Source organism: Podarcis tiliguerta, assembly GCF_965153285.1.
Source record: "Podarcis tiliguerta genome assembly, chromosome: 12".
In the NCBI taxonomy this organism is placed as follows: domain Eukaryota; kingdom Metazoa; phylum Chordata; class Lepidosauria; order Squamata; family Lacertidae; genus Podarcis; species Podarcis tiliguerta.
The window spans coordinates 95,662-167,127 of NC_139545.1; the positions used below are offsets into that span (position 1 = coordinate 95,662).

The 71,466-nt window shown below is 48.0% G+C and overlaps 1 protein-coding gene and 1 long non-coding RNA gene across 9 annotated transcripts; both read right to left on the reverse strand.

Moving 5' to 3' along the window:
* Positions 1-31,960: 31,960 nt before the first annotated feature.
* On the reverse strand, positions 31,961-35,056 carry LOC310660697. The gene is made up of 3 exons (XR_014503610.1): positions 34,971-35,056; positions 34,784-34,879; positions 31,961-32,127 (listed from the first exon to the last, which is right to left on the reverse strand). It is a non-coding gene; the product is annotated as an uncharacterized lncRNA (long non-coding RNA).
* Positions 35,057-39,268: 4,212 nt separating this feature from the next.
* On the reverse strand, positions 39,269-52,043 carry LOC310661294 (zinc finger protein 165-like). 8 transcript variants are annotated; one of them, XM_083407156.1, is made up of 4 exons: positions 51,321-52,043; positions 48,107-48,186; positions 40,574-41,080; positions 39,269-40,411 (listed from the first exon to the last, which is right to left on the reverse strand). In XM_083407156.1, exons 3-4 carry the CDS (start codon positions 40,979-40,981, stop codon positions 40,208-40,210), a joined length of 612 nt encoding a protein of 203 aa, XP_083263282.1. In that variant the 5' UTR covers positions 40,982-41,080; positions 48,107-48,186; positions 51,321-52,043; the 3' UTR covers positions 39,269-40,207. The 8 variants fall into 8 exon arrangements, 7 of the variants coding, with proteins under 7 accessions (XP_083263282.1, XP_083263280.1, XP_083263279.1 ...); XM_083407154.1 differs by having other exon boundaries at positions 40,574-41,213; XM_083407153.1 differs by having other exon boundaries at positions 40,574-41,756; positions 48,039-48,186.
* Positions 52,044-71,466: the final 19,423 nt, after the last annotated feature.

Consider the following 71,466-nt stretch of genomic DNA (forward strand, 5'->3'; position numbering starts at 1 on the left):
GAATCTTGGATGTCACGTATTTCATGTCGTGTTCTTTGGTGTAAATGCACATTGATCCAGAAATCGCACAGTGTATGTAATGAGACCAATATAACACAACACTGTCTTTTCGCTTCCATGTGCGTAGAAAGAAGAGGAATAAGCTTTGATTGTGCTTATTTCAATTTGCATGGTGTTTTTTGGATGTGCACCAGAATCAGCCCCAACCAAACAAAAAAGGTGTTTTGGACTCTATCTACATAAAAAGAAGATGATAACGCTCTGATTGGGCTGATTTCAAATTGGTCTTTTGGGGGTTAGAATGCACATTGACCCAGAAATCGCAAAGTGTGTGTAATGAGACCAAATAAAGCATAGGTGTTTTGGTTCCATCGCAAGAGAAAGCTTCGATAGTTCTTTCGGTGTTCATTCACTCACAAAGCGTGTTCTCCTTGCACGAGGCTAGGGCTTCCTCTTTTTGCCCATGCATCGGATTGATCACAGCGAAGGGAGATGGTTGTATTTTTCTACTAATTACCCATTATCCTTGTGTCTTTGGCCTGCTTTAATTGCGTTAGCTCTATTTAATTCTTAATTTTGTCCTTTGATTAAGTTTCCTCTGTGTAATAATTATTAATTTTATTTTAATTTTCCCTCTCTCCTTCTAAAATTTTTACCCTTCATTCTCACCCCCCTTAGTCCTTTAATTTTCTCCTATCCCCCCTCCACCCCCCACTGTAGCTTACCTTAACGTTCGGAGGCACTAGGCCTCTGCGAAGTGCGCCCAGCCGCAGGGGCGCAGCTGCCTAGGCCTGGCTCCTGGTTGGACGAAGGGCCTTTTTTCGGCAGCGCCTGGTGCCGCGCCGCAGCGGGGGGTGCCTCCAGCCCTGCTGGGCCTTCTTAGGCTTTCCCGAGCCCCCCCCCCCGCCGATTTCTGAGGCCGGATTCGGTCTTCTTTTGTCCTTGGCGGCCCTCCTTGCGAAGCGGGGAGGCCTGGTGTCTTGCGGGGCTGCAGGGAGGCAGGCGCGGCCTAACTTGGGCCTGGGTGCAGGCCCATTGTGTTCAGCTGCCTTTCCCTGCTGCGTTTTGGCGGGAACGCCATTTTCCAGGCTTAAATTGCTCACGCAGGCCATCTAGTGGCCGTTCTGAGCATTGCAGCCTCCCTGATTTAATTATAAAGAAATACTTTAGACTGTTAACTGCTGCCACTTTGTGGACATTCTGTGCATTGCAGCCTGTTGTTTTATTTTAGTACAGGGAAGCTAATTTGCTGCCAGCTAGTGGCCAAGAAAGGAAAAGGCACTTTCTGCTTAATTGTATGCTCCTTAATTGAGTAGCTTACTCTTTTATTTGGGTTCATTTTGTGATCGCCAGGTATCTGGGGTGCATTAACTTCTTTTCTCATGTTGATATTTCTCTTTTTTGGTAGCCATCATGTCTCCGAAGAGAGTCCCAGCGCAGTCTGCCTTGACCGTTCCGCCTAAAAGAAAGAAGACGAATAAGCTTTAATTGTGCTTATTTCAATTCGCATGGTGTTTTTGGGTGTGCATCAGAATCACCCCCAACCAAACAAAAAAGGTGTTTTGGATTCTATCTACATAAAAAGAAGATGATAACGCTCTGATTGGGCTGATTTCAAATTGATGTTTTTGGGGTTAGAATGCACATTCACCCAAAAATCGCAGTGACATGTTTGTTATCAGCATAGGTGTTATCAGCATAGGTGTTTTGGTTCCATCGCAAAAGAAAGCTTGGATTATTCTTTCGGTGTTCATTCACTCACAAATAGCAGAGCGATGCGTAATAAGCTTAAACAAAGCCAAACAGGTTGTTTTGGGTTCCAGCTACATAGAAAGAAGCATCTTGGATTTCGCCTATTTCATGTCGTGTTCTTTGGTGTTAATGCACATTGACCCAGAAATCGCAAAGTGTATGTAATGAGACCAACATAAGAAAACACCGTCTTTTCGCTTCCATATGCATAGAAAGAAGACGAATAAGCTTTCACAGGGCTTAATCAATTCTCATGGTGTTTTTTGGGTGTGCACCAGAATCGCCCCCAACCCAAGCAAAAAGGTGTATTGGGTTCCATCTACATAAAAGGAAGACGAATAGGCTTTGATTGAGCTTATTTCAAATTGGTGTTTTCGGGGTTACAATGCACATTTACCCAAAAATCGCAGAGTGAAATGTTTGTCATGAGCCCAAATTAAACATAGGTGTCTGGGTTCCATCTCAATAAAAAGAGGACGAATAAGCTTTGATTGTTCTTTCGTTGTTCATTCACCCACAAATAGCAAAGCGAAGTTTAATCAGCCAAAACAAAGCAAAACAGGTTCTTTTGCGGTCCATCTACATCGAAAGAAGAATCATGGCTTTCGCTTATTTCAAGTCGTGTTCTTTGGTGAAAATGCACATTGACTCAGAAATCGCACAGTGTATGTACTGAAACCAACATAACAAAACACCGTCTTTTCGCTTCCCTATGAGTAGAAAGAAGACGAGTAAGCTTTAATTGGGCTTATTTGAATTCGCATGGTGTTTTTTGGGTGTGCACCAGAATCACCCCCAACCAAAGCAAAAAGGTGTTTTGGGTTCCATCTTCATAAAAAGAAGATGATAACGCTCTGATTGGGCTTATTTCAAATTGGTGTTTTTGGGGTTAGAATGCACATTCACCCAAAAATTGCAGTGACATGTTTGTTATCAGCCCAAATCAAGCATAGGTGTTTTGGGTCAATCTCAATAGAAAGAGGACAAATAAGCTTTGATTTTTCTTTCGGTGTTCATTCAGCCACAAATAGCATAACGAAGTTTAATATGTCTAAACTAGGCAAAAGAGTTTCTTTTGGGTTCCAACTACATAGAAAGAAGAATCTTGCATTTCGCTCATTTCAATTTGGGTTCTTTGGTTGTTAATGCACATTCACCCAGAAAACGCAAAGTTTATGTAATGAGACCAAAATAACAAAACAGCGTCTTTTTGCTTCCCTATGCATAGAAAGAATACGAATAAGCTTTGATTGGGCTTATTTCAATTCACATGTTGTTTTTTGGGTGTTCACCAGAATCAACCAAAGCAAAAAGGCCTTGTGGGTTCCATCTGCACTAAAAAAAGATGATAAAGCTCTGATTGGGCTTATTTCAAATTGGTGTTTTCATGTCGTGTTCTTTGTTGTTAATGCATATTGACCCAGAAATCGCAAAGTGTGTGTATTGAAACCAAAATATCAAAACACCGTCTTTTCACATGCATATGAGTAGAAAGAAGACGAATAAGCTTTAATTGTGCTTATTTCAATTCGCATGGTGTTTTTTTGGGTGTGCATCAGAATCACCCCCAACCAAACAAAAAAGGTGTTTTGGATTCTGTCTACATAAAAAGAAGATGATAACGCTCTGATTGGGCTGATTTCAAATTGATGTTTTTGGGGTTAGAATGCACATTCACCCAAAAATCGCAGTGACATGTTTGTTATCAGCATAGGTGTTATCAGCATAGGTGTTTTGGTTCCATCGCAAAAGAAAGCTTGGATTATTCTTTCGGTGTTCATTCACTCACAAATAGCAGAGCGATGCGTAATAAGCTTAAACAAAGCCAAACAGGTTGTTTTGGGTTCCAGCTACATAGAAAGAAGCATCTTGGATTTCGCCTATTTCATGTCGTGTTCTTTGGTGTTAATGCCCATTGACCCAGAAATCGCAAAGTGTATGTAATGAGACCAACATTAGAAAACACCGTCTTTTCGCTTCCATATTGTCAGGGGTTCAGGAGCAGAGTCACAGGAGAGGGAAGAAACGGAGAGCGAGGGGGAGGAGTCGGAAGGAAATGTCAGCGGCGACAGTAGTCCGAGGTCTCTGAGTCTCTCCAGTGACTCGGAGGATTCACAGAAAGGGGCCCCCATGGTCAGGGCAAGGGGGACACCTCGGGAGGAAGGGGCCAGAGGGGACTCAGAGAGTAACAGCTGGAAATCCGGACCAGCTTCCCCCCCAGAGTGCAGTAAGGGGGAGGAGTCCAAGGCATCGGGATCAGGGAGCGCGCAGGCAGAGGGAGAGCGTGAAGCAGGAGTGGCCACACCCTCGTCAGGGAGCGAGGAAACGGTCATCAGGAAAGTTAAACGCGCGCGCGCGCCAAGTTCAAATGTACAGGAGGGCGGCAAGGTGGGCAGCCCGGGTAGGGAGCCAGGTCCTAAAGCACGCCGAAGAGAGGGGGAGGAGTCAGAGGGGTCCAGCTCTGCGTCAGAAGAGTCCAGGAGGGAAGAGACCCCGGGGGGTAGTAAGACCCAGAGGAAGAGAGAGAGAAGGAGGAGGTGGAGTAAGATTAGAGTTTTAAGCTGGTGCACAGGGGGCGGAGATCCAGATAGAGCTTCGCCGGTCTAAAGCTCAGACGTAGAGCTGGGACGCTGAGATTTGTAAATGGAGACTATTCTTCAATAAAGACTTTGATACTGTACTACCGGCTAGCGTTGGTCCTTGGTGAGCTGGGACCCGGAGCCAGCTCTGACAGTAAGCTCTATCTGCATTCTTAAAGTTTTGGCACCAAGAACCTCGCCACGTGAGTTGACGCAGCGAGGGCAGAGGAGGGGTGCTTCAAGAGCTCACAGAACTCAGGCAAGATGACGACGGAAGAGCAGATATCCGCCCTGCAAGAAGCTGTGACACGACTCAGCACGGAGGTAATTGCATCCAGAAAAAGAGAGGAGGAAATGAGTAGCGCCTACCGGGATCTCCAAGTAAGATTGGACGTGATTTCCAAACAGGGGCCACCTGGATCCAAAGCAGAGGGCATTGGATTGGGAAAGAGGGGAGGCAGCCTTGTATCCCATTTTGACGGGAGTTTACAGCAGTACCCCAACTTTAGAGCAGACCTGTTGTTTGCGCTGGATCTGCTTGACAAAGACTTTAGAGATGAAAGAGAGAAAGTGGGGTTTATCCTATCCCATTTGCATGGTGAAGCCAAAACGTGGCTGAGAAATTTATGGAGGGACAATGATCCGGCGCTCCAAGACGCGAAGGCTTTCATTAAAGCTATGGACTCGTGTTTTTTATCAAAGATAGACGTTGATATTGCCAGGAGAGACATACATGGACTTAAGCAAGGCAAAGCCAGCGTGCGTCAGTACCATACGCGTTTCTTCGGACTGGTTCATGCACTGGGATGGGACAAAGCGTCTGCGCCAGTGAGAGATCTCTTTTGGGAGGGCTTGAATACAGAAGTAAAAGCCGAGATTGGAAGGGGGGAGAGGCCAAGGAGCACCCAGGAAGTGGTCCAGAGGGCTCTGGAGATCGGGGTGCATCTGGAGGAACGTCCTTGCAACAGAGAAGAAGGACGTTGGGGAAGGGCACCAGCCAGAGCACCTCCCTTCTATCCCAAAGAAGCAGCGCGTGCGCAGTCCACGCCCTCGCAGGGAGGGGGAGAGGAACCGATGGAGCTCGGAGGTGCCAGGGCTCAGTCAGCTACCAGAGCCCTGACGCCGGGAGCAGTCAAGACGAAGCCTCCTAGAGGGAACAGGAAGTGCTACATCTGCGACAGTGCTCAACACATGGCGAAAGAGTGTCCCCAGAGGCTCCACAAGCACACTGCAGCATCGGCAACAGTGACAGAAGCAACGCAGCAGGGAAACGACAGAGTCTGGCTGGAGGAAGAGGTACTGGGGTCCAGCCAGACAAATCAATGAAACAATCCCCAGAGATTTTGCAGCCCACAGACCCCCTCCCACCCAAACCAGTGGTGCAGCTTACAGCGTCTCTCCAACTGCCCAACGGAAGCACTCTGGAAGTGCCGATCACCATTGACTCCGGCAGCAACGCCGACTTTATAGGACTGGATTTTATTCAGCAGCACAATATACCACTGCTGCCAGCCACACTGCCCCTGAAGGTTGTCACAGTGGATGGCAGGGACTTGCTAGGGGGGCAGGTGGTGCACCAAACGCAACCAATGGTGATGCGGATTGGAAATCACCAAGAGGTCATCAGCTTCAACGTCACCCAACTGTCAGGCACGCCGGTAGTCTTGGGCATGAGTTGGCTGCACAGGCACAGTCCAGCATTGGCGTGGTACCAACGCCAATTGACCTTCGGTTCCTCCTATTGCGCGGAACATTGCATTCTTCGTAGCCAAGAAGAAGGAGGGGAAGACACGCAGCTACAATTGAGCACGCTGCAAGCAGTGCCACGCAAGTACGCAGCGTTTTTGGAGGTTTTCTGCCAGAAGGAAGCGGACAAGCTGCCTCCCCACAGGCCCTATGACTGCCAGATTGACCTCCTGCCAGGGGCGACGCTGCCAGCCGGGAAACTGTATTCCATGTCTGAAGACGAGCTGCAGGAGCTCAAGGAGTTCATAGACCTCAACTTAAAGCGCGGTTTCATACGGGAGTCGAAAGCAGCGGGGGGCAGTCCTGTATTCTTTGTGAAGAAAAAGGACACGCCCCAAAAAAGACTTGTAGTGGATTTCAGGCTCTTAAATTCAAAGACCAAGCCCACAGCCTTTCCAATGCCCAAAATAGATGACCTGCTGGCAACGGTGAGGAAAGGACGCGTTTTTACAAAGTTGGATCTGAGAGGGGCGTACAACCTGATCCGCATACGGGAGGGGGACGAGTGGAAGACTGCCATGTTCACGCCCCTGGGCACATATGAATATAGAGTTATGCCCTTCGGTTTACAAAATGGCGCCCACTGTTTTCAAGCGTTCATGCATCATGTCCTGGCGGGTCTTCTCTACAAGAAATGCGTCTGCTTCTTGGACGACATCCTCATATTCTCAGAATCTGAGGAGACCCACGAGGGGGACGTCAAGGAGGTTCTGCAGCGACTGCAGGAGCATCGGCTATACGCAAAGCTGGAGAAGTGCCAGTTCGACAGGAAGGAGGTGGATTTCCTGGGCTACAAGCTGTCGGACAAGGGGCTCGCCATGGACAGCGCCAAGGTTCGCGCGGTGTTGGATTGGAAGAGCCCGCGCAATCGGAAGGAGGTCCAGAGGTTTGTGGGGTTTGCCAACTTTTACCGCAAGTTCATCAAGGGGTTCGCGATGCAGACAGCGGCCATTACCGACACGCTCAGCTCCAAGAAGAAGAAGTTCATCTGGACGGAGCAAGCGGAGCAGTCCTTCCAGAACCTCAAGCGTCTCTTCTCGTCCGAAGGGCAGCTACTGCATGTGAATCCCAGCAAACCGCTGAGGGTTGAGACGGACGCCTCAGACAGAGCCGTGGGCGCCGTACTGTTGCAGGAGGACCCGCATGGGTACTGGAAACCGTGTGCCTTCTACTCTAGGAAGCTCAGCAAGTCAGAGCAGAACTACACCATCTGGGACAGGGAGTTACTGGCCATTCATGCAGCATTCAAGGCGTGGCGGCACTTCCTCATCGGGGCCAAACACACAGTGCAGGTTCGCACGGATCATAAGAACTTGGAGTACTGGCGCACGGCAAGGTTCCTGAACCAGCGGCACATCAGATGGGCGGAGTTCTTTGCGGATTTCGACTTCAGGATAGAATACATCCCAGGCGACAACAACATCATGGCAGATGCACTGTCCAGAAAGCCGCAATACCTCGAAGAAGCGGCGCCAGCAGCGGCCAAGCACATTTTCGCCCAAAAAGCGTGGGCGTGCGCTTCCGCAACCGTGGACCTGGAGGCGGTCCGTCGAGCACTGCAGGAGGACTCCTTCGCTCTAGCCAAGATGGAGGAGGTGCGCAAGGGCACGGTGAAAAACGACGAGTTCCAAATACGGGACGGATTGCTCGTCCGCAGAGGAGCACTCTATGTACCGGGGGATGAGCTCCGTGCGAAAGTACTGCAGCAGTTGCACGACGCGCCAACCGCCGGGCACTTCGGCAAGGAGAAGACGGCGGAACTCGTTGCCAGAGATTTCTGGTGGCCCAAGATGAGGGGGGAAGTCGCGGAGTACGTCTCGAGGTGTGACACCTGCCAAAGGGCCAAGTCAGTGCACAAACCTCCGGCAGGACTGCTCGAACCGCTGCAGACCCCGAGCGAACCGTGGGAGAGGGTGGCACTGGACTTTGTCACGGATTTACCCAGCTCGAGGGGTAAAACGGCAGTGCTAGTGGTGGTGGACATGTTCACTAAAATGGCCCACTTCATTCCGTGCGCGAAGGTGGCCACAGCAGAACAGACCGCCAAACTGTTCATAGACCACGTCTTCAGGGTGCACGGACTGCCACGGTCTATCTTGTCCGACAGGGGGCGCCAGTTCATTTCGAGCTTCTGGCAGAAGCTGATGGGTTTCCTGAACGTCAAGATCAACCTAGCGTCGGCGAGACACCCGCAGACCAACGGACAAGCGGAGCGCGTCAACGCCATCATGCAGCAGTACCTGAGATGCTATGCAAATCAACAGCCGACGACATGGGTGGACTACCTGCCACTCGCTGAGTTCGCTTACAACAACACGAAGCACGTGTCCACAGGGGTGACGCCGTTCTTCGCCAACAACGGGAGGCATCCCAGAACCTTCCCGGGATTAGAGAAACTAGGGGAGGGGGAGCCACAGGCAGCGGAAGTCTTGGCGGCGGAATTGCAGGAAGTCCACGATCAGCTTAGGAGGCAGTTAGAGCTTGCAAAGCACGCATACAAACTGCAGGCTGACAAGCACAGGAGGGTTGGTGAAGACATACAGGTGGGAGACTGGGTGTGGTTAGCGGCCCACGCAGTGCCGACCAGATCCTTAGCTAAGAAGAAACTCGGACATAAGCAACTAGGACCTTACCGAGTTGAAGCACAGATCAATCCGGTGGCCTTCCGGTTGACACTTCCGGAAGGATCCAGAATGCACCCAGTATTCCATAGGTCGGTGCTCACGCCCTACAAAGCACCTCACCGATTTCAGGCGCAGGGCACGGCACCAGACCCGTATAGGGAGGCCCCCCCAAGGAGGGAGTCGCCAAGAAGAGAACCCATCAACCAGGTCACAGAGATTTTGGACTCGAGATGGGGGGAGGAGGGAGTAGAATATTTTCTCGCAAGGGAAGGTACCCCGGCCAGCGCCAACAGTTGGGTGCCGGACTATGCCCTGGACGAGCCTCTCCTCAAAGAGGAGTTTCATGCCTTGTTCCCACACAGGCCCATGCCAGCCGAGTATTTCGACGACTGGCTTTTCACACCCACGCTTTCTACCAGCACGTTCCAGGGATTCACATCGGACGAAGAACCAGCATTAGAAACACGTTCACCGGAGGGCTCGCCCTCGGGGTTTGCCTCAGACCGCTCGTTTTGGTGGGACAATCGAGGAGAGGAGAGGTGGCTGAGGGGCCCTTGGCAGGGAACGGACCCAGAGGGGAACGAGGGTGAGAGGGACATGGACGTGATGGGGGAGGACGTTGGGTTCGAGCATGGCGGCACGGAGATGGAAGCAGAGGAGAACGAGGTCGGCGAAGACATGGAGGACGAGCCGGATTTCTCTAACTGGATGCACGCCACGGGGGACGAACTGTATCCACCATTCACCCCCACAACGACGGAGCACCCAGCACCCCCGCCGGAGGAAGGGGAGGGGGGAAGGGGGGGCTTCGAGGGGGGGATGGATGTCAGGGGTTCAGGAGCAGAGTCACAGGAGAGGGAAGAAACGGAGAGCGAGGGGGAGGAGTCGGAAGGAAATGTCAGCGGCGACAGTAGTCCGAGGTCTCTGAGTCTCTCCAGTGACTCGGAGGATTCACAGAAAGGGGCCCCCATGGTCAGGGCAAGGGGGACACCTCGGGAGGAAGGGGCCAGAGGGGACTCAGAGAGTAACAGCTGGAAATCCGGACCAGCTTCCCCCCCAGAGTGCAGTAAGGGGGAGGAGTCCAAGGCATCGGGATCAGGGAGCGCGCAGGCAGAGGGAGAGCGTGAAGCAGGAGTGGCCACACCCTCGTCAGGGAGCGAGGAAACGGTCATCAGGAAAGTTAAACGCGCGCGCGCGCCAAGTTCAAATGTACAGGAGGGCGGCAAGGTGGGCAGCCCGGGTAGGGAGCCAGGTCCTAAAGCACGCCGAAGAGAGGGGGAGGAGTCAGAGGGGTCCAGCTCTGCGTCAGAAGAGTCCAGGAGGGAAGAGACCCCGGGGGGTAGTAAGACCCAGAGGAAGAGAGAGAGAAGGAGGAGGTGGAGTAAGATTAGAGTTTTAAGCTGGTGCACAGGGGGCGGAGATCCAGATAGAGCTTCGCCGGTCTAAAGCTCAGACGTAGAGCTGGGACGCTGAGATTTGTAAATGGAGACTATTCTTCAATAAAGACTTTGATACTGTACTACCGGCTAGCGTTGGTCCTTGGTGAGCTGGGACCCGGAGCCAGCTCTGACACATATGTATGGAAAGAAGACGAATAAGCTTTCACAGGACTTATTTCAATTCTCATGGTGTTTTTTCGGTGTGCACCAGAATTGCCCCCAAAAAGGTGTTTTGGGTTCCATCTACATAAAAGGAAGACGAATAGGCTTTGATTGAGCTTATTTCAAATTGGTGTTTTCGGGGTTACAATGCACATTCACCCAAAAATCGCAGAGTGAAATGTTTGTCATGATAAAGCTCTGATTGGGCTTATTTCCAATTGTTGGTTTTGGGGTTAGAATGCACATTCACCCCGAAATCGCAGATGCTAAATGTTTGTTATCAGTCCAAATCAAGAATAGGTGTTTTGGTTCCATCTCAATAGAAAGAAGACGAATAAGCTTTAATTGTTCTTTTGGTGTTCATTCACCCACAAACAGCAAAGCGAGGTGTAGTAAGCCAAAACAAAGCAAAACAGGTTGTTTTGGCTTCCATCTACATAGAAAGAAGAATCTTGGATGTCACGTATTTCATGTCGTGTTCTTTGGTGTAAATGCACATTGATCCAGAAATCGCACAGTGTATGTAATGAGACCAATATAACACAACACTGTCTTTTCGCTTCCATGTGCGTAGAAAGAAGAGGAATAAGCTTTGATTGTGCTTATTTCAATTTGCATGGTGTTTTTTGGATGTGCACCAGAATCAGCCCCAACCAAACAAAAAAGGTGTTTTGGACTCTATCTACATAAAAAGAAGATGATAACGCTCTGATTGGGCTGATTTCAAATTGGTCTTTTGGGGGTTAGAATGCACATTGACCCAGAAATCGCAAAGTGTGTGTAATGAGACCAAATAAAGCATAGGTGTTTTGGTTCCATCGCAAGAGAAAGCTTCGATAGTTCTTTCGGTGTTCATTCACTCACAAAGCGTGTTCTCCTTGCACGAGGCTAGGGCTTCCTCTTTTTGCCCATGCATCGGATTGATCACAGCGAAGGGAGATGGTTGTATTTTTCTACTAATTACCCATTATCCTTGTGTCTTTGGCCTGCTTTAATTGCGTTAGCTCTATTTAATTCTTAATTTTGTCCTTTGATTAAGTTTCCTCTGTGTAATAATTATTAATTTTATTTTAATTTTCCCTCTCTCCTTCTAAAATTTTTACCCTTCATTCTCACCCCCCTTAGTCCTTTAATTTTCCCCTATCCCCCTCCACCCCCCACTGTAGCTTACCTTAACGTTCGGAGGCACTAGGCCTCTGCGAAGTGCGCCCAGCCGCAGGGGCGCAGCTGCCTAGGCCTGGCTCCTGGTTGGACGAAGGGCCTTTTTTCGGCAGCGCCTGGTGCCGCGCCGCAGCGGGGGGTGCCTCCAGCCCTGCTGGGCCTTCTTAGGCTTTCCCGAGCCCCCCCCCCCGCCGATTTCTGAGGCCGGATTCGGTCTTCTTTTGTCCTTGGCGGCCCTCCTTGCGAAGCGGGGAGGCCTGGTGTCTTGCGGGGCTGCAGGGAGGCAGACGCGGCCTAACTTGGGCCTGGGTGCAGGCCCATTGTGTTCAGCTGCCTTTCCCTGCTGCGTTTTGGCGGGAACGCCATTTTCCAGGCTTAAATTGCTCACGCAGGCCATCTAGTGGCCGTTCTGAGCATTGCAGCCTCCCTGATTTAATTATAAAGAAATACTTTAGACTGTTAACTGCTGCCACTTTGTGGACATTCTGTGCATTGCAGCCTGTTGTTTTATTTTAGTACAGGGAAGCTAATTTGCTGCCAGCTAGTGGCCAATAAAGGAAAAGGCACTTTCTGCTTAATTGTATGCTCCTTAATTGAGTAGCTTACTCTTTTATTTGGGTTCATTTTGTGATCGCCAGGTATCTGGGGTGCATTAACTTCTTTTCTCATGTTGATATTTCTCTTTTTTGGTAGCCATCATGTCTCCGAAGAGAGTCCCAGCGCAGTCTGCCTTGACCGTTCCGCCTAAAAGAAAGAAGACGAATAAGCTTTAATTGTGCTTATTTCAATTCGCATGGTGTTTTTGGGTGTGCATCAGAATCACCCCCAACCAAACAAAAAAGGTGTTTTGGATTCTATCTACATAAAAAGAAGATGATAACGCTCTGATTGGGCTGATTTCAAATTGATGTTTTTGGGGTTAGAATGCGCATTCACCCAAAAATCGCAGTGACATGTTTGTTATCAGCATAGGTGTTATCAGCATAGGTGTTTTGGTTCCATCGCAAAAGAAAGCTTGGATTATTCTTTCGGTGTTCATTCACTCACAAATAGCAGAGCGATGCGTAATAAGCTTAAACAAAGCCAAACAGGTTGTTTTGGGTTCCAGCTACATAGAAAGAAGCATCTTGGATTTCGCCTATTTCATGTCGTGTTCTTTGGTGTTAATGCACATTGACCCAGAAATCGCAAAGTGTATGTAATGAGACCAACATAAGAAAACACCGTCTTTTCGCTTCCATATGCATAGAAAGAAGACGAATAAGCTTTCACAGGGCTTAATCAATTCTCATGGTGTTTTTTGGGTGTGCACCAGAATCGCCCCCAGCCCAAGCAAAAAGGTGTATTGGGTTCCATCTACATAAAAGGAAGACGAATAGGCTTTGATTGAGCTTATTTCAAATTGGTGTTTTCGGGGTTACAATGCACATTTACCCAAAAATCGCAGAGTGAAATGTTTGTCATGAGCCCAAATTAAACATAGGTGTCTGGGTTCCATCTCAATAAAAAGAGGACGAATAAGCTTTGATTGTTCTTTCGTTGTTCATTCACCCACAAATAGCAAAGCGAAGTTTAATCAGCCAAAACAAAGCAAAACAGGTTCTTTTGCGGTCCATCTACATCGAAAGAAGAATCATGGCTTTCGCTTATTTCAAGTCGTGTTCTTTGGTGAAAATGCACATTGACTCAGAAATCGCACAGTGTATGTACTGAAACCAACATAACAAAACACCGTCTTTTCGCTTCCCTATGAGTAGAAAGAAGACGAGTAAGCTTTAATTGGGCTTATTTGAATTCGCATGGTGTTTTTTGGGTGTGCACCAGAATCACCCCCAACCAAAGCAAAAAGGTGTTTTGGGTTCCATCTTCATAAAAAGAAGATGATAACGCTCTGATTGGGCTTATTTCAAATTGGTGTTTTTGGGGTTAGAATGCACATTCACCCAAAAATTGCAGTGACATGTTTGTTATCAGCCCAAATCAAGCATAGGTGTTTTGGGTCAATCTCAATAGAAAGAGGACAAATAAGCTTTGATTTTTCTTTCGGTGTTCATTCAGCCACAAATAGCATAACAAAGTTTAATATGTCTAAACTAGGCAAAAGAGTTTCTTTTGGGTTCCAACTACATAGAAAGAAGAATCTTGCATTTCGCTCATTTCAATTTGGGTTCTTTGGTGTTAATGCACATTCACCCAGAAAACGCAAAGTTTATGTAATGAGACCAAAATAACAAAACAGCGTCTTTTTGCTTCCCTATGCATAGAAAGAATACGAATAAGCTTTGATTGGGCTTATTTCAATTCACATGTTGTTTTTTGGGTGTTCACCAGAATCAACCAAAGCAAAAAGGCCTTGTGGGTTCCATCTGCACTAAAAAAAGATGATAAAGCTCTGATTGGGCTTATTTCAAATTGGTGTTTTCATGTCGTGTTCTTTGTTGTTAATGCATATTGACCCAGAAATCGCAAAGTGTGTGTATTGAAACCAAAATATCAAAACACCGTCTTTTCACATGCATATGAGTAGAAAGAAGACGAATAAGCTTTAATTGTGCTTATTTCAATTCGCATGGTGTTTTTTTGGGTGTGCATCAGAATCACCCCCAACCAAACAAAAAAGGTGTTTTGGATTCTGTCTACATAAAAAGAAGATGATAACGCTCTGATTGGGCTGATTTCAAATTGATGTTTTTGGGGTTAGAATGCACATTCACCCAAAAATCGCAGTGACATGTTTGTTATCAGCATAGGTGTTATCAGCATAGGTGTTTTGGTTCCATCGCAAAAGAAAGCTTGGATTATTCTTTCGGTGTTCATTCACTCACAAATAGCAGAGCGATGCGTAATAAGCTTAAACAAAGCCAAACAGGTTGTTTTGGGTTCCAGCTACATAGAAAGAAGCATCTTGGATTTCGCCTATTTCATGTCGTGTTCGGATGATTCACAGAAAGGGGCCCCCATGGTCAGGGCAAGGGGGGTGACTAGGGGGACACCCCAGGAAGAAGGGGCCAGAGGGGACTCAGAGAGCAGCAGTTGGAAATCCGGACCAGCGTCCACACCAGAGTGCAGTAGGGGGGAGGAGTCCCAGGCATCGGGATCAGGCGGCGCGCTGCCAGCGGGAGAACATGAGGGAGGATTGACCACGCCTCCGTCGGGGAGCGAGGAAACGGTCAAAAGGAAGGTTGAAGGCTGCGTGCGCGCGCCAAGTTCAAATGTACAGGAGGGCGGCACTGTGGGCAGCCCGGATAGGGAGCCAGGTCCTAAAGCCCGCCGAAGAGAGAGGGAGGAGTCAGGGGGGTCAACGTCTGCGTCGGAAGAGTCCAGGAAGGAAGGAACCCCGGGGGGTAGCAGGACCCAGAGGAGAAAGGAGAGACGGAAGAGGTGGAGTAAGGCTAGAGTCTTAAACTGGTGTACAGGGGGCGGAGATTCAGATGGAGCTTCGCCGGTCTAAACCCTAGACGTAGAGCTGGGGCGCTGCGGCTTGAAAATGGAAACTGTACTTCAATAAAGACTTTTGTACATTACTACCGGCTAGCGTTGGTCCTCTGTGAGCTGGGACCAGGAGCCAGCTCTGACAGTAAGCTCCATCTCCAAAAAAGTTTGCACCAAGAACCTCGCAACGTGAGTCGACGCAGCGAGGGCAGAGGAGTGGTGCTTCGCGAGCTCACACAAATCAGACAAGATGACTACAGAACAGCAACTAACAGAACTGCGAAATGCAGTGAGTCAACTCAACGCGGAGGTACTGGCCTCCAAGAAAAGGGAAGAAGAAATGGATACCGCCTGCAGAGATCTCCGAGCCAGGTTGGAAGTGCTTTCTACACGGGGGCAAACGGGACCCAAATCAGAGGGCATTGGACTGGGGAGAAGGGGAGGCAGCCTGGTATCGCATTTCAACGGGAGTTTACAGCAGTACCCTAACTTCCGAGCAGACCTGCTGTTTGCGCTGGATCTGCTGGAAAAAGACTTTAGAGATGAGCGAGAGAAAGTGGGGTTTATCTTGTCCCATTTGCATGGGGAGGCCAAAACGTGGCTGAGGAATTTATGGAGAGATAATGATCCGGCGCTCCAAAATGCGAATGCTTTCATTAAAACGATGGATTTGTGTTTTTTATCAAAGATAGACATCGATATCGCCAGAAGAGACATACATGGGCTTAAACAAGGCAGAGCCAGTGTGAGGCAGTACCATGCCCGCTTTTTTGGATTAGTCCATGCACTGGGATGGGAGAAAGATTCTGCTCCAGTGAGAGACCTTTTTTGGGAAGGCTTGAATGGAAATGTGAAAGATGAGATTGCAAGGGGAGAGAGACCACAGAGCACTCAGCAAGTGGTCCAGAGGGCGCTGGAGATTGGAGTGCGTCTGGAAGAACGTCCTTGGAACAGAGAAGAAGGACGTTGGGGACGGGCGCCAGCCAGAGCACCTCCCCTCTTTCCCAAAGATGCAGCGCGTGCGCAATCCACACCCTCGCAGGGAGGGGGAGAAGAACCGGTGGAGATTGGAGGTGCCAGGGCTCAGTCAGCTACCAGAGCCCTAACACCGGGAGCAGTCAAAGCGAAGCCTCCTAGAGGGAACAGGAAGTGCTACGTCTGCGACAGTGCTCAGCACATGGCGAAAGAGTGTCCCCAGAGGCTCCATAAGCACACTGCAGCCTCTGCAACAGTCACAGACGCAACTCAGCAGGGAAACGACAGAGTCTGGCTGGAGGAAGAGGCACTGGGGTCCAGCCAGACAAGTCAATGAAGCAATCCCCAGCAATTTTGCAGCCCACAGACCCCCTCCCACCCAAACCAGTGGTGCAGCTTACAGCGTCGCTCCAACTGCCCAATGGACTCACTATGGAAGTCCCAATTACCATTGACTCTGGTAGTAACGCAGACTTTATAGGACTGGATTTCATTCAACAGCACAACTGTCAGAGCTGGCTCCGGGTCCAGCTCACCAAGGACCAACGCTAGCCGATACTATATTATCAAAGTCTTTATTGAAGAATAGTTTCCATTTCAAAGCCTCAGCGTCCCAGCTCTACGTCTGAACTTTAGACCGGCGAAGCTCCATCTGAGTCTTCCCCCCCTGCGCACCAGTTTAAGACTCTAATCTTACTCCACCTCTTCCTTCTCTCTCTCTTCCTCTGGGTCCTACTACCCCCCGGGGTCTCCTCCCTCCTGGACTCTTCTGAGGCAGACGTTGACCCCTCTGACTCCTCCCCCTCTCTTCGGCGGGCTTTAGGACCTGGCTCCCTACCCGGGCTGCCCACCTTGCCGCCTTCCTGTACATTTGAACTTGGCGCGCGCGCGCGTTTAACTTTCCTGATGACCGTTTCCTCGCTCCCTGCCGAGGGTGTGGTCGCTCCTGCCTCACGTTCTCCCGCTGCCCGCGCGCCACCTGATCCCGATGCTTGGGACTCCTCCCCCCTACTGCCCTCTGGGGGGGACGCTGGTCCGGATTTCCAGCTGCTACTCTCTGAGTCCCCTCTGGCCCCTTCTTCCTGAGGTGCCCCCCTGGGCACTCCCCTTGCCCTGACCATGGGGGCCCCTTTCTGTGAATCTTCCGAGTCACTGGAGAGACTCAGAGACCTTGGACTGCTGTCTTCGCTGACATTTCCTTCAGACTCCTCCCCCTCGCTCTCCATTTCCTCCCTCTCCTGTGACTCTGCTCCTGAACCCCTGACAACAACGTAGCACTACTGCCAGCCACGCTGCCTCTGCAGGTTGTCACAGTGGATGGCAGGGAATTGCTGGGGGGGCAAGTGGTGCACCAAACGCCTCCCATGGTGATGCAAATTGGGAATCACCGAGAAGTCATCAGCTTCAATGTCACCCACCTGTCGGACACGCCTGTAGTATTGGGCATGAGTTGGCTGCACAGGCACAGCCCAGCCTTGGCGTGGTACCAGCGTCAACTGACCTTCGGCTCCTCCTACTGTGCGGAACATTGTATTCTGCCTAACCCGGAAGGGGAAGAGGATGACCCGCAGCTACAATTAGGCACGCTGCAAGCAGTGCCTCGCAAGTATGCAGCGTTTTTGGAGGTTTTCTGCGAGAAAGAAGCGGACAAGCTGCCTCCCCACAGGCCCTATGACTGCAAGATTGACCTCCTGCCAGGGGCGACGCTGCCAACCGGGAAACTCTATTCCATGTCTGAAGACGAGCTGCAGGAACTCAGGGAGTTCATAGACCTCAACTTGAAACGCGGTTTCATCCGGGAGTCGAAGGCAGTGGGGGGCAGTCCTGTATTCTTTGTGAAGAAGAAGGACACGCCCCAAAAGAGGCTTGTAGTAGACTTCAGGATCTTAAATTCCAAGACCAAGCCCACGGCCTTTCCTATGCCCAAAATAGACGACCTGCTCGCAACGGTGAGGAAAGGACGCGTTTTCACGAAGTTGGATCTGCGAGGGGCGTACAACCTGATTCGCATATGTCAGGGGTTCAGGAGCAGAGGCACAGGATAAGGAGGAAATGGAGAGTGAAGGGGAGGAGTCCGAAGGAAATGTCAGCGATGACAGCGATCCGAGGTCTCTGAGTCTTTCCAGTGAATCGGACGATTCACAGAAAGGAGCTCCCATGGTCAGGGCAAGGGGAGTGCCCAGGGGGACACCTCGGGAAGAAGGGGGCAGAGGGGACTCAGAGAGTAGCAGTTGGAAATCAGGGCCCACGTCCCCCCCAGAGTGCAGTAGGGGGGAGGAGTCCCAGGCATCGGGATCAGGTGGCGCGCTGCCGGCGGGAGAACATGAGGCAGGATTGACCACACCTCCGTCGGGGAGTGAGGAAACGGTCATCAGGAAAGTTAAACGCGCGCGCGCGCCAAGTTCAAATGTACAGGAGGGAGGCACAGTTGGCAGCCCGGGAAGAGAGCCAGGTCCTAAAGCCCGCCGAAGAGAGCGGGAGGAGTCAGGGGGGTCATCGTCAGCCTCAGAGGAATCCAGGGAGACAGGGGCCCCGGAGGGCAGCAGGACCCAGAGGAGAAAGAAGAGGTGGAGTAAAGCTAGAGTCTTAAACTGGTGTACAGGGGGCGGGGACTCAGATGGAGCTTCGCCGGTCTAAAGTCTAGACGTAGAGCTGGAGCGCTGCGGCGTGGAAATGGAAACTGTACTTCAATAAAGACTTTTGTACATAAATACCAGCCAGCGTTGGTCCTCTGTGAGCTGGGACCAGGAGCCAGCCCTGACAGTAAGCTCCATCTCACGAAAGATTTTCCACCAAGAACCTCGCAACGTGAGTCTACGTAGCGAGGGGAGAGAAGTGGTGCTTTGCGAGCTCACAAGAATCAGACAAGATGACTACAGAACAGGAATGGACAGACCTGCGAAATGCTGTGGTTCAACTCAACGCAGAGGTGCGTGCCTCCAGAAAAAGGGAAGAGGAAATGGATACAGTCTGCAAGGATCTCCAAGCCAGGTTGGACATGCTTACTAGACAAGGGCAACCGGGACCCAAACCAGAGGGCATAGGGCTGGGGAAAAGGGGAGGCAGCCTGGTATCCCATTTCGACGGGAGTTTACCACAGTACCCTAATTTCCGAGCAGACTTGCTCTTTGCGCTGAATCTGCTGGAAAAGGACTTTAGAGATGAAAGAGAAAAAGTGGGGTTTATCCTATCCCATTTGCATGGGGAAGCCAAAGCGTGGCTGAGAAACTTATGGAGAGATAATGATCCGGCGCTCCAAGATGCGGATGCGTTCATTAAAGCGATGGATTCATGTTTTTTATCAAAGATAGACATCGATATTGCCAGAAGAGACATACATGGTCTCAAACAAGGCAAAGCCAGTGTAAGGCAGTATCATGCCCGCTTTTTTGCATTAGTCCACGCGCTGGGGTGGGAGAAGAATTCTGCTCCAGTCAGAGACCTTTTCTGGGAAGGATTGAATGCAAATGTGAAAGATGAGATTGCAAGGGGAGAGAGACCTAAGACCACTCAACAAGTGGTTCAGAGGGCGCTGGAAATCGGCGTGCGTTTGGAAGAACGTCCATGGAACAGAGACGAAGGGCGTTGGGGACGTACACCAGCGAAAGCACCTCCCCTTTTTCCCAAAGATGCAGCGCGTGCGCAATCCACCCCCCCCCAAGGAGGGGGGGAAGAACCGATGGAGATTGGAGGTGCCAGGGCTCAGTCAGCTACCAGAGCCTTACCACCGGGAGCAGCCAAAGCGAAGCTTCCTAGAGGGAACAGGAAGTGCTACATCTGTGACAGTGCCCAGCACATGGCGAAAGAGTGTCCCCAGAGGCTCCATAAGCACACTGCAGCCTCTGCACAGTCTCAAATCCCAGCAGACCGATGAGGGTTGAAACGGACGCCTCGGACAGAGCCGTGGGAGCTGTACTGTTGCAGCAGGACCCGCAGGGGAACTGGAGACCGTGCGCCTTCTACTCTCGAAAGCTCAGCAAATCAGAGCAGAACTACACCATCTGGGACAGGGAGTTGCTGGCCATTCATGCAGCATTCAAGGCGTGGCGGCACTTCCTTATCGGAGCCAAACACACAGTGCAGGTTCGCACGGACCATAAGAACCTGGAGTACTGGCGCACGGCAAGGTTCCTGAACCAGCGGCACATACGGTGGGCGGAGTTCTTTGCAGATTTCGACTTCCGGATAGAGTACATCCCAGGCGACAACAACATCATGGCAGATGCACTGTACAGGAAGCCGCAATACCTCGAGGAGGCGGCACCAGCAGCGGCCAAGCACATTTTCGCACCGGAAGCGTGGGCGTGCGCTTCAGCGACCGTGGACCTGGAAGCTGTACGTCGAGCGCTGCAGGAAGACCCCTTTGCACAAGCCAAGATGGAGGAGGTGCACAAGGGCACGGCGAAGGACGATGAGTTCCAGATACGCGACGGGTTGCTCATCCGCAGAGGGGCCCTCTACGTACCGGGAGACGACCTCCGCGCGAAAGTACTGCAGCAGTTGCACGACGCACCCACCGCCGGGCACTTTGGCAAGGAGAAGACGGCAGAATTAGTTGCCAGAGATTTTTGGTGGCCCAAGATGAGGGTGGAAGTCGCGGAGTACGTCGCGAGGTGCGACACCTGCCAAAGGGCCAAGTCAGTGCACAAACCTCCGGCGGGGCTGCTCGAACCGCTGCAAACCCCGAGTGCACCGTGGGAGGGGGTGGCCCTGGACTTTGTCACGGATTTACCCAGCTCGAGGGGCAAGACGGCAGTGCTAGTGGTGGTGGACATGTTCACCAAAATGGCCCACTTCATTCCGTGCGCGAAGGTGGCCACGGCGGAACAGACCGCCAAACTGTTTATAGACCACGTCTTCCGGGTGCACGGTCTGCCACGGTCTATCTTGTCCGACAGGGGGCGGCAGTTCATCTCGAACTTCTGGCAGAAGCTGATGGGTTTCCTAAACGTCAAGATCAACCTAGCGTCGGCGAGACACCCGCAGACCAACGGACAAGCGGAGCGAGTCAACGCCATCATGCAGCAGTACCTGAGATGCTATGCAAATCAGCAGCCGGCAACATGGGTGGACTACCTGCCGCTCGCTGAGTTCGCCTACAACAACACGAAGCACGTGTCCACGGGCGTGACACCGTTCTTCGCCAACAACGGGAGACATCCCAGAACCTTCCCGGGATTAGAGAGACTGGGGGAGGGGGAGCCACAGGCAGCGGAAGTCTTAGCGTCAGAATTGCAGGAGGTGCATGAACAGCTTCGGAGGCAGTTAGAATTAGCAAAGCACGCATACAAACTGCAGGCTGATAAGCACAGACGGGTTGGGGAGGACATACAAGTGGGAGACTGGGTTTGGTTAGCAGCCCAGGCAGTGCCGACCAGATCGTTAGCGAAGAAGAAGCTCGGGCATAAGCAGCTAGGACCTTACCAAGTCGAGGCACAGATCAATCCAGTGGCCTTCCGGTTGACACTTCCGGAGGGGTCCAGAATGCACCCAGTGTTCCATAGGTCAGTGCTCACGCCCTACAAAGCACCTCACAGATTTCAGGCGCAGGGCACGGCACCAGACCAGTATAGGGAGACGCACACAAGGAGGGGGTCGCCACGGGGGGAACCCATCAACCAGGTCACAGAGATTTTAGACTCGAGATGGGGGGAAGAGGGAGTAGAATATTTCCTCGCCAAAGAAGGTACCCCGGCCAGCGCCAACAGTTGGGTGCCGGACTATGCCTTGGACGAGCCTCTTCTCAAGGAAGAGTTTCATGCCTTGTTCCCGCACAGACCCATGCCAGCCGAGTATTTCGACGACTGGCTTTTCACACCCACGCTTTCAGCCAGCACGTTCCAGGGGTTCACCTCGGACGACGAACCGGCACTGGACACACGCTCCCCGGAGGGATCGCCCTCAGGGTCTGCCTCAGGCCAATCTTTGTGGTGGGACGATCGACCAGAGGAGCGGTGGAGCAGGAGGTGGATGGGGGGTCCCTGGCAGGCAACGGCCCCAGAGGTCAACGGGGGAGAGATGGACACGGACGTGCTGGGGGAGGACCTTGGGTTCGAGCACGGCGGCACAGAGATGGAAGCAGAAGAAATCGAGGTCGGCGAGAGCACGGAGGACGAGCTGGACGTATCCGGTTGGATGCACGCCAAGGGGGACGAACTGTATCCGCCAACCACCCCCACAACGACGGAGCACCCGGCACCCGCGCCTGAAGGAGGGGAGGGGGGAAGGGGGGGCTTCGAGGGGGGGATGGATGTCAGGGGTTCAGGAGCAGAGGCACAGGATAAGGAGGAAATGGAGAGTGAAGGGGAGGAGTCCGAAGGAAATGTCAGCGATGACAGCGATCCGAGGTCTCTGAGTCTTTCCAGTGAATCGGACGATTCACAGAAAGGAGCTCCCATGGTCAGGGCAAGGGGAGTGCCCAGGGGGACACCTCGGGAAGAAGGGGGCAGAGGGGACTCAGAGAGTAGCAGTTGGAAATCAGGGCCCACGTCCCCCCCAGAGTGCAGTAGGGGGGAGGAGTCCCAGGCATCGGGATCAGGTGGCGCGCTGCCGGCGGGAGAACATGAGGCAGGATTGACCACACCTCCGTCGGGGAGTGAGGAAACGGTCATCAGGAAAGTTAAACGCGCGCGCGCGCCAAGTTCAAATGTACAGGAGGGAGGCACAGTTGGCAGTCCGGGAAGAGAGCCAGGTCCTAAAGCCCGCCGAAGAGAGCGGGAGGAGTCAGGGGGGTCATCGTCAGCCTCAGAGGAATCCAGGGAGACAGGGGCCCCGGAGGGCAGCAGGACCCAGAGGAGAAAGAAGAGGTGGAGTAAAGCTAGAGTCTTAAACTGGTGTACAGGGGGCGGGGACTCAGATGGAGCTTCGCCGGTCTAAAGTCTAGACGTAGAGCTGGAGCGCTGCGGCGTGGAAATGGAAACTGTACTTCAATAAAGACTTTTGTACATAAATACCAGCCAGCGTTGGTCCTCTGTGAGCTGGGACCAGGAGCCAGCCCTGACAGCATACGAGAGGGCGACGAATGGAAGACTGCCATGTTCACGCCCCTGGGCACCTATGAATACAGAGTTATGCCCTTCGGTTTACAAAATGGCTCCCACTGTTTTCAAGCCTTCATGCATCACGTACTGGCGGGTCTCCTCTACAAGAAATGCGTCTGCTTCTTGGACGACATCCTGATATTCTCAGAATCGGAGGAGACCCACGAGGCAGACGTCAAGGAAGTTCTGCAGAGACTGCAGGAGCATAGGCTGTACGCCAAGCTGGAAAAGTGCCAGTTCGACAGGAAGGAGGTAGATTTCCTGGGCTACAAGTTGTCGGACAAGGGGCTCGCCATGGACAGCGCCAAGGTTCGCGCAGTGTTGGACTGGAAGAGCCCGCGCAATCGGAAGGAGGTCCAGCGGTTTGTGGGTTTCGCCAACTTTTACCGCAAGTTCATCAAGGGGTTCGCGATGCAGACAGCGGCCATTACAGACACGCTCAGCTCCAAGAAGAAGAAGTTCATCTGGACGGAGCAAGCGGAGCAGTCCTTTCAGAACCTCAAGCGTCTCTTCTCGTCCGAAGAGCAGCTACTGCACGTGAATCCCAGCAGACCGATGAGAGTTGAAACGGACGCCTCAGACAGAGCCGTGGGTGCAGTTCTGTTGCAGCAGGACCCGCATGGGGACTGGAGACCGTGTGCCTTCTACTCCAGAAAGCTCAGCAAGTCAGAGCAGAACTACACCATCTGGGACAGGGAGTTGCTCGCCATTTATGCCGCATTCAAGGCATGGCGGCACTTCCTCATCGGAGCCAAACACACAGTGCAGGTTCGCACGGACCATAAGAACCTGGAGTACTGGCGCACGGCAAGGTTCTTGAACCAGCGGCACATACGATGGGCGGAGTTCTTTGCGGATTTCGACTTCAGGATAGAGTACATCCCAGGCGACAACAACGTCATGGCAGATGCACTGTCCAGAAAGCCGCAATACCTCGAAGAGGCGGCACCAGCAGCGGCCAAGCACATTTTCGCATCGGAAGCGTGGGCGTGCGCCTCAGCAACCGTGGACCTGGAAGCTGTCCGTCGAGCGCTACAGGAAGACCCCTTCGCACAGGCCAAGATGGAGGAGGTGCATAAGGGCACGGCGAAGGACGACGAGTTCCAGATACGTGACGGATTGCTCATCCGCAGAGGGGCCCTCTACGTACCGGGAGACGACCTCCGCGCGAAAGTACTGCAGCAGTTGCACGACGCACCCACCGCCGGGCACTTTGGCAAAGAGAAGACGGCAGAATTAGTAGCCAGAGATTTTTGGTGGCCCAAGATGCGGGGGGAAGTCGCGGATTACGTCGCGAGGTGTGACACCTGCCAAAGGGCCAAGTCAGTGCACAAACCTCCGGCGGGACTGCTCGAACCGCTGCAGACCCCGAGCGAACCGTGGGAGAGGGTGGCCCTGGACTTTGTCACGGATTTACCCAGCTCGAGAGGCAAGACGGCAGTGCTAGTGGTGGTGGACATGTTCACCAAAATGGCCCACTTCATTCCGTGCGCGAAGGTGGCCACGGCAGAACAGACCGCCAAACTGTTCATAGACCACGTCTTCAGGGTGCACGGTCTGCCACGGTCTATCTTGTCCGACAGGGGGCGACAGTTCATCTCGAACTTCTGGCAGAAGCTGATGGGTTTCCTGAACGTCAAGATCAACTTAGCGTCGGCGAGACACCCGCAGACCAACGGACAAGCGGAACGCGTCAACGCCATCATGCAGCAGTACCTGAGATGCTATGCAAATCAGCAGCCGGCAACATGGGTGGACTACCTGCCGCTCGCTGAGTTCGCTTACAACACACGAAGCACGTGTCCACGGGGGTGACACCGTTCTTCACCAACAACGGGAGGCATCCCAGAACCTTCCCGGGTTTAGAGAGACTGGGGGAGGGGGAGCCACAGGGAGCGGAAGCCTTAGCGTCAGAGTTGCAGGAGGTTCACGAACAGCTTCGAAGGCAGTTAGAACTAGCAAAGCACGCATACAAACTGCAGGCTGACAAGCACAGAAGGGTTGGGGAAGACATACAGGTGGGAGACTGGGTTTGGTTGGCAGCCCAGGCAGTGCCGACCAGATCGTTAGCGAAGAAGAAGCTCGGACATAAGCAGCTAGGACCTTACCTAGTTGAGGCACAGATCAATCCAGTGGCCTTCCGGTTGACACTTCCGGAGGGATCCAGAATGCACCCAGTGTTCCATAGATTAGTACTCACGCCCTACAAAGCGCCTCACAGGTTTCAGGAGCAGGGCACGGCACCAGACCCGCTCAGGGAGCAGCCCACAAGGAGGGGGTCGCCAAGAGGGGAACCCATCAACGAGGTCACACAGATTTTAGACTCGAGATGGGGGGAAGAGGGAGTAGAATATTTTCTCGCCAGCGAAGGTACCCCGGCCAGCGCCAACCGTTGGGTGCCGGACTATGCCTTGAACGAGCCTCTTCTCAAGGAAGAGTTTCATGCCTTGTTCCCGCACAGGCCCATGCCAGCAGCGTATTTCGACGACTGGCTTTTCACACCCACGCTTTCAACCAGCACGTTCCAGGGGTTCACCTCGGACGAAGAACCGGCACTAGACACACGTTCCCCGGAGGGATCGCCCTCGGGGTCTGCCTCAGACCGCTCTTATTGGTGGGACAATCGACCAGAGGAGCGGTGGAGCAGGAAGTGGCTGGGGGGTCCTTGGCAGGCAACGGCCCCAGAGGTGACCGGGGGAGAGACGGACATGGACGTGTTGGGGGAGGACCTTGGGTTCGAGCATGGCGGCACAGAGATGGAAGCAGAGGAAATCGAGGTCGACGAGAGCACGGAGGACGAGCCGGACTTCTCCGGCTGGAGGCACGCTGTCAGAGCTGGCTCCGGGTCCCAGCTCACCAAGGACCCACGCTAGCCGGTAGTACAGTATCAAAGTCTTTATTGAAGAATAGTCTCCATTTCCAAGTCTCAGCGTCCCAGCTCTACGTCTGGACTTTAGACCGGCGAAGCTCTGTCTGAGTCTCCGCCCCCTGTGCACCAGTTTAAGACTCTAATCTTACTCCACCTCTTCCTTCTCTCTCTCTTCCTCTGGGTCTTACTACCCCCCGTGGTCTCTTCCCTCCTGGACTCTTCTGACGCAGACGTTGACCCCTCTGACTCCTCCCCCTCTCTTCGGCGGGCTTTAGGACCTGGCTCCCTACCCGGGCTGCCCACCTTGCCGCCCTCCTGTACATTTGAACTTGGCGCGCGCGCGCGTTTAACTTTCCTGATGACCGTTTCCTCGCTCCCTGACGAGGGTGTGGCCACTCCTGCCTCACATTCTCCCTCTGCCTGCGCGCTCCCTGATCCCAATGCCTTGGACTCCTCCCCCCTACTGCCCTCTGGGGGGGACGCTGGTCCGGATTTCCAGCTGCTACTCTCTGAGTCCCCTCTGGCCCCTTCTTCCCGAGGTGTCCCCCTGGGCACTCCCCTTGCCCTGACTATGGGGGCCCCTTTCTGTGAATCCTCCGAGTCACTGGAGAGACTCAGAGACCTCGGACTACTGTCGTAGCTGACATTTCCTTCGGACTCCTCCCCCTCGCTCTCCGTTTCCTCCCTCTCCTGTGACTCTGCTCCTGAACCCCTGACACACGCCAAGGGGGACGAACTGTATCCGCCATTCACCCCCACAACGACGGAGCACCCAGCACCCACACCTGAAGGAGGGGAGGGGGGAAGGGGGGGCTTCGAGGGGGGGATGGATGTCAGGGTCCACACCAGAGTGCAGTAGGGGGGAAGAGTCCCAGGCATCGGGATCAGGCGGCGCGCTGCCAGCGGGAGAACATGAGGGAGGATTGACCACGCCTCCGTCGGGGAGCGAGGAAACGGTCAAAAGGAAGGTTGAAGGCTGCGCGTGCGCGCCAAGTTCAAATGTACAGGAGGGCGGCACTGTGGGCAGCCCGGATAGGGAGCCAGGTCCTAAAGCCCGCCGAAGAGAGAGGGAGGAGTCAGGGGGGTCAACGTCTGCGTCGGAAGAGTCCAGGAAGGAAGGAACCCCGGGGGGTAGCAGGACCCAGAGGAGAAAGGAGAGACGGAAGAGGTGGAGTAAGGCTAGAGTCTTAAACTGGTGTACAGGGGGCGGAGATTCAGATGGAGCTTCGCCGGTCTAAACCCTAGACGTAGAGCTGGGGCGCTGCGGCTTGAAAATGGAAACCGTACTTCAATAAAGACTTTTGTACATTACTACCGGCTAGCGTTGGTCCTCTGTGAGCTGGGACCAGGAGCCAGCTCTGACAGCACTGTTTTCCGTTATTACATTATTAACAATTAGTTTTGCTCTTTGTTCGGAATATATTGCCTTTATATCATTTAGGAAAGACTGACCCATATCCATAACTTCTAAATTCTTTAACTTAAATTCCCAAGAAATATTATCAAAAGCTTTCTCAGCATCTACAAAAATCAACATTGCCTGTTTATCTTTCCTGTTAGTCAGATATTCCATTATGTCAATTATATTTCTTATGTTGTCTTTCATCTGTCTACCAGGAAGGAAACCTGCTGTATCCTTCTGTATCATTTCCTTTAAAATCCTTTTCATCCTATTTGCTAAAATATTTGCAAACATCTTGTAGTCGTTGTTTAACAATGAAATCGGCCTATAATTCTTGACCTGAGTCAAATCTGAATCTTGTTTAGGAATGAAAGTTATATAGGCTTCTTTCCAAAAATATTATTCATTACCCCTTTTAATGGTACTAGTAGGGTGTGCTTCATTTCTTTGTAATATCTTGCACTAAATCCATCCGGTCCCGGTGTCTTTCCACTTTTCAAGTCTCTTATTGCGGTTTTAATTTCCTCCAATTCAATTGGTTCGTTCAATTTGTTTTTGTTACAGTTCGATATTTTCTGCACCTCTTTCTTCTTTAAATAGTCCTCTATTCCTTTTATATTAGACCTCTCCTTTCTTTTATATAAATCTCTCTAAAAGTCCACAAATCCTTTCCTAATCCCTTTCGGATTTTCTATATCTTGATCTTCTACTTTTATTTTGTTAATTGTATTCTGCTCCTTCCTCTTTTTAATCTGCCATGCCAACCACTTTCCTGATTTGTTTGCAAATTCAAAGTTTTTCTATTTCATTCTTTTTATATTCCATTCCACTTCCTTATTAATTATCATCGCAAACTGAGTTTGAAGCATTTTTATACTTTGTTTCACTTTTTCATCCTTAGGTCTAGTAACGAATCTTTTTTCATTCTCCATTATTTGTTTTAGGATTTCCCTTTTCCCTTTTTCCCTCATTTTATTTTTAATAGCATTTTGTTGAATAAAGAAACCCCTCATCACCGCTTTGCTAGCGTCCCACACCATGCTCATATTAGTTCGTTTATTCATATTATTTACAAAGTAGTCCGTAAAGCATTTCTGCGCCCTTTCCACTATCTTCTGATCATCCCAAAGATTTTCATTTATTCTCCACCGGAAAGATTTTTCTTCATATCCTTTTGCATTTAATTGCATTTAATTGCATTAATTGCATTATGATTAAATGCATTTAATTGCATTATGATCAGAGAGGACTTTTGGTTGTATTTCAATCTTTAGGATTCTCGATGTTAATTCATTGGATGTCCATATCTGATCAATTCTTGAAATTGATTGATTTGCTTCTGAGGGGAAAGTACAGTGGTGCCCCGCAAGACGAAATTAATTCGTTCTGCGAGTTTTTTCGTCTAGCGATTTTTTTGTCTTGCGAAGCACGGTTTCCCATAGGAATGCATTGAAAATCAATTAATGCGTTCCTATGGTCAAAAAAAGTCGGAACAAAGCCAAATTTGGTACAAGAACAGTTTATTAAGTGCTCTTTAAAGTCACACATACTGTAAAGAGCATTTCAAAAATGGAAGGAACAATAACTTTGTAAACATGGCAGAAAAGCATTTTCTAAGACTCTGGGGGACAACTCGAAGAAGGTTCCTCTTCTACTCTTTGCTTCTTGGTGAAGAACCTGTCCATGGTCTGCTGTTTCATCCGCCTTTTCAGGACCTGCCTGAAAGACGACATGACCCTCGTGTCAAAACTGTTCGCAAGGTCACTGGTCAGGTCCTTGTCATGGTGGTGCCGCTCTGCAAAAGCCTGCACATCTTTCCACTTGTGACAAATGTCCCTCAGTTCTTTGGAGGACAGACGTTCCTCAGTTGCTTCCTCCTCTTCCAGCGAGGCCTGCTCCTGCGCAGCCTCTGCCTGCAGTTCAACAAGCTCCTGGGTGGTCAGCTCGTGGTTGTGCTCCTCCACCAGCTTGCTGATGTCCTCCTCTGTGACCTCCAGGCCCATGGTCCTCCCCAGGGAAACAATGTCCTGCACCACTGTTGCCTCTGGTGCATCAGAGTCACTTGGTGCCACACAGTCCGGCCACAGGCTGCGCCAAGCACAATTCAAATTCCTCTGGCTGATCCCGTTCCAGGCCGTGGTGATCATCTTCAAGCAGGTGACAATGTCAAAGTGGTCCTTCCAGAATTCCCACAGGGTGATGGTGGTGCAATCAGTCACCTCGAAGCATCGCCTGAAAAGCTCCTTGGTGTACAGTTTTTTGAAATTGGCGATGACCTGCTGATCCATCGGCTGGAGAAGTGGCGTGGTGTTAGGCGGCAGGAACAGGATGTTTATGAAGCTGAACTCCTCCAACAAGTCCTCCTCAAGGCCTTTAGGATGAGCAGGAGCATTGTCCATCACGAGCAAAGCCTTCAGTGGCAGGTCATTGTCCAGCAGGTACTGTTTGACAGCAGGGCCAAAAGCAAGATTGACCCAGTCCACAAACAGCACACGTGTGACCCAAGCCCTACTGTTGGATCGCCACATGACACTCAGCTGCTCCTTGTCGACCTTGTGGGTTCTCAGAGTGGTACACCAGCAGGGGCTTGATCTTCAGGTCGCTGCTTGCGTTGGCACAGAAGAGCAGGGTCAGACGGACCTTCATGGGCTTGTGGCCAGGCAACTTGGCCTCCGCCTGGGTGATGAAAGTCCTTTTGGGCATCCTCTTCCAAAACAGCCCGGTCTCGTCACAGTTGAAGACCTGCTGTGGAACGTAGCCCTCCGTCTTCACAACCTCCAGGAACTCCGCTGCAAAGTCTTCAGCCGCAGGAACATCAGAACTGGCAGCCTCTCCATGCCTGACCACGCTGTGGATTCCAGATCTTGCCTTGAACCGGTCAAACCAGCCTCTGCTTGCCTTGAAGACTTCTGGCTCGCCTGAGGTTCCTGGCTGTTGCTGGACAAGGTCTGCGTGCAAGGCCTTGGCCTTCTCACAAATGGCGGCCTCAGCCACTGTGTCCCCTGCACGCTGCTTCTCTTCTAACCAGATGAGCAGCAGCTTCTCCACCTCCTCCAGAACAGCTGGGGGGTTCTTGACGATCCTGGTGACTCCCTTGGCCATGTCCGTCGCAAGGATCTTCTCCCTCATCTTCAGGATGGTCCCGATGGTGGATGGATTCCTCCCGTACTCCCTGGCGAAGTCCGTCACACGCATTCCACCGTCGTGCTTCCGGATGATCTCCCTCTTCATTTCCAGGGTGACCTTCTCCTTCTTCCTCTCGCCGGCCTCTGCAGCGGCAGTCTTCATGGGCCCCATGGCAGCACTGCTCCTACTTTCGCAAACCCAAAAAAGAGAAAACCAGTGCTGCGCGTCCAAAAAATCCCAAAGCACCAAACCTCCCAGAAAACAATTCCCTGACCCCGCCCCAGCCACCCTCCACACAGAAATCCAAAGCCTGAATTTTTTTTTTTAAAAAATGGCAGTTTGCCCCAATGGTCACAGCAAATCAGAAAAATGCAGAAAAACCTGCAAAAGCTTCCAGATTCCTGCAAACCCCTTCTCAACAATTCCCTGAACCACCCCCCAGCCACCCTCCACTCAGAAATCCAAAGCCGGGAATTTTTTTTTTCAAAAAAGGCAGTTTGCCCCAATGGTCACAGCAAATCAGAAAAATGCAGAAAAACCTGCAAAAGCTTCCAGATTCCTGCAAACCCCTTCTCAACAATTCCCTGAACCACCCCCCAGCCACCCACCACTCAGAAAGCCAAAGCCAGAATTTTTTTTTTCCAAAAAAGGCAGTTTGCCCCAATGGTGCCAAAAAATCAGAAAAAATCAGAAAAACTCCCCACAAGCTTCCAGATTCTTGCAAATCCCTTATCAACAATTCCCTGAACCCCCCAGCCACCCTCCACTCAGAAATCCAAAGCCAGCCATTTTTTTTTTAAAAAAATGGCAGTTTGGCCCAATGGTCCCAAAAAATCAGAAAAAATCAGAAAACCCCCCACAAGCTTCCAGATTCTTGCAAACCCCTTCTCAACAATTCCCTGAACCCCCCCCCCCCCAGCCACCCTCCACTCAGAAAGCCAAAGCCAGATTTTTTTTTCTTCAAAAAATGCAGTTTGCCCCAATGGTCCCCCAAAATCATAAAAAAATCAGAAAACCCCCCCACAAGCTTCCAGATTCTTGCAAACCCCTTCTCAACAATTCTCTGAACCCCCCAGCCACCCTCCACTCAGAAATCCAAAGCCAGACAATAAATAAAAATTATTATTATTAGAATCATAGAGTTGGAAGAGACCACAAGGGCCATCGAGTCCAACCCCCTGCCAAGCAGTAAACACCATCAGAGCACTCCTGACATATGGTTGTCAAGCCTCTGCTTAAACACCTCCAAAGAAGGAGACTCCACCACACTCCTTGGCAGGAAATTCCACTGTCGAGCAGCTCTTACTGTCAGGAAGTTCTTCCTAATGTTTAGGTGGAATCTTATTTCTTGTAGTTTGGATCCATTGCTCCGTGTCCGCTTCTCTGGAGCAGCAGAAAACAACCTTTCTCCTTCCTCTATGTGACATCCTTTTATATATTTGAACATGGCTATCATATCACTCCTTAACCTCCTCTTCTCCAGGCTAATCATGCCCAGCTCCCTTAGCCGTTCCTCATAAGGCATTGTTTCCAGGCGTTTGACCATTTTGGTTGCCTTATTATTATTAAATGAACTAAGCAACAACAACAAGTTGTTGTGCAGACTTACAAATTTTGTATTTTTTTCCCTCCAGGAAACTCAAACTCCCCCATCTTATATTTGTGCATCAGGTTCTTCCTGCCTAAATGTAGAACCTGACATTTGACCCTATTGAATTTCGTTTTGTTAGTTTGGGCCCAGTTCTCCAACCTGTTAAGGTTATCTTGAATCCCGATTCTGTCTTCTGCGGCATTGGCTACCCTTCCCAGTTTGGTGTCATCTGCAAATTTGATGAGCATCCCCTCAATTCCTTCATCCAAGTCATTTATTTTAAAAAAACGTGGAACAACAACGGGCCCAAGACAGAACCCTGTGACACCCCACTGGTCACTTTTTCCCCAGGATGACGAGGAACCATGAAGGTGTTCTCTTTGGGTTTGGTCAGTCAACCAGTGAGAAAGTGCAGGACAGTGTAGGGTACACTGACCACTGGTGCTCTTTTCCATGGGAGCTGCTTTTTAAAAATTAAAATGAACCAGGTGAATCTGCTCATCTTCTCCATAGTGAGGGTTGGAAAATTTCCTTTGTCATTTCCCAACTCACAGCAAAAATCCAGGGGTACCACACTCCTGGGTTTCATTTCAGGAGGGATGGGAGTTGCAGTCTGTAGCATCTGAAGGGCACCATTTTGGTTACCTCTGTGATAAACTATGGTTTATTATTGTGTGAATGAGCCTTGGACTCATCGGCTCCTGCTCCCTTCTCCTCTAGCACAGTTGCAAAAAGGAGACCGGAAGCTTTTTCTTCCATGTTTAACTAACCACAGCCCATATCAGGACACAATGCAGTTAATCTTAACAAAGGCTAACTGAAACAAGCCAACTTCGAACCATGGATTAGTAAACTGGCTCCTTTGAACAAATCATAGTGAATAATAACCATAGTTTGGGGCGTTTGAAGTAACACTTGATGGAAGTTAACTGAAAGTGGAAGGAAAAGGTTCTGGGTTGGAGAATTGGAGAGTCGGGGGCAAATGACCCCAAGGCCCCCTCAAGTTATGGAACTGTTAGATCCACATGCAGTTACTAAGCCTTTGTAATAATTTGCTTAATTGACAATTGATATGGAGGTGAACACAGAGAGTGACACTCAACTATGCTTTGCTTCAAGTAGACCTGTCGAAGTGAATGGGCCTAACTTAGTCATGTTCATTAAATTCAATGGGTCTACTCTAAAACATAGTTGAATGGGGCCAGCAGGCACCCCCGTAAGGCAGAAGAACCCTTGCACGAGAGCAAATTTGGCAGCTGCCCTGCCCCGGGATGCAGCTGAAACCTTTCCCCTCTTTCCCTCTGCCTCTCCCAGCCTGCCGACTGCCTTCTCTCTTGGGTTCTGCTCCCTCCCCTCAGTTGGAGAGGTGTCCCGTCTTCCAAACTCTAAGAAACTCTAAGAAACTCAAAGCTTTCTGACAGCAGAACACTCTCCCTTGGTAGGCTGTGGACTCTCCTTCGTTGGAGGTTGGATGGCCATCTCTCAGGGATGCTTAAGATTCCTGCATTGGAGGGGGCTGGACTAGATGGCCCTTGGGGGTCCCCCATTAGCTTCCACTATTGAAGAAATGCCAACTAACCATCTGACAACTAACCTAAAAACATGGGTCAGTGTACTTTTGTATTGCGTGTACTTTGGGGGGTGACCAATGGTTTCTAATGAATCCGTTTGACCGACTGACTGAGCCAAGGGATCAGATCAGATCTAGGGTCTGGAGCCACAGAGACAGGACTGCTGGAGCCCACTTCAGAAGGATGACTGAGACATACCCACAGAGGAAGTTGTCTGGCTTCCATACTGAGAGGATGAGCAGATCCAATTGCCTTTTTGGACTGGTAAGGATCCCATCCCTTGAAAAAGAGCATATTTGGAAATGGGGCAGGATTCATTCTTTTCCAAAGCAGCTCTGTTTTCCTAGATCAGAGGAACCCAGAGGCTGCTTCACATGCTTTGGTGTGGATGTAAATAGCCGCTAAGGATCCAATCTGCCAGGATCTTCGTCTAACCATTGGCCATGCTGTCAGGGGCTGATGGGAGTTCCAATTCAAAACACACGGATGGGGAAGGGGCACCAGGCTGGGGATGGCTGACCTACACTCATTCTATGACACTCTTTTGTCCTAGATACGCTGACCCTAGGCTCTTCCCGCTTTTTAAGAGAACTAATACCTGCAACCACAGCCTCTTACGGGTTTCCCCACCCTCCCCCCATGACTGAAATTGGGAGAGGGTGTTCTCTTTTGTGGCACTCCACCTACAGCACGGTTGTTGGTTGCCAAGAGAGAGAGAAAACCTGAGCAGCAGGTTGCATTCAGACGACCTCCTGGTATTTCCTGCGAGGACAGCCAGGAGAGGCAGAGTTGGTCAACCTGCCCAACTCTCTGCCCCCTCTCTTTTCCCAAAGGGGGAAAGGGGGAGCCAATTGCTGTGGACCCTCAAACTCAGAAGAAACTGGAGTTCCGTCTGGACCAGACATTAGAAGCACCCTCATGCCCCATGAATGGTCTTGCTTCCCCCACAGAACCCCAGGAACCTTAAAGCTTCTTACAATACAGTGTTAGATCAGGGTTTCCCAAACTTGGGTCTCCAGCTGTTTTTGGACTACAACTCCCATCACCCCTAGCTAGCAGGACCAGTGGTCAGGGACAATGGGAATTGTAGTTAAAAACAGCTGGAGACCAGATTTTTACGGCCCCCTCTAGCTTGTCCCTCAGGGCCTGAGTGTGCTAAGCAGGAGGAGGGGATGACCTCCCGCGCTCCTTCAAGAAAAGGTCTTGTTCGAAGTTCACCCTTCCAACAGGAGGTTGTTCCAGGTTAATTGTGTTCACGTTCAAGTCAAATAACCAAAAGAGGGAAAGGTGGAGCTTTTGCTTGCTGACACTTACTCAGGAAGCCTGCACTCTGGTTGACTTGGTAGTTCTGAGGGAGCTTTGCCTCTGAATGTTTCGTTCAGTGTCTCCCTGCTATGTACAAGGCCTGTGCTAAGAAAGAAGTCAAACTTCTCTCTTCCTCTTTTCCCAGATTGTATGCCACCCCCTCCCCCCCATGTCATCTATGATACTCAGGACTTACCTTGTCACGTCTAGGCTTGGATGTCTTCTGCTGGGCAGGGACAGTTGCTCTTAGGCTGAATCCTGGGACAAGGCAGCCGATTTTGTGGTTCGAGGACCCGACCCCCGCGGAGGAGGAATGAATACACGAGGACACGTGATATATGGTTTATGGGCATGAAAAGGCCACACCTTTATTGGTTACAGCAGTGAAAAGGTATTGGCTTAGGCATTGGATATCCACCGCAGGGGTTGAATCACCAGTAGGCGGAGCCTGTTGATGCTAATTCAACTATAGGCTCTCCCCTGATGCCACCGGGGGTCGTGCCATGGCCTCCCGCCAAGCAGGCATCGGACAGAATACACGACCGCCGGATTCCTTTAACGGAACACCCAAAATTGAAGGCGTAGGCGATGGCCACACCTAGCCTTCCAACACACCACAACACCATAATCCAATGCCTAACCGCCACACGAGCCAAAGGTTCGCCGCCAATACCCTCACAGCTGCAACCAATCCCTAACACTACCGATGATGCTGTCAAGCCACAGGTCATTCCCCAGGTCTGAGAGATGAACCCCGTCATCTCAATACAAGTCCATGTTGCCAATCCAAATACGATCATGCACAATAACTTGGCCATTCCGACAGCGCACCCAACGGGACACGGCCCGGTTCAAAGTCTTTCTGATTTTCTCAGTGGCCATACAACTGTAAGCTCCGCGCCAAACAATCCGCTTCAGGAGGGAGGACCAGAACACCGTTGTTCCGGGACACAAGACAGCAATGTCATTCAAATCATTTCGAATGTTCAATGACAAGTCCGCGGTTCTTCTATCAACAAGGTCGTTCTCCCCCAATTGAATAATAAAGGATGTCGGGAGGGCCAAACGTGGCCACTTTCTCCCTCAACAACGGCATAAGCTCCTGCCAACGCATGCCTCTTCTGGAAAACCAGAAACAACGTACTCCAGGATGCAGCCCAAGGTTAGTGGTGAGGCCAGAACTACACGCCCTTGCGCGGGCCCAGTGAACTATACTGTGGCCACAAATCCACACGATCTTTTTGACGGCAGCTGAGGATGAAAAGGAAAAGAGGAACGGTAAGTCGGGGTAATGGGTAAACGCAATCTAATGGATATAGGCTTTATACGCATCGGATTTCCAACGGCCCATCTCCTTAATCCTGTCTACTGGCAAGCCCAGACGAGCCGCTGTTGTTGCGGCGCCGATCCTGAAGGAATGGGCTGCGTAATAGTGCGATGGTAACCCACAAACGTCAATGGCCCTGCGTAGCACCCTCATGAACTGGTGTCTGAGTAAAGGGGACCCATCCGCATGTACCAGCAGCGGGCCCGGGCCGGGAGGCTGGAGGTGGAGGAACCGTCTGGTGTCCTTTACCGGGCATGGGCCCTTCTCAGCTGATGCTGCCAACTTCACCAGCACTCCCCTACCCGCCTGGTCTGTTTTTGACTGATGTATATGCACCGACATGGACCCATCCCCCAGTTGCACGTCTTCCACTAGAAGGCCGCGCCATGAGCCGTTTGCACTGACCTCGGCTACTACCTCCCCTACGCGCAGGGCCCCAAAAAATGCAATCGCATATGCTGCGGAGAACATGCGGGCCTCATACTTGGACCAGCAGTTGGACCTCAGCTTTAAACGGATCTGAGAAAGTAAGCCATACGATATAGGCTTACAGCCCCTGGCCCTTGGAGGTTGCAGCCTACTCCATCCCTCTATGGCTCGGCGAACTAGGAAGTCACTGCATGGGTCAGACGAAAACGTGGCTTTGGTGGAGAAGCTAATGGCAGCTACGTGAATCTTAAGGGTTTTTGGGGCCCGACCCAGATCATCAAGGTGGGAAAGGTATCTTAGGACGTCGTCGGTGGACGGTGGCACACTAGGGCCGGTACCGGATAACCCCATCCTGAAGCCCAGGAAATCGCACCAGGCCTTCTTGTAAGACCTGAGGGTGGAGGGTGCGACAGACGCTAATACTCCCTTAATCACTTTGCGTCTCCAACGTTCCACAGGTGCTCCGGAAAGGGTTCGGGCAACAGTTGCGCTCCAGGTGCAAGCGACCGGAAGCGAGGCATCTGAAAGTGAGACAAAGCATCCGCAATATTATTATTGATACCGGGTACGAATTTGGCCGAAAAGATTATGTTATACTCGAGGCACCGGAGCACGAATGACCGCAGGAGGGCCGCTACCCTCGTAGATCGAGATGACTGCCTTTCTAAGATTTTCACCACCGCCTGGTTGTCGGTTCTGAAGCATACCCGACGATTTTGAAACTCCTTCGTTCAGATGTGCACCGCGACCACTATTGGAAAAAACTCGAGAAAAGTCAGGTCTCGCGTGATAGCCTCGCCCTGCCATCCTGCTGGCCACCGCTGAGCACACCATCACCCCCTAAAGTACACACCAAAACCTAGCGACCCTGCCGCATCCGATTGGACCTGAAAATCTGAAGTTAAGTTAAGAATATCCTGCCATAGCGAGACTCCATTATAATTATCTAAGAAGGTCCCCCAAACCTCCAGGTCTTCCTTGACCGATTTCGGGAATCTAACCCTGTGGTGCGGATGATTGAGGCCTACTGACAGCCTGGCCAAGCGGGTGCAGAAGGGGCATCCCGGGGAGATCACCCTGCAAGCGAGGTTAAAATGACCTAATAGGGACTGGATCTGCCTAAGGGTAATCTTTTTTAGCAGAAGGGTGGCCCGGATTATTTCCCTAAGGCTGTCAATTTTTTCCCTAGGTAAGCGGGAGGATTGAGCGATGGTATCTAACTCGATGCCCAGATACGTGAGGCAAGTAGTGGGTCCCTCTGTTTTCTCCGCTGCGAGAGGAACACCCAAGTCCTGTGCCAAGGCGTGCCGGTCAGTGGGCGGGGCGCCAGCCAGGTAACAGGGAAAGCAGGGGGCGGCTGCCCCCTGCTAGGGGCGGTGCTCGGGCTCCCGCCCACAACCACTCCCCTCCCTTCCAGGGAGGAGAGTCTTTGTCTGCTTTTAAAGTCGGAAAGAAAAGGGAAGAAAATGAAGAAAAGTGTCGTGTTTCTTGCCTAGAGAACAGTTGCCATTTATTTGCCACTTGTCTTCTCTAAAAAAACCCTGCATGCCTAGAAATAGACTTCATGCAAAAATCATTTGGAGTAAAATCTATTGCGGTCAATTTTTTTTTTTAGAGTAACACTCCAAACAAGATCTTTAATACATTTTAAATTGTATTTTAACCCTTATTTTAATTAACTGCCCCCCCCTTATGTTTTCTTGTAATTTTATTGGTGGTAGCCACCCTGAGCCCAGTTCTGGTCAGGGAGGGCGGGGTATAAATAAAAATTTATTATTATGAGAGTTATAGTCAGGTATACTTTGCTTATCATTGAACTGTAGAGTCAGAAGGGGCCCCGAGGGTCATCCAATCCATCCCCCTGCAATGCAGGAATCTTTTGCACAACATGGGGCTCAAACCCACAACCCTGAGATTACGAGTCTCATGCTCTATCAACTGAGCTGGAGTCTGGTTCAACATTTTAGGCCTTTGTAGTGCAATCCTTTACACATCAACTCAGAGGTTCTTTTATGCCTTCTATTCCCAGGTAAATGGGTAGAGATCCCCACAGCCTTACAGCAAAGGCTCCTTAGATTGTTGGAATTCTTTTTAAAAAAAACAGTGTAAAATATTTTGTGCTTCTTTGTTTTTACCACCTGCGGGGTTGATTTAGGCAAAAAAGGCCTTGTGATCTTCGGATGGGCAACAATTCTGTTGACCCTGTGTGAGTGGGGGAATCCAGACACATATTAAAAATGCTGTGAAAATGCTTTTTAAAATAAGGATTTTGAAAAATATATTGCATTTGCCATAAGCTCACCATTGCCATCTAGTGTCACCTTTGTATAACGCACTTAAAACGCTGCATTTGCGACTTCCGGCATGGACTGCCATGGCGTGCAGCAGACACATGGAAGCGGACTCTGACCATGCAGTTAATTAAGGATAATATGAGAGTAATTATCCTTGTGACCCCCCCCCAGGTCAGGGAGGGCAAGCTTTGACTGGCAGATAGTCCGTTAACTGTCTCTCGCTCCGACGGAATGCAGGGGGCAGGGGCCCTGAGTGCTTGGCACTGCATGAATCAGAACTCTCCAATGTGGCCACCGTGAGCGGGAATACTTCTGTTTTTTAAGATAAAAAATCTGGACTTAAGAAATAGGTGTGTTTTGGAAGACGGAGACATGATAACCTGCTAAATGAATTAGCCACTGTGTGCCAAGGTTTTGATCTGGAGAGGACTTTGTCGTAACAGGATTGTTAGGTAAGTGAAGGCGGGGCCTTCTGTTCTCTTTTTATATTCACATTATTTTTGCTGATTTATGATCGGGCAAACCTTCACTGAAGATGAACTAAAAAATTATTAATGGATTGAATACATTCCAAACTAAAAAAAATGGGGAGGGCTATTGGGAGAAAGTTTCTTTCACTTGTTTCTGTGTTCTTCTCTTGTTTTCCCCCAGATTCAGGTAGGTAGACCAGTTGGTCTCTAAGGTGCTACTGGACAATTTTTTTAGAAGGATTCTTTTAAATACTGTTTAAGGACAATTTGTTTGTTTGTTTTAAGACTTGATTCTTTTAAAGGAATTTTTTTTGGAAGAGTTTCCCCCCAATTTCATAACTCCGAACTTAACCCACTGTCTTATCATCACAATCACTGGTATATGACTTTCTATTGCGTTTAACAAATCCATATGTCTATTAACTTGCAAGAAGCATTTTATTCTGTGTTGTTATCCGTCAGTTGATTTTCAGTGTGGTCCCCCCCCCCCCGAGGCCACGTTTTTTATCTTCAAGGGCTCTGGGCTCTCTTCCAGCTCTCCTTTGTTTAATAAGATTTAAGGCGCAGCAATCTTTCAGGTCTTAGGGAAAATGGGTGGAACTCCATGTTGATTTCTTCAAATCATTCTGTCTGTGTAAGCATGCCAGTTTTCCAGATTTGACAGAAGAAAAAAGAGCAGGAGATTCTTTTGCCCCCAGAAACGCCCTGTCTCCCCCACCCCTCAGCCTCTTTCCCCCCCAAGATTCCTTCCCCCTATCTGATCCAGTTCCTCAGCCACTGTTTCCCCTCCACCAGGATGAAGAGATGGAGGAGGAGATCTTGCCGGCATCCTTCTTTCACCTACGAGAGACAAAGGGGAGCCAGGAGTGCATGGTGCTTCTCTCAGAGGCGCATTCTGGCCTTTGTGCCCATTTCATATTTTAGTTATGTGAAAATACATCTCTTGTCCTTCCCTCAGATACTGAAAGAACCCAGGGATTACTTCCAGTGTCAACAGAACGTGGCCAGACTGAGAAACAACTCCTTCCTCCTTACTCAGCGGCCTCTCTCTGGTGTCCAGCGAAGTCCTCTCTGCCTCAGAGGGATCAGGACCTGTTGCTGCCGACTGATCCTTTTCCTGAAAGAGCAACAAGGATTTGTAATAGAGAATGTGGAGATGGGTTAGAAAAGGAATGACTGGGACAAAAACTTGAGGGGTATCCAGTGTCATTCCAAAAAAGGATGGGATTTAGGGATACTGTCCCTCCTGTTCAGAGCCCCAGAGGAAAGTCTCTCTCACCTGCTGCTCTGCCTGCTTTCTCTCCTCTGCCTGACTCAGGAGGAAACCTGCGGCCAGGGCCACTGCCTGGGAATTGGTCTCTGCTCCGCATTTCCTCACCCAGTTCTCCATCTCTGCTGGAAGGACAGCCAGGAACTGCTCCATGATCACCAGGTTCAGCATCTCAGCTTTCGTGTGCCTTTCTGGCTTCAGCCACTGGTGGCAGAAGTAGTAGAGTTGGCTGCAAACCTCGCAGGGTGCTTTGGCCTCCTGGTAGCAGAACCACCTGAACTGCCGGCTCTGCACCTCTGAGCGGAGGGTGTCCTCCTCACCCAGGATCTTCTGCAGAGTTTTCCCAGAATCCCCCACTGCTCCCATTGTCAATGCCATGGCCTCTTCCTGCTTCAGGGCCAGCTGAGTCTTGCTCATCCATCTGTGCTATCAGGAAGTCTCCAAAAGATCAGAAGGAACCCCTTGGTCTTCTGTTAAGTTCTGTCCATCCAAATGAATGAGAGGTACTGGCAAATTCTACAAATAAAGACACTGTTCTGTTATAAAACTGATAAATGGGAAGGAGAAGAAGGTGGTTCCCTGTGCAAGTGTAGATGAGTCTTGGAAGGAACCAGGACTGGACTGCACCACAGGCCAGACTCTGAGCTTTCTTCTTTCTTTAAGAAAAAAAGGAAGAAGAAATCTTCTAGTTCTAGTTTTAAACTATTTTTTATAGTGTTTTAATGTTGGAATCTGCCCTGGGAACTTAGGGTGAACTGCATGTAAATAATAGGATGGGTAATTACTAATTATAATAATTAAAATAACAATAATGTTGCATAGCATAACCCCACCACCACATCTGCTTAGAGGTTCCCAGGTGGCCCAGTGACTAGCATTGCCCCCTTCCAGCTCTGGCTAGTTTGCCAGCCCCAGTCTCTTTGGGATGAGAGGACAAGGCCATGGTATTCCATGCTCTGGATCCAATGGGATCATTGCAATGCCCTCCATGTGCAGCTGCCCTTGAAGACAACTCAGAAACAGCTGCAAAATGCAGCCGTCAGATTACGGACTGGGCTCCGTCTCTTTATTAATTTCATTTCATTCCCACCATTTCCTCCAAGGAACTCCAGGGTCTACCCCTCCTTCCTGAATCCCCAAAACAACTCTTGAGAACACATTCAATTCCTTTTTTAAAATTTAATTTTATTACCTGTCAGGGGTTCAGGAGCAGAGTCACAGGAGAGGGAGGAAACGGAGAGCGAGGAAACGGTCATCCGGAAAGTTAAACGCGCGCGCGCGCCAAGTTCAAATGTACAGGAGGGCGGCAAGGTGGGCAGCCCGGGTAGGGAGCCAGGTCCTAAAGCCCGCCGAAGAGAGGGGGAGGAGTCAGAGGGGTCAAGCTCTGCGTCAGAAGAGTCCAGGAGGAATGAGACCCCGGGGGGTAGTAAGACCCAGAGGAAGAGAGAGAGAAGGAAGAGGTGGAGTAAGATTAGAGTCTTAAACTGGTGCACAGGGGGCGGAGACCCAGACAGAGCTTCGCCGGTCTAAAGTCCAGACGTAGAGCTGGGACGCTGAGACTTGTAAATGGAGACTATTCTTCAATAAAGACTTTGATACTGTACTATCGGCTAGCGTTGGTCCTTGGTGAGCTGGGACCCGGAGCCAGCTCTGACAGTAAGCTCTGTCTCCTTTTTAAAGTTTTGGCACCAAGAACCTCGCCACGTGAGTCGACGCAGCGAGGGCAGAGGAGGGGTGCTTACAGAGCTCACAAAACTCAGGCAAGATGACGACGGAAGAGCAGATAAAAGCCCTGCAAGAAGCGGTGACACAACTCAGCACGGAGGTAATTGCATCCAGGAAGAGAGAGGAGGAAATGGTTACCTCCTGCCGGGATCTCCAGGTCAGGTTGGACGTGCTTTCTAAACAGGGGCAAACGGGATCCAAGGCAGAAGGCATTGGCTTGGGGAGAAGGGGAGGCAGCCTTGTATCGCATTTCGACGGGAGTTTGCAGCAGTACCCCAACTTCAGAGCAGACCTGCTGTTTGCGCTGGATCTACTTGACAAAGACTTTAGAGATGAGAGAGAGAAAGTGGGGTTTATCTTGTCCCATTTGCATGGGGAAGCCAAAACGTGGCTGAGGAATCTATGGAGGGACAATGATCCAGCGCTCCAAGATGCGAAGGCTTTTATTAAAGCAATGGACTCATGTTTTTTATCAAAGGTAGACGTCGATATTGCCAGGAGGGACATACATGGACTTAAACAAGGCAAAGCCAGCGTGAGGCAGTACCATACACGCTTTTTCGGATTGGTTCATGCCCTGGGGTGGGAAAAAGATTCTGCGCCAGTCAGAGACCTCTTTTGGGAGGGGTTGAATGCAGATGTAAAAGCAGAGATTGGAAGAGGGGAGAGACCAAGGAGCACCCAGCAGGTAGTCCAGAGGGCTCTGGAAATCGGGGTGCATCTGGAAGAACGTCCTTGGAACAGGGAAGAAGGGCGTTGGGGAAGGGCACCAGCCAGAGCACCTCCCTTCTTTCCCAGAGAAGCAGCGCGTGCGCACTCCACACCCTCGCAGGGAGGGGGAGAAGAGCCGATGGAGATCGGAGGTGCCAGGGCTCAGTCAGCTAACAGAGCCCTAACACCGGGAGCAGCCAAAACGAAGCCTCCTAGAGGGAACAGGAAGTGCTACATCTGCGACAGTGCTCAACACATGGCGAAAGAGTGTCCCCAGAGGCTCCACAAGCACACTGCAGCCTCGGCAACAGTCGCAGAAGCAGCTCAATTGAAAACGCAGCAACAGTTAAACGACGGAGTCTGGCTGGAGGAAGAGGCACTGGGGTCCAGCCAGACAAGTCAATGAAACAATCCCCAGCACTTTTGCAACCCACAGACCCCCTCCCACCCAAACCAGTGGTGCAGCTTACAGCGTCTCTCCAACTGCCCAATGGACGCACTGTGGAGGTGCCGATCACCATTGACTCCGGCAGTAACGCTGACTTTATAGGACTGGAATTCATTCAGCAGCACAATATACCACTGCTACCAGCCACACTGCCCCTGAACGTTGTCACGGTGGATGGCAGAGACTTGTTAGGGGGGCAGGTGGTGCAACAAACGCAACCAATGGTGATGCGGATTGGAAATCACCGAGAAGTCATCAGCTTTAATGTCACCCACCTGTCGGACACGCCTGTAGTCCTGGGCATGAGTTGGCTGCACAGGCACAGCCCAGCATTGGCGTGGTACCAGCGCCAACTGACCTTCGGCTCCTCCTATTGCGCGGAACATTGCATCCTTCCTAGCCCGGAAGAAGGAGGGGACGACCCGCAGCTACAATTAGGCACGCTGCAAGCAGTGCCGCGCAAGTACGCAGCGTTTTTGGAGGTTTTCTGCGAGAAGGAAGCGGACAAGCTGCCTCCCCACAGGCCCTATGACTGCAAGATTGACCTCCTGCCAGGAGCGACGCTGCCAGCCGGGAAACTGTATTCCATGTCTGAGGACGAGCTGCAGGAGCTCAAGGAGTTCATAGACCTCAACTTGAAGCGCGGTTTCATCCGGGAGTCGAAGGCAGCGGGGGGCAGTCCTGTATTCTTTGTGAAGAAAAGGGACACGCCCCAAAAGAGGCTTGTAGTTGATTTCAGGCTCTTAAATGCCAAGACCAAGCCCACGGCCTTTCCCATGCCCAAGATAGATGACCTGCTGGCAACGGTGAGGAAAGGACGCGTTTTTACAAAATTGGATCTGCGAGGGGCGTACAACCTGATTCGCATACGGGAAGGAGACGAGTGGAAGACTGCCATGTTCACGCCCCTGGGCACATATGAATACAGAGTTATGCCCTTCGGTTTACAAAATGGCGCCCACTGTTTTCAAGCCTTCATGCATCACGTCCTGGCGGGTCTCCTCTACAAGACATGCGTCTGCTTCTTGGACGACATCCTGATATTCTCAGAATCTGAGGAGACCCACGAAGGTGACGTCAAGGAAGTTCTGCAGAGACTGCAGGAGCATCGGCTGTATGCCAAGCTGGAGAAGTGCCAGTTCGACAGGAAGGAGGTGGATTTCCTGGGCTACAAGCTGTCGGACAAGGGGCTTGCCATGGACAGCGCCAAGGTTCGCGCAGTGTTGGACTGGAAGAGCCCGCGCAATCGGAAGGAGGTCCAGCGGTTTGTGGGGTTCGCCAACTTTTACCGCAAGTTCATCAAGGGGTTCGCGATGCAGACGGCGGCCATTACCGACACGCTCAGCTCTAAGAAGAAGAAGTTCATCTGGACGGAGCAAGCGGAGCAGTCCTTTCAGAACCTTAAGCGTCTCTTCTCGTCCGAAGGGCAGCTACTGCATGTGAATCCCAGCAAACCGATGAGGGTTGAAACAGACGCCTCAGACAGAGCCGTGGGCGCCGTACTGTTGCAGGAGGACCCGCATGGGGACTGGAGACCGTGTGCCTTCTACTCCAGGAAGCTCAGCAAGTCGGAGCAGAACTACACCATCTGGGACAGGGAGTTGCTGGCCATTCATGCAGCATTCAAGGCGTGGCGGCACTTCCTCGTCGGGGCCAAACACACAGTGCAGGTTCGCACGGATCATAAGAACCTGGAGTACTGGCGCACGGCAAGGTTCCTGAACCAGCGGCACATCAGATGGGCGGAATTTTTTGCGGATTTCGACTTCAGGATAGAATACATCCCAGGCGACAACAACATCATGGCGGATGCACTGTCCAGAAAGCCGCAATACCTCGAAGAGGCGGCACCAGCAGCGGCCAAGCACATTTTCGCTCCGAAAGCGTGGGCGTGCGCTTCAGCAACCGTGGACTTGGAGGCGGTCCGTCGAGCACTGCAGGAGGACCCCTTCGCACAAGCCAAGATGGAGGAGGTGCACAAGGGCACGGTGAAGGACGACGAGTTCCAAGTACGAGACGGATTGCTCATCCGCAGAGGAGCACTCTATGTACCGGGAGACGACCTCCGGGCGAAAGTACTGCAGCAGTTACACGACGCACCCACCGCCGGGCACTTTGGCAAGGAGAAGACGGCAGAACTAGTTGCCAGAGATTTTTGGTGGCCCAAGATGCGGGGGGAAGTCGCGGAGTACGTCGCGAGGTGCGACACCTGCCAAAGGGCCAAGTCAGTGCACAAACCTCCGGCGGGACTGCTCGAACCGCTGCAGACCCCGAGCGAACCGTGGGAGAGGGTGGCCCTGGACTTTGTCACGGATTTACCCAGCTCAAGGGGTAAAACGGCAGTGCTAGTGGTGGTGGACATGTTCACTAAAATGGCCCACTTCATTCCGTGCGCGAAGGTGGCCACGGCAGAACAGACCGCCAAACTGTTCATAGACCACGTCTTCAGGGTGCACGGACTGCCACGGTCTATCTTGTCCGACAGGGGGCGCCAGTTCATTTCGAGCTTCTGGCAGAAGCTGATGGGTTTCCTGAACGTCAAGATCAACCTAGCGTCGGCGAGACACCCGCAGACCAACGGACAAGCGGAGCGCGTCAACGCCATCATGCAGCAGTACCTGAGATGCTATGCAAATCAACAGCCGACGACATGGGTGGACTACCTGCCGCTCGCTGAGTTCGCTTACAACAACACGAAGCACGTGTCCACAGGGGTGACGCCGTTCTTCGCCAACAACGGGAGGCATCCCAGAACCTTCCCGGGATTAGACAGACTGGGGGAGGGGGAGCCACAGGCAGCGGAAGTCTTGGCGGCGGAATTGCAGGAAGTCCACGAGCAGCTTAGGAGGCAGTTAGAGCTTGCAAAGCACGCATACAAACTGCAGGCTGACAAGCACAGGAGGGTTGGTGAAGACATACAGGTGGGAGACTGGGTGTGGTTAGCGGCCCACGCAGTGCCGACCAGATCCTTAGCTAAGAAGAAACTCGGACATAAGCAGCTAGGACCTTACCTAATTGAGGCACAGATCAATCCGGTGGCCTTCCGGTTGACACTTCCGGAAGGATCCAGAATGCACCCAGTATTCCATAGGTCGGTGCTCACGCCCTACAAAGCACCTCACCGATTTCAGGCGCAGGGCACGGCACCAGACCAGTATAGGGAGATCCCCCCAAGGAGGGAGTCGCCAAGAAGGGAACCCATCAACCAGGTCACAGAGATTTTGGACTCGAGATGGGGGGAAGAGGGAGTAGAATATTTTCTCGCAAGGGAAGGTACCCCGGCCAGCGCCAACAGTTGGGTGCCGGACTATGCCCTGGACGAGCCTCTCCTCAAAGAGGAGTTTCATGCCTTGTTCCCACACAGGCCCATGCCAGCCGAGTATTTCGACGACTGGCTTTTCACACCCACGCTTTCTACCAGCACGTTCCAGGGATTCACCTCGGACGAAGAACCAGCATTAGAAACGCGTTCACCGGAGGGCTCGCCCTCGGGGTTTGCCTCAGACCGCTCGTTTTGGTGGGACAATCGAGGAGAGGAGAGGTGGCTGAGGGGCCCTTGGCAGGCAACGGACCCAGAGGGGAACGAGGGTGAGAGGGACATGGACGTGATGGGGGAGGACGTTGGGTTCGAGCATGGCGGCACGGAGATGGAAGCAGAGGAGAACGAGGTCGGCGAAGACACGGAGGACGAGCCGGATTTCTCTAACTGGATGCACGCCACGGGGGACGAACTGTATCCACCATTCACCCCCACAACGACGGAGCACCCAGCACCCCCGCCGGAGGAAGGGGAGGGGGGAAGGGGGGGCTTCGAGGGGGGGATGGATGTCAGGGGTTCAGGAGCAGAGTCACAGGAGAGGGAGGAAACGGAGAGCGAGGGGGAGGAGTCTGAAGGAAATGTCAGCGACGACAGTAGTCCGAGGTCTCTGAGTCTCTCCAGTGACTCGGAGGATTCACAGAAAGGGGCCCCCATGGTCAGGGCAAGGGGAGTGCCCAGGGGGACACCTCTGGAAGAAGGGGCCAGAGGGGACTCAGAGAGTAGCAGCTGGAAATCCGGACCAGCGTCCCCCCCAGGGTGCAGTAGGGGGGAGGAGTCCAAGGCATCGGGATCAGGGAGCGCGCAGGCAGAGGGAGAACGTGAGGCAGGAGTGACCACACCCTCGTCAGGGAGCGAGGAAACGGTCATCCGGAAAGTTAAACGCGCGCGCGCGCCAAGTTCAAATGTACAGGAGGGCGGCAAGGTGGGCAGCCCGGGTAGGGAGCCAGGTCCTAAAGCCCGCCGAAGAGAGGGGGAGGAGTCAGAGGGGTCAAGCTCTGCGTCAGAAGAGTCCAGGAGGAATGAGACCCCGGGGGGTAGTAAGACCCAGAGGAAGAGAGAGAGAAGGAAGAGGTGGAGTAAGATTAGAGTCTTAAACTGGTGCACAGGGGGCGGAGACCCAGACAGAGCTTCGCCGGTCTAAAGTCCAGACGTAGAGCTGGGACGCTGAGACTTGTAAATGGAGACTATTCTTCAATAAAGACTTTGATACTGTACTATCGGCTAGCGTTGGTCCTTGGTGAGCTGGGACCCGGAGCCAGCTCTGACATTACCTTAATATAATTATTACAAAATCAAAATCAATTAACAAAGTCTTACAATCACATACATATATACTTACCTGGCAGAGGAGACACCTTGATCGTGAAGGAGGTTTTCCCAGGGTAAGGCTCATCTATTGCACTGACGGTGTGCCGACCCCTGCGATTTCCCCAATATTAATTAATTAATTAATTAATTACATGCAAATATCCAAAGTTCCATAATGCTGTTAATAAAAAAGAAAAATATAGAAAAGAAGAAGAATGAAAAAGAAGAAAGAATAAGAAAAAGGAAAAAGGAAAATTAGAAAAAGAGAAAGCGAAGAAAGTAGGAAGAATTTCTTCCAAATTTATTCTACATGTATTTCAATAAACAAATAATAATAAAATTTCAATAAATGACTTCCACCGCTTACACTGCACTTCCTCAATTGATTGCATGGGTCACGCTTTCCTTTCTTTCTTTTTTCTTTCTGCATCTATTTTACGTACTGTTACCGGAAAAATCCGAGGGCTCCCTCCCAACCAGAGTAAATTGGAGCAAATCAGCAGCCTGTAGGCTTGCCCTTTATTGAACTGTTGCAACTGTTCCCCTCACTTGCAGGAGAGAGGAAAAGACACAGAAAAATGGTGTGCAAGACCTTACAAAAACTTTTGAAATTCCCATCCTCTAGGTCAAGCCCACCCCCAGAAACATCATGCATACATTACAGAAAGGAGGGGTTGAGGGAGGAGTTGTGGTGGTAACCTGAGTGTCCTGTCACCTGGCTGGTTCCCTTCTACCCCTCCCCATGAGTCATTTTCTGAAGACAAAAGGTAGTCGCAGTTTCCTGCCCCCTAAGGGAAGATCTGATCATTGTCCTTTGTTCCAGTCTGCGCTGAATCCACTCCCATATGCAAGTTCTTTGTGATATTGATTGTCTCCTGTCTGGGATCATCAGGGTTGGCATAGCAACTGTGGATGTGCTGGTATGGTGAAGGGATTATGGTGCCCTGTATCAAACCTTCCCCATTTTGTAGTCTTTCCTTCATGGAGTAAAATAAAAGTGGAACAGTGCAAATCCGATGTATGGTTGATTTTCTATGAATTTATAACAGAAGTGTAGCGTATGTAGTGTGTGAGTGTGAGTGTGTGTGAAGTTTGTACAAACTGAATGATGGGGGGGGGGGCGTTTCCTGCTACAGTACAAATCTTTCTTTTCCACTACGACATCTGCTAGTAGATGGCCCGGATTCCTTGGTCTGAAGGGGGCCAGGCATGCCGAGGAATGCCCTGGTCCCCCTCCCCGGCTTGGCAGAGAGGAAGGGGGCAGGAGTCTCTCTGCTCCCTGGACTTGGGGGTCCCCTGCCCCCCTGGGACTCCCTTCTCCCCACTGCGCCCTCTGGCGGGGGAGACAGGAGACTCAGCCCACGCAGAAGTTGCCAAGGCTACAGGACGACCGGCAACCTCTCAAATTCAGTAACTATCAATAGAGGTGTTCGTCAAGGATGTATCCTCGCTCCGACCCTTTTTAATCTATAAGTGAGGGCGCCTCTGATAGATTCTCAAGAAACGATCCACGCCCCCCGTCTTGCCCAACATCGTTGCCCGCTTCTACTCTACGCAGACGACGCAGTGATCCTATCCTTCTCGAGAGTCGGCCTTAGGAGGGCATTAAAAATTTTCGATGTTTACTGCAAATCAAATTTTCTTACAATTAACCATGTTCAAAGTCCTAATTTTCACCAAGAGTCCAAAGTCCTAATTTTCACCAAGAGTCGAAAAACCTATAATTGGAGAATAGACGGAAAAGCTATTGACCAAGTCTTTAAATTTCAGTACTTGGGAGTCCTTCTCCAACATAACATGGGCTGGAAGGTCCATCTTGCATATGTATTAAACAGAGCTAAAGCCCTTTCCTTTGCACTACTGCGTTTTTTCTTTTCAGATGGGGCTTTCCATATTCCATCAGTATTAAAAGTTTTCAAGGCAAAGGTGATTGCAACAATAGCATATGCAATCCCATTATGGGGGTCTTTTGTTAATCTAACCCATTTGGAGGTAACCCAAAACCAGCTTCTAAGAAGGTTGCTAAAATTACCCAGGTGTGTAAGCAATACTGCTATACGACTGGAACTAAAACATCTCTAGAAACTACATTATGGAAATTATGGCATAAACTTCCAAATCTCCACTTGATACAGTGTCTCTGGAGAGATGACTTCCCCAGCCCCTGGGCAAAAATAATACATGGGAAACTTGTGTCTCTAGGACTATCTCCATCTGAACTATTAAAATTGGATTTAATTTCTGCCAAGAGAATTATAACTCACAAATTAGAGGAGATGGATTTACAATTTAATATTGCGACAGGTGGTGGCACCTGTTCGCCGATAAACCTTGGCTTAACACCACCAACGAAACTCCCATCTTATTTAACTACCTTATCTGTGGTGACGCACAGGTACGCCTTTATAAATGCTAGATTCAATGCTTTCCCATCAAACGTGTTGGGTAACAGACTCTCCAACGGACAGATCTCACTCCTCTGTGACTGTAAAAGTGGATCTATAGAATCGTTATATCATATAATCTTCTGTTGTCCATTACATTCGGCCTCACGGTCCAAGTTTCTGGCACCATATTTATCGAGAGTTGCTGACGGACCTCAGGAAGCCCAAATAATATACTTATTAAACGACGAAGATACAAGTAGATCCCTTGCTGTTGCTAGATACCTGATTAATGTTTTATTTCAAAAGAGGAGAAATGGATCACTGTATGACTCTGACAGCTTAGCTAAACTTAAGAACCATCAATAAGTGCCAGAACTAAGACGCATACCCCCAAAATCTGATGGATTTGAATTGCGGTTTACATAGAGGGAGCTTATTGTGTACAGTGTTTACTTAACTGAAGTAAAATTGGTTTTATATGGGTGTTTTAACTTGGAACTGTTTAAATTGTATTGTTTATGGATAAATTTTGATGTATTGTTTTCAATATGGGCCAATGGCCGCAAAATTAAAGAATTGAATTGAATTGCCAAGGCTACAAGAGCTCCCTTTTTGGCTCCGGAGGACCGCCTCCTCCTCCACTGTTTCCTGTCCCCTCTAGGAACCCAGCTCAGCTGCTCAGCTGCCGAGCTTTCTCTCTCCAAAGCCGCCCAGGCGGATCCAGAGAGGATTTCCTTGGGTGACCTTCGCTCTGAAGGACCCGCACCCCCCCCCGGATTTCCCATCCCCTCTAGGAAGGCAGATCCGTTGCTTTTAACCCTTAGGACGGGAATGTTTTTTCTTCTGGCTTGTGAATACCTTATTTCTATGGGTAGCCAGAATCGCACTGCTGATCCAAGGCCCAGATTGCCCAAGCCAGAGGAGCTGAATTCTGTGGAAGAGAGGGAATGGAAGCCGGTCCGAGAGAGAGGAGTCCGAGACCCAGAGGAGCTACGGCGCCCCCTCCCCCCCCCCAACTCCCGCGCCAAGCAAGCGGGCGGCGAGAGCCGAGCTGAGGCGGCCGAAGAGGAGGAACCAGGGGCGGAGCCAGGAGGGCGTGGGGGGGGGGGAGAACTGACCGATCACGTCGCTTCTACCCCCCCAAAAGTCATGCCCTCCCCGGCCAGAAATCCTGGCTCCGCCCCTGGAGGAGCGAAGCAGCGGGAGGCGGACAAACGGGGCTGGGCTTGGCTCTCCGCCCAAGGGGCCCTCAGCCTCTCCCTCCTTCGAGCGCCGTCCAGACCCTCCTGGGCCCGCCTTCCGGCTTGGCAGCATCCTTCTTAAATTGCGGCAGAAGCGGCGGGACTCGGACTTCCCTTGATCTGCACACTAGACTTCTGCGGAGGCAGCCGAGAAGAGCATTCGCCTTTTTTGCTGCTGCTGCTGCATCACAGCGTTAAGCTTCTGGTCTTCGCTCGCCCCCCTCCCCAGCCTAGTCCATTCCCTGCTAGGTTGCATCTGCCCATGGAGGTCCCCCTGCAAGAGCTATGCTTCTCGGCCATCCTGTCCTGCATTTACTCAAGTGAAAATCCCACGGTGCTCCCTGCCATGAACGTGCCCTCTGCCCCCCCTCATGCTCACTGCCAAGGATTTTGCTGCGCTTGCCTGTGCTTTTGCTGGTTTTGTAAACTGCTTCAAGGTTTTTTGTTCTACAATCAAGCAACACATACTTTTCATGAAAGAGTGAAATGGAAACATGGCCACCTGCCCAACCTGAGGAGGTGTGTCAGGAGCTCTGCCCATTGAGGTGTGTCAGGAGCTCTCCAAAAACAGAGTTGGAAGGGGACAACACCTGCTTCTGGTGCTCATGAGTAACAGTTACTGGGTGTCAGTTGCAATCAAAGTGTACTTCCTGCATTGCAGGGGGTGGGCTGGATGACCCTTGGGGCTCTCTGAAGCCTACAATTCTCTAGAATCTGAGGCAAACTGACAGAGTGTTTAGCTTGGGTGTAGGTGCCAAATGAAGGCCTTTCTGCGGCAAATAGCCTAGATTGGCATAGAGTTTTTTCTTTGGGCCTTTCCCTGAACCCATAAATTTGGGACTTGCTTCCAGAAAAATGTGCAGGACAGACCTGCAGCCATTCCATGTAAAGACAAAAGACAAAACAAAAAAAAAGACCTCTATGCTGACTTGCCCGTTTCAGGATAGTTTCACCCAGGTTCCAAAATGTCACACTGATCTCAACAAAATTTATTTCAAGTTAGTGTGCATATAGCCATAGCCTTATATTACTGTTAAGTTTGCTTCAGATGATTCAGTTGGTTTCACTTCTGCCGTGTGTGTTTGCCAAAGGACTTTTTTTTGCCTGTTCTTAAAGATCACAAAGACCACACACAGAGCAACTTGCGTAGGGGAAACTTCTGCACCAAACACATCAGCGAACCCAATGCACCCAGGTATCTCTGCCTCGTGTGAGATAGAGAGTGGTTGCCAGTCAGTGCAGAGCAACCTTTCTCCACCTTGGGTCACCCAATGATGTGGGAGTACAAGGCTCATCATCCCTGACCACTGGTCCTGCTAATGAGGTCCTGACCACTGGTGGCTTGGGCATGCTGCAGGCCCCGTGGTGAGTGCCGCCCAGCAATTTGTCACCCTCCTCCAGGGTGGCACACAACCACCGCACCCCCTTCCTCTGCCCTTGCCTGCAGAGACAATGGAATGCACCCCTCCTGTCATAACCCTGTTTTTATCAAGGGACAGAGTTAAGAGCTTTCAGCAGCAGTAGCAACCTCCAAGGATGCTGTGTTTTGATAATCAATTGGTCTTTGTTTCAGGCTGCTTTGGGCACCATTCAGTGCAGTGACGTAGCGTATGAGCACACTCAACTAAACTTGCCATTTGTGGGCACTCTCAGTTGGCATCTCTGTGGTTGGCAATGTCTGTAAGAAGCTGGTGAGGTGGGCAAGGGGGCTTGGCTTAGCTCAGGCAAGCGACTGTACCTTAAGTACAATTGATAGCCAGTTTTGATGAAGAGCAAAGAACTGAAGAGGTTGTGCCTCAACCTACCAGGCACTTTCTTGGCAGAAACAGTGAAGTTGCAGAGATGGGTACCTTAGGGGGTATGGAAATCAGCAGCTCTGCAACTTACATCCGTTGGAGGGGTCGGGCCTCTGAGCACCCCAAGTGCCTCACTTCACAAACAATCAGACTTCAGAGCCAGCTCTAGGTGGGAGCTGGTGTGGTAGGTTAAATCACAGAGCCTAGGACTTGCCAATCACAAGGTCGGCAGTTCGAATCCCCACGACGGGGTGAGCTCCCATTGTTTGGTCCCAGCTCCTGCCAACCTAGCAGTTCGAAAGCACATCGAAGTGCAAGTAGATAAATAGGTACCGTTCCGGCGGGAAGGTAAACGGTGTTTCCGTGCGCTGCTCTGGTTCTCCAGAAGCAGCTTAGTCATGCTGGCCACATGACTGTACGCTGGCTCCCTCAGCCAATAAAGCAAGATGAGCGCTGCAACCCCAAAGTCGATCACAACTGGACCTAATGGTCAGGGGTCCCTTTACAATTCAGAGAGACAACTATAAAAGCCTGAGATACAAGAGCTCAGAATAGTGGGCTTTGATGACAGACCCCTGTGTGCTCCTTGCATGACCTCTGCTACCACCCTACTACATTTTCCACCCTACTACTTTTTTTCATCTTTATGTGCTTCATGCCAGGACACCCAAGAGGGCCAGCAGCATTCTGCTGATTAAGTAAACCACAGCATACAGATCACTGCAGCTGTTTTCCTCTCCGCCTGACCTACTTAAAGCTTATCAATTTTGATAAAAAGGCAGAAATATGTGCATGACACACATGAAGGAGAAAGGGTCTAGTACCACCATAATTTTATTTATCAGGAAGAATGCACTTATGAGTCTATTTTTCTGCATATGTACTCAGGGAGCAGGGGATGAAAGGTTTGGCGCACTCACGTGAAGTATTAATCTCACTAGTTGGATGAAACACTTTAAGCCCTGGTTCATAAGCATGAACTGAATCGCACTGTTCTTCCATAAAGTTCTTGTATCTCAGGCTTTTATATGGAGTGTGATTTCTGTATTTTGTTCAAGTACGGCTCTATATTTATTCTGACAAATGACCAACAGCAAAGATTAACCCACCCCTGGAAAGGGAGAAATGTGCTAAGAGGCACATTTGAGAAATCCTTACCATGATCACCTCCCACCCAGAAACATATTTCCCCACTGTGGAAGGATGTGTGGATCCAGAATTGGCCTCCACAGTCACTTACGGACTCACTGTTAAAAACCGTGTTTATGGAAGACAACCATACTCGGCTACGAGTGATCACAGGAGAAGGAGGAGGAGGCAGCTCAGGTAAGCATCAGAACTCTCTTTTGTGAAGGTATTTCACAACCAGGATTTTCTTTCTGGGAGGTCGCCCAAGCTTTCTTTTTCTTTTTTTAAAATAATATTTATTACTTTTTGAACAATTTAAACATTACAAAACCAAACATAAACAGAAAAATAAAAACCAATACAATATAAAGACACTACATAAGACTAAACACATTAAACTAAACAAAACCAAACAAGACAATATAAAACACTCAAACAATTTCAATATCATATCTTTCATTCACTTCTTTCACCGACCTCCTCACACCTCCCTTTTTGTATTCCACTTCTGTCAAATGTTTCAGCAATTCCTTTCCATCTTCCTCTGTTATCTGACGTATAATTATCTTAACACATTCTAACCTTATTTTACTTTTAAAATTCCATTAATCTATTTATACTTAAATCCTTATAGGAAGACACAAGAATTACCCACCGTGGAAGAATGGCAGATGAAGGTGATAGACTACATGGAACTAGCAGAAATGACCGGCAGAATCCGAGACCAGGGAGAAGATCAGGTGGAAGAAGATTGGAAGAAATTTAAAGACTATTTACAGAAATATTGTAAAATTAATGAATGCTAGAACGATGCTGGATTTAAGCTAAGTGGCTTATAGTAAAAAAGCTATGAAGTTTATGGAAAAATAGTGGTAAAAGAGAGGGAAGGGTAAAGCCAAAATATTAAGATAAAAATTGAGATGAAAGTAAATGAGGGAAAGAATTTGCTGAACGAACAATGGAAATGGAATACAAAGGAGGGAGGTACAGGGAAGTCCAGGAAAAAAGCTAAAGCAAGATTTCTTTTGAAAGATGAAGCTGTTTTTAACTGTTGTTATTTTGTGTGTTTGTCTTTTTTTATATGCTAATGTGTTTTTTCTCTATTGTATTTTTTCTTTTTCTTTTTTGTTCTTTTTTGTCTTGTTTATATTATACCATGAAAACTTAATAAATATTAAATGAAAAAAAAATACTTAAATCCTTATAACATTTCTACTAAAGCCATATAACTTCATTCCAGCATTTTAACATTCATTAATTTTGCAGTATTTCTGTAAATAATCTTTAAACTTTTTCCAGTCTTCTTCCACCGACTCCTCTCCCTGGTCTCGGATTCTGCCAGTCATTTCCGCCAGTTCCATATAGTCCATCAACTTCATCTGCCATTCTTCCCGGGTGGGTAGATGTTGTGTCTTTCAATACTTCGCAATGAGTATTCTTGCTGCTGTTGTTGCATACATAAAAAAAAGTTGTATCCTTCTTTGGCACCAATTGGCCGACCATGCCCAGGAGAAAGGCCTCTGGTTTCTTCAGAAAGGTATATTTGAATAACTTTTTCATTTCATTATAAATCATCTCCCAGAATGTCTTAATCCTTGGGCATGTCCACCAAAGGTGAAAGAATGTACCTTCAGTCTCTTTACATTTCCAACATTTATTGTCGGGCAGATAATAATTTTTTTCAAGCTTGACTGGTGTCATGTACCACCTATAGATCATAGAATCATAGAATCATAGAATAGAATCATAGAATCATAGAGTTGGAAGAGACCACAAGGGCCATCGAGTCCAGCCCCCTGCAAGCAGGAAACACCATCAGAGCACTCCTGACATATGGTTGTCAAGCCTCTGCTTAAACACCTCCAAAGAAGGAGACTCCACCACACTCCTTGGCAGCAAATTCCACTGTAGAACAGCTCTTACTGTCAGAAAGTTCTTCCTAATGTTTAGGTGGAATCTTCTTTCTTGTAGTTTGGATCCATTGCTCTGTGTCTGCTTCTCTGGAGCACCAGAGAACAACCTTTCTCCCTCCTCTATGTGACATCCTTTTATATATTTAAACATGGCTATCATATCACTCCTTAACCTCCTCTTTTCCAGGCTAAACATGCCCAGCTCCCTTAGCCGTTCCTCATAAGGCATTGTTTCCAGGCCTTTGACCATTTTGGTTGCCCTCCTCTGGACACGTTCCAGTTTGTCAATGTCCTTCTTGAACTGTGGTGCCCAGAACTGGACACAGTACTCCAGGTGAGGTCTGACCAGAGCAGAATACAGTGGCACTATTACTTCCCTTGATCTAGATGCTATACTCCTATTGATGCATTGATCCAGAATTGCATTGGCTTTTTAAGCTGCCGCGTCACACTGTTGGCTCATGTCAAGTTTGTGGTCAACCAAGACTCCTAGATCCTTTTCACATGTACTGCTCTCAAGCCAGGTGTCACCCATCTTGTATTTGTGCCTCTCATTTTTTTTGCCCAAGTGCAATACTTTACATTTCTCCCTGTTAAAATTCATCTTGTTTGTTTTGGCCCAGTTCTCTAATCTGTCAAGGTCGTTTTGAAGTGTGATCCTGTCCTCTGGGGTGTTAGCCACCCCTCCCAGTTTGGTGTCATCTGCAAATTTGATCAGGATGCCCTTGAGTCCATCATCCAAGTCGTTGATAAAGATGTTGAATAAGACCGGGCCCAAGACAGAACCCTGTGGCACCCCACTAGTCACTCTTCTCCAGGATGAAGAGGAACCATTGATGAGCACCCTTTGGGTCCGGTCAGTCAGCCAGTTACAAATCCACTGAGTGGTAGCATAGTCAAGACCGCATTTTACCAGCTTCTTTACAAGAATATCATGGGGCACCTTGTCAAATGCCTTGCTGAAATCAAGGTAGGCTACATCCACTGCGTTCCCTTCATCTACCAGGCTTGTAATTCTGTCATAAAACGAGATCAGGTTAGTCTGACATGACTTATTTTTCAGAAATCCATGCTGACTATTGGTGATCACAGCATTCCTTTCTAGGTGCTCACAGACTGTTTGCTTAATGATCTGCTCCAGAATCTTCCCTGGTATTGATGTCAGACTGACTGGGCGGTAATTATTTGGGTCCTCTCTTTCCCCCCCTTTTGAAAATAGGGACAACATTTGCCCTCCTCCAGTCTGCCGGGACTTCGCCTGTTCTCCAGGAATTCTCAAAGATGACTGCCAGTGGTTCTGAGATCACATCTGCCAGTTCTTTTAATACTCTTGGATGCAGTTCATCTGGCCCTGGAGACTTGAATACATCTAAACTAGCCAAGTATTCTTGTACTATCTCCTTAGTTATTCTGGGCTGTGTTTCCTCTGCTGAATCATTTGCTCCAAATTCTTCAGGTCGGGCAATTTTCATTAGGTTTTCTCTTAGGGCATTACATGCCGTAAATTTCATACCTGTGGTCCATAACTGTTCATACCTGTGGTCCATAAAAAATTTCATAACTGTGGTCCATAACTGTTCCCAGTCAGCCATCATTATGTTATGTCCAACATCTTGTCCCCATTTAATCATAGCTGATTTTACCATTTCATCCTGAGTGTTCCATTTACAACAAATTATACATTCTTTACAAATTCTTAGTCTTTGGATCTAACAATTCTGTTTCCAATTTTGATTTTTCCACCTGGAAACCAACTTTTTTGTCCAGCCCAAGCTTTCTTTTTGGGAGGTTCACCCTAACCTTAACCCTAGCCCTAGCCGTAACCCAACCCTAACCCTAACCCTAACCCTAACCCTAACCCTAGCCCTACCCATAACTCTAAGTGCAACCATAACTGTAACCCAAGCCCTAACACTAATTTTACCCCTGCTCCTACCCCTAAGACTAACCCTTACCCTAGCCGTAACCCTAAGTGCAACCATAACCGTAACCCAAACCCTAGCTCCAGCCCTAGCCTGCGCCCTAACCCTAACCCTAATTTTAACTCTACCCTTAAGACTAACCCTTACCCAAGCCCAGTTTTGATGAAGTGAAGGGCCATGAGGGCTGACCAAAGGGCCAACTAAAGTTGTTAAGCTTCTTTTAGGATTGAAGTTGTTGAGGTTTTTATTTTATTTTACCCCAGGAAATAAACTGCCACAGGCCGGATTATGCCCCTGAAACAGACTTTGGACATTCCTGCCCTAACCCTAAGCCCTAAACCCTAAACCCTAAACCCTAAACCCCAACCCCAATCCTCATCCTAATCCCTAAACCCTAAGCCCTAGGCCTAGCCCCAACACCTAACCTCAAACCCCTAATACTTACCCACAAACCCTAACCCTAATCCCTAACCCTAACACTACCCCTAAACCCTATACTTTAAACCCTAAACCGTAACCCTATAACACTATGACCCTGACCCTAATCCCTGGCCCCTGGCCCAGACCCTTTAACCCTATAACCCTATAACCCTATAACCCTATAACTCTATAACTCTATAACCCTATAACCCTATAACCCTAACCCCTAATCCCCTAAACCTTAAAACCAGACTCTTTACGGGGCTGCGGAATTGGGGGAAGCTATTTTGGACCAACATCCTTCTAACAATAAATGATTTCAAGATCCAGGAGATTATTCTATACTTCTTCCCTACCAGTAAAATGCAGTCAGGTAACCACAGTGTGCCCTGGCAGACATGCAGAATTCCTGCAAGAGATTGTTCTCTGTAGTGTGGTTAGCACCCAGTATGCCTCATTACATGACTGCACTCCCCCCCTCCCTTGAACCCTTGGCAAGGGATTCCTCTTCATCAGGCACCCAGAGCAGCGGAGTAACCACTCAGGGAGTGTTTGGATGGGCAGTCAGGCTCCTAGCCACTCTGAGCCAGAGTGGAGAGGCACATGTTTTTGCCACTCCTTCCCTGGATCTGCACTCTTGGTGGTGGCCAGCTTGGCTAACCCCTAGGTACGTCCCTGGCCCCTAATCTAAACAATTATGTAGTGGTCAGGTTTATCTCTTGTTTCTGCTTTTTATTAAAAAAACAAAAAACTTAGTATAGTTTAGAGAGAGGCCTTATTTGTCAACCATCATACCTGCCAATAAAATAATGCAAGGCTTCATTTGTCATGGGTGGAATTGTAATTATATTGGTTGTGCAATAAAATTGGGAACAAAGCCACTTAATCAAGCTTGATGGTTTCTGTTACCTAGGGGAACAATTTGCATAACAGGGCATTTTTGTCACTCCAGTTAAAGGAGCCAGTCTTGTCAACTTTCATCCATTGGAACTAAGTTTCAGTGAATACAAGTCTATTTGTTCTGATTTCACATCATCCAAATTACATGAATAATCAACACGTTCCATCCTTTGACATTAACTCCTTTGATAGCTACTCATTTGGTTTTAAAATCCCTTTTCGGACAGCACACTGAATGGAGATGCCATCTGTGATTCAGTCTGTGACCAGACCCGTAAATGCAATGTCATCATTGTGTTGCTTTCACAATCAGGGAGCATTGAATGCTGATGAAATAATTATTTTAAATGCCAGTAAGCTTCCGCTTTTGAAAGTAGCAGATTTCATAACTAAATTTGGACTTGGCAATTCTTTTCTTATGTTTTGCTAACTTTTTATTTGCCGTCTGTTCACCCAAAAGGATGCAGATGTGAACAGCTTTGTTACTATAAATGCCCTTTGCTTTGCCTGCAGAAATTGTTGCTTTTCTCAGAAATGGAGCTGAAAATTGGAACATCTAGAAAGTCACTGTAGCCCCCCATTCAGAAGCAAAAGATTAGGCCCAAGGGCTGGTGTATAATGCATGCTTCTCGCTTGATGACTTCAGGCACATCCAGTGGCGACTTGTATGTTTGAATGAGGCATTACAGCTCAAACACCACTACAAGAATTTGATGTGACCTGACAATTGGCTCAAATACAATGCTTATCACTGGGGCCCACACATTTAGGTGTGAGCCATTCATCCCTGAGTGATATATGTGTATATATACAAATTGTTTTGACAGGGGATTTTAATGCCCGCTTAGGCCAAAGGCAGGAAGTATATACAAAAGCTTGGGAAATCTTGGACTCTACTGACCTTCCTGACTTCTGCTTATGGGAATGAGAATCATGGGACTTAGAAATCAACCTGGTGGGTTTACTGCTCACCAAGCTGACTACCACCAGGGCTTTGGTGGCTTAATGGGCTGCCAGACTGGGAAGGCTCTGGGAATTTTACCTTCCTCTCCCCACAAGGAAATAGTGTGGTAGACTATATTCTGGTCCCCACTAAATTGCTGCCCCACTTGGTTGAGTTCCACATTGGTGATCCTATGCATAGTGACCATCTCCCCCTTCAATGTAAATTTGTCTTTCCACCAAGAGTGCCAGAATATATAATCAATCCACTCCCCCAGGTACCGCATCCCCAGTACATAAGGATTCGAATGAACGAGTATATACTATTGTCTTCCAAACCTTGGTATATTCTAATCGTGTGACTCACATGATCTCAGTAGGGAGTGGTGAACTTTCCCCAGTAGCTAGAGTCACGGTTTGAGGAGCTTATGGACAGCCTAATAACTGAATTGCCCCATTCACACTCACCCTGGCCACCTAAGAAACCGGGTGTAATAAAGTCAGGGGGTTTAATCCCACCACGCTGACACCATGTAGTGATGTTACGGTCACTCGCCCCTCCCTCACCTGTCCTACAATCCAGTGGGACCAGGCTTAGGGGGACGGTGGTGCCGTAACATATACTTTTACAGGACAAAACACCTCAAAGGGCTAGATGCTGCCACCACTCTCTTGTATCTGGGGCACAAGAAGATTAATCCAAGGGAGAAGATTATTCTTTCTAGTTACCGGCTGCCCCACTCTGCAAGTTGCTTCCACAAAATGCAGGCAGAAATTCAACAGATTCAGTAGGAGGCAAATTGGTCAGACTCTGGATTCAGGCTTCCCCAGAATGACACACAGAACAACAAGGGAAGTTCTCTTTTTCTAAAATTTATTTTAAAAACCAAGATTAAACATACTTAAAAGTAGGCACATCTCTTATGTTTCAGACAGAAAAATAAGAACATTGTAGAGTATTGCTAGCTAACGTATTTACAAAATGAGAACAATAGCAAAGGTTAGAGTAGCTCAGAAGTCCTCGGTTGAATCTGCATCTCAAAGACAGTAGGAATCTTCATCACAAAGACACACATACGAATGTAGCAAGTCGACTGTCAGCATGATGGCAAACTGACAGAAGGGCAGATCATGGAGCGCGCACAAAAACTCCTTTCCTAGGGTCTTTATTTTCCAAAACCACACGTGGAATCAGAACTCAAATCCAATCACAATTCTTGATTAAGTCTAAATTCACCAATGGTCGGCTAATTGGGTAATATCTCAGCTTGTGACAGCTGAGGCTTGTTAGTTCTCAAGATCTTGGATCAAAGATTCCCTCCCTAAATTTCTCAGAGACACACCAGGTTCCCGTTTTCCTGTAATGAGGCTTGATAACCCTTGTTCGCACAGGGACAACGCTTAAAAACCAGGTGTTAAATTACTACTAATCAACTAGAGGTTTTTTCCTTCCTGCAGATGCCTGAGATAAGCAATTCACACTCTCAGAGACAACAAGTCTCCAGCTTAAAGCACCTGAATATTTCACTTTTTTAACTACTTCCATCTCTACTTGTTGCTGCATTTTATCTGTTATTTCTTGGTCCATATTTTTGACAATTATTTTGGTTTTTTTCTTATTCAGTTTGAATCCTGCCACTTGACCAAACTGATCTATCTCTTGCAACACTTCTATTACTGAATTTATGGGATCCACCACAGTAATAACCAAGTCATCGGCAAAAGCCTTGACTTTATATTTCTTGCATCCCACTGACACACCTTTTATTTGTTCATTATTTCTAATCATCTTAAGTAAAACCTCCAGCACCACGATGAATAATAACGGTGAAAGAGGACACCCCTGTCTTGTACCTTTCGTTATTGCAATATTTTCAGTTGTCACATTGTTAACTATTAATTTTGCTCTTTGCTCCGTATATAGTGCCTTAATACCATTTAAAAACGTTTGTCCCATGTCCATCATTTCTAGATTCTTTAACATAAATTCCCATGAGATATTATCAAAAGCCTTTTCCGCATCCACAAATATTAACATTGCTTGTTTATCACTCCTGGCAGTCAGATATTCAATTATATTGATTATGTTTCTTATGTTATCTTTCATCTGTCTGCCTGGAAGAAACCCTGCTTGATCCTTATGTATTAATTCTTTTAAAACCTTTTTCATTCTATTTGCTAGTATATTTGCAAATAGTTTATAATCATTGTTTAAAAGCGAAATAGGCCTATAATTTTTAACTTGGGACAAATTGGAATCTTTTTTGGGAATAAAAGTTATATAAGCTTCTTTCCACGTTTCTGGTATTTCCTTTCTTATTAGTATGTTGTTCATTACTTCTTTCAATGGTGCAAGTAGGGTGTCCTTCATTTCTTTATAGAATCTCGCACTAAAGCCATCCGGTCCTGGTGTTTTTCCACTTTTCAATTCTTTAATTGCACAATTTATTTCCTCTATCTCAATCATCTCGTTTAGTTTATTATTTTTTTCAATCGGAATTTTCTGCACCCCTTTTTCTTTTAAAAAATCTTCAATTTTTTTCTTATTTACTTTTTCTTTTATACAATTGTCTATAGAAATCCACAAATCCTTTTCTAATTCCTTTCGGATCTTCAAACTCTTGATCTTCTACTATAATTTTTTGTATTGTATTTTGTTCTTTCGTCTTTTTAATCTGCCAGGCCAGAAGTTTTCCTGATTTATTTGCATACTCAAAGTTCCTCTGCTTCATTTTTTTGATGTTCCATTCTACTTCCTTACTTATTATCATAGAAAATTGCGATTGTAATGTTTTGATATTCAATTTCAATTTCTTGTCCTGGGGTCTGGTAATTAGCTTTTTCTCATTCTCCATTATCTGTTTTAAGATTTCTTTTTTCCCTTTTTCTCTAAATTTGTTTTTAATTGTATTTTGTTGGATAAAGAAACCTCTCATTACTGCCTTTCCAGCATCCCAGACTGTATTCATTTTTGTTCCTTGGATCATGTTGTTATTAAAATAATCCTTCAAACACTCTTGTTTTCTACTATTTTCTGGTCATCAAAAAGATTTTCATTTATTCTCCACCTGAAAGATTTTTCCTCAAATCCTTTTAATATACATTTAATCACATTATGGTCCGAAAGTACCTTAGGTTGGATTTCAATCTTTGATATTCTTGGTGTTAATTCATTAGATATCCATACCTGATCAATTCTGGACATTGATTGATTTGCCTCTGAATGGAAGGTGAATTGTTTTTCTAATGGGTGCCTTAGTCTCCAAATGTCAATTAAATTGCAGTTCTCTACCATTGAGAAAAATGTTTTTGGTAACTTCCCTTCCTTTGTTTTTCCTGTTACTCTTAATCTGTCCATTTCCATTGACACTGCATTCATATCACCCATTGTTATTATCTTTTGATCCATATATTCAAATAATTTATCTTCCAATTCTTTGAATTGGAAGATAAATTATTTTGTTATCATTGGGTGCATATACTCCAAGTATTATTAATTTTTCACCTTGCCATTTGACTTGTACTGCCACTATTCTACCTTCTTCATCTTTAAAAATCTGTTGAACCTTTAATTTATTTTTAATATATAATACCACCCCTCTCTTTTTGCTTTTGTCAGATGAAATGAATTCATTTCCTAATTTTTTGTTCATTAAAAATTTTCTGTGTCTTCTCATCACGTGTCTCCTGTAAACAAATAATGTCCAAATTCTTTTAAAAAAAACATTGTTGAATTTTATTTCTTTTTTTCCCTATCGTTCATCCCATTGACATTCCAAGTCCATAATTTCAATGCCATGATGATTCCGAATTAATTTTAATAATAAATTTTGATTCTATTTCTCCTCTTTCTCTTCTTTATCTTCTTCAGATTATTGTGAACCTCCACCTTCCACCCCTGCTCCCATTGCCTCTGCTGCTTCTTCTTCTCTTTCTAACTCTCTATATCTTCTCAGGAATTTATCCATTTCATCCGGTCTTGTAAACCTGTGTCTTTTTCCTTTATAAGCAAATGATAGCCCCTCTGGAAATTCCCACCTGAATTCAATTTTGTTTTTCCTCAGTATTTGCACCAGCTGTTGGTAATGGTCATGTTTCTTCAATAAGCGAAGTGGGACGTCTTTAAAAATAATTATATAATTTCCATCAATATTTAATCTTTTTTCTCTGTTCTTTTGCAAAATTAGATTTCTTATTTCTCTATCTTTGAAAATAACTAAGCAATCTCCAGGAAATTTCTTTGCTTTGGTTGTCCTGACTTTAATTCTGAACGCACGGAGGAAGAGCAAGCACTGGGTGCAGTTGGAGGAAAATTAGGGTAATTACATCATGGCACTGCAAATATTAAGCTGAAACATTAATGCCTTTAACTCCCCCGAAAAAAGGAGGAGGGTCTTTCATTTACTTAAAAAAGAACAATTGGACTTAATATGCTTGCAAGAAACACATGTGACAAGGCTGCACAGGAAGATATTGATTAATAAAAGATTGGGCCAAGAATTTATTTCATCAAAGTTAAAAAAAGAGGAGTAGTCCTATATGCAAAAGAGAGCCTACCACCGAAATTTATATTTAAAGATGACCAAGGAAGATTTGTTGCAATTGAAATTCAATCACAAGGAGAGAAATTTTTGATAGTAGGTATTTATGCACCAAATGAAGGAAAATCGGAATTCTTCAAGAAGTTGCATGAGACCCTGATGGACTATATGGATTACAACATGATCCTGATGGGAGATATGAACGGAGTGGTGTCTACAAATATGGACAAGGCACAGAGACAGGTAGTCACCAAGGATGGTAGACTACCAAAAACCTTTTTCGATATGACTGAAAATTTGGATTTAGTTGATATCTGGAGAACGAAGACCCCCTTGTGAAGGGAGGGAACTTTCTTCTCTGAGGCTAAGATGACATGGACAAGAATTGATCAAATTTGGGTAACTAGAGGACTGGTCCCGAAGACTAATAAAGCGGAAATCTGCCCTAAAACTTGCTCCGACCATAATGCTGTGAAGATGGAAATGAAACTGACGCCAACTGGTTCCTTTAGATGGAGGATGAATGATGCCCTGTTTAGGAATGAAGAAGTGACTAAGAAGGCCCAAAAAACTCTGAGAGACTATTTTGAGATAAATATGAATACTACAGTGGAAAAAAGAGTAATTTGGGATGCAAGTAAAGCGGTCATGAGAGGATTTTTGATACAACAGAATGCAATTAAGAAGAGATTACAAAATGAGAAAAAAGATAAAATCCTGGAAAAAATAAAGGAAGGAGAGAAGAAACTGAGGGCGAAACCAAAGTCCCAGGAGATTCTGAAAGAGATAAAGTTATATCAAGTACAATATATGAAAATGATGAATCAGGAAATAGAATGGAAGATTAGACAGATGAGACAAAAGACATTTGAATCGGCAAATAAGTGTGGAAAACTTCTGGCTTGGCAATTGAAAAAAAGACAAAAACTCAATACAGTTACGAACTTGGAAGTGGAAGGAAAGAATATACAGAATCCAGTGGAAATAAGAAAGTGCTTTCAGAGGTATTTTAAACAACTATATACACAGGAGAAGCAGAAAGAAATGGACATTGATAGATTTTTGAAAATTAATGGACTACAAAAAATTTCCCAGGAAAATAAGTTAATGTTGAACCACACCAAAATTATGGTGCAGGAAGTAGAAGGGGCCATACAGAACATGCAGCTGGGTAAATCTCCAGGACCGGATGGACTGACTTCAAGATATTACAGATCTCTGAAAGAATGGTTAATACAACCTTTAAAGGAAGTCTGTAATGAAATATTGGAGGGGAAAGGGGCACCAGAGTCGTGGAAAGAAGCCTATATTACACTTATACCGAAAACAGAGACTGAAAAGACACAACTCAAGAATTACCGCCCCATATCACTGCTTAATGTGGATTACAAAATTTTTGAAGATATATTGGCTAAAAGATTAAAAAAGGTTTTAGCAGAAGTAATTCATAAAGATCAAGCAGGCTTTCTCCCGGGTAGACACTTGTCTGACAATACGAGGAACATAATTAATATTATTGAAAAACTACAAGTGAAGATTAATACTAAAGCAGTTTTGATATTTGTGGATGCGGAGAAAGCCTTTGACAACATTTCCTGGAGTTTTATGAAAAAGAATCTACAGGGGATGGGGGCTGGTGAAAGCTTTGGAAATGGTATAGGTGCAATTTATTCAGAACAGAAGGCCAAACTAATTGTGAATAATGTCGTGACGGAAGAATTTAAAATTGAGAAAGGAACACGACAAGGGTGCCCAATCTCTCCATTGCGTTTTATATCGGTCCTGGAGGTTTTGTTAAACATGATAAGAAGGGACCAATTGGTTAAAGGTATACAAGTGGGAGCTAAACAGTACAAATTGAGAGCATTTGCTGATGATTTGGTACTGACTTTGCAGGAGCCAGAATCTAGTACTAAAAGAGTATTGGAGTTAATTCAAGAATTTGGTCAGGTAGCTGGTTTTAAGCTAAACAAGATGAAAACCAAGGCTTTAGAGAAAAATTTAACTGAGATGGAGAGAGAAAAGTTTCAGAAGGAGACAGGATTAATATTGGTTAAGAAAGTGAAATATTTGGGGGTTAATATGACGACGAAAAATGTGAACTTATTTAAGGATAATTATGAAAAATGTTGGTCTGAGGTGAAAAAGGATTTAGAAATATGGTCAAATTTGAAATTATCACTGTTAGGCCGAATTGCTGTCATAAAGATGAATGTATTGCCAAGGTTGCTGTTTTTGTTTCAAACATTGTAAATCGTGGACAAAATGGACTGTTTCAAGAAGTGGCAGAGAGATATCTCTAGATTTGTCTGGCAGGGCAAGAAGCCTCGAATAAAATTTAAGATATTAACAGATGCTAAAGAAAGAGGTGGATTTGCCCTGCCAGACCTTAAACTTTATTATGAATCAGCTGCATTTTGCTGGCTGAAAGAATGGATACTTCTTGAAAATACTGATGTCTTGGATTTGGAAGGTTTTAACAACGTATTTGGTTGGCATGCATATTTGTGGTATGATAAGATTAAAGTTCACAGAGCCTTTAAAAACCATATTATCAGAAAAGTATTGTTTAATGTTTGGACAAGATACAAGGATTTGTTAGAAAATAAAACCCCAAGATGGTTGTCACCAATGGAAGCGAAGGCATTGAAAAAACTCAATATGGAGGCCGAATGGCCGAAGTATTGGGAAATCCTGGAGCAAGAGGGAGACAGGCTAAAATTGCAGAGTTTTGAAAAATTGAAAAACAGAGTGCAAGATTGGCTCCATTATTATCAAATAATGGAGGCATATAATTTGGACAAAAAATTAGGCTTCCAGGTGGAAAAATCAAAATTAGAAACAGAATTGTTAGAACCCAAGGTTAAGAATTTGTCAAGAATGTACAACTTGCTGCTGAAATGGAATACTCAAGATGAAACGGTGAAATCTGCTATGATTAAATGGGCACAAGATGTTGGGCATAACATTATGATGGCGGACTGGGAACAGTTATGGACCACAGGTATGAATTTTACAGCATGCAATGCCTTAAAGGAGAATTTAATGAAAATGATTTACAAGTGGTACATAACACCAGTGAAGCTGGCAAAAATTTATCATTTGCCTGATAATAAATGTTGGAAATGTAATGAGACGGAAGGTACTTTCTTTCACCTTTGGTGGACGTGCCCAAGGATTAAGACCTTCTGGGAAATATAACGAAATGAAAAAGGTATTTAAATATAGCTTCTTGAAAAAAACAGAGGCCTTTCTCCTGGGCATGGTCGGCCAATTGGTGCCAAGGAAGGGTAGAATCTTTTTTATGTATGCCACAACAGCAGCAAGAATACTCATCGCGAAGTATTGGAAGACACAAGATCTACCCACCCGGGAAGAATGGCAGATGAAGCTGATGGACTACATGGAAATGGCAGAAATGACTGGCAGAATCCGAGACCAGGGAGAAGAGTTGATTGAAGAAGATTGGAAAAAATTTAAAGTATATTTACAGAAATACTGTAAAATTAAGGAATGTTAGAAGAATATTGGAATGAAATTATATGGTTTTAGCAGAAATGTTATAAAGAATTGAGCAAAAACTGATTGTTAATGGGCTAAAGTGGAAAATGTAAAGTTAGATTGTGTTAAGATAAATTATAGAATAAAAATTGAGAAAGAGGGAAAGGATTTGCTGAATTAGCTAATTTGAACTAGAATACAAAAAAGGGAGGTGTGAGGAAGTCGAGGAAATAAGTAAATGAAAGATAAAGATACGGAAATTGGATGTGTTTTAAATGTTTTTCTTTTTCTTGTTGATTTGATGTATTGTTTTTTCTTTCTATTCTTTATATATTGTTTGTTAATTTTTTATTGCTTTTTTCTTATACTTTTTTTTTCTTTTCTGTAACCATAAAACTTTTAATAAATATTATTTTTTTAAAAATATGAATTTCTCCTTTATTTCTTCTCCTTGAGCCTCTGGTACCAATCTAAATCTCAAATTATTTTCTCTTTGTCTCAGTTCATTCATAGCAATAGCGTCTCACAGTTCTTCTTGAGCTCTATTCACATCTGACACCTCTGCTTTAATTTTTTCTTCCTCCTTCTTAATTTCCCTAAGATCTAATTTAGTTTTCTTCATCCCTTTTTCGAAATTTTGTGTTCTTTTTTTCATTTCCTTCATCTGTCCTTTTATCTCATTAACTGATTCATCAATTTTTTTACAGTCACATCTATTTTTTTATCCATTTGTTCCAATTTTGTTTCAGTATTTTTCTCACTTTTCCTTATTTCTGATTTCAAATCTGATTTAAGTTCTGTAAACATCTTTATTAGAATCACAGAATCATAGAGTTAGAAGAGACCACAAGGGCCATCGAGTCCAACCCCCTGCCAAGCAGGAAACACCATCAGAGCACTCCTGACATATGGTTGTCAAGCCTCTGCTTAAAGACCTCCAAAGAAGGAGACTCCATCACACTCCTTGGCAGCAAATTCCACTGTCGAACAGCTCTTACTGTCAGGAAGTTCTTCCTAATGTTTAGGTAGAATCTTCTTTCTTGTAGTTTGGATCCATTGCTCTGTGTCTGCTTCTCTGGAGCAGCAGAAAACAAACTTTCTCCCTCCTCTATGTGACATTATCAGAGCTTCCAGGGCAGCAGCTGAAGAAGCAGCAAAAAGGGTTTTCTTGTGTGTGTGTTTCTTTGTGGCTGATTAGCTGCTCTCCCTGTGCAAAGGTCAGAGGGGGCAGGGTTTCTGTTGAGGCAGGTGATTAGCTGTGGGAGGAGCTTATGGAAACTTGCAGGGCAGTGGCGCGCGCCTAGTTCAAGAAAGACACTGACAAACTGGAACACCATCAGAGCACTCCTGACATATGGTTCTCAAGCCTCTGCTTAAAGACCTCCAAAGAAGGAGACTCCACCACACTCCTTGGCAGCAAATTCCACTGTCGAACAGCTCTTACTGTCAGGAAGTTCTTCCTAATGTTTAGGTGGAATCTTCTTTCTTGTAGTTTGCATCCATTGCTCCGTGTCCGCTTCTCTGGAGCAGCAGAAAACAACCTTTCTCCCTCCTCTATGTGATATCCTTTTATATATTTGAACATGGCTATCATACGACCCCCTTAACCTCCTCTTCTCCAGGCTAAACATGCCCAGCTCCCTTAGCCGTTCCTCATAAGGCATCGTTTCCAGGCCTTTGACCATTTTGGTTGCCCTCCTCTGGACACGTTCCAGTTTGTCAGTGTCCTTCTTGAACTGTGGTGCCCAGAACTGGACACAGTACTCCAGGTGAGGTCTGACCAGAGCAGAATACAGTGGCACTATAACTTCCCTTGATCTAGATGCTATACTCCTATTGATGCAGCCCAGAATTGCATTGGCTTTATTAGCTGCCACGTCACACTGTTGGCTCATGTCAAGTCTGTGCTCAACCAAGACTCCTAGATCCTTTTCACATGTACTACTCTCAAGCCAGATGTCACCCAACACAAAAGAAAAGAAAACAAAAGACTCCAACACAAAAGAAAACAAAGAAAAATAACAAATTATATCTTCTTCTCTCTGGTAATACAAGGTGGAGAGGGTGAATACAGTTCCAAGAGTTTTAATCAGTCTTACTTGTTGCGTAGCTCCTTTTAAAATCGAAAGTAAATAACCATCCAAAGATCCTTTCCCGACGTTTAATCCATCCACACAAACAAAAAACATTTATCTCATCTCTCCCCTCCGTCTGTTTTACTCCTTACTTGGAGCCTGTTAAAAGTTAGAAATAAAAATCCACAAGAGAGAGAAATCCTATCGCCAAAATCACCCCCGTTTGTCTTTACTCACTGTTCCGTTCCATTCTGAGAATAGTCCCTGTGTAGTCTTGGGAATCCAGACAAGGCTGACCTCCTATTTTCACCTCATCTGTATCGAATTAGGTCCAAATTAATAATATTTTAGTCCGTTTAAAAGTTTCCAATTCGATTTCTTTTTTTTTTGGAGAGCTGATTGCTCCGGTGCACAAGCTTGGGGCTTCGCTTCTGGAGGCTAGCAATGGCATCCCGCTGCCAGCCTTTCTACCCCGTCTCCTCTAAAAAAGAGGATACCTGGCGACCGGGAAAACCGCTTGTCAGCAGCACCGGGATCCTGGCCTCTGAATCTCCTTTCAGGGGATTGTTGAGGGGCTATGGCGCCCTTGTAGCACCCCCTTTTGCCTCCTAGAAGCTGGTCTCCC

Coding starts and splice junctions, on each gene's coding strand:
- LOC310661294 (XM_083407158.1), bottom strand. CDS start 40,981: ATGAGCAAGACTCAGCTGGCCCTGAAGCAGGAAGAGGCCATGGCATTG. Junction 40,412..40,573: donor GAAAGCAGGCAGAGCAGCAG/GTGAGAGAGACT, acceptor TTGCTCTTTCAG/GAAAAGGATCAGTCGGCAGC.